A 60948-nucleotide genomic window follows, 5' to 3' on the forward strand; every position below is an offset into this window, starting at 1 on the left:
AAATCTTGGTCATAATATTATTTTTTTTGTAAGCAAAGTTTGATGTTTGGTCACGAGGGTTCAAAATATAGGTAACCAGGTCAAATCTTACAAAAACCTCGTAAACACTCCATACGCCAGAGTCTTGGTTCAATAATGATGAAACTTGACCAGGATGTTTGTCTGGACAATATCTAGGTCAAGTTTGACGTTTGGTAATTTGTGGACAAAATCTAGGTCATAGGGTCTTATCTTACAAAACAATTGTAAACACACTAGAGGTCATAGATTTGGTTCAATAATGATGATACTTGACCAGGATGTTTTTCTCGATGATATCTAGGCGAAGATTGACATTGGGTCATGTGGGGGTCAAAATCTTAGTCACGAGAGCCCAATCTTACAAACACTTTGTAAACACTCAAGTACCCATGATGTTTGATTCAATAAGTTTGTTAAAATTTTCAATTTTCTTCAATAAAAACTTGTAATTGGATCGGTTTTCATTCTGTGTTCTTAACGTATCTCCTTTTTGTGATTACATAAGATTCGTATAAACCCTTTCTTGGTGTGCTACGTTTAATAAGTCTGACAAAAGGAAGCATGTACATAGAGACAATACGAGTTTGATGCCTTTCACTTTCTTTTTTCCATCTGTCCATTCGTCTATCAACTATAACTGTCCTTTACGAACTCAGAAGCGTTAGAAGCTTTATTTTTATGTCCCCCAGTCTATACTGGTTGACATATTGTTTTTGTCCTGTCGGTTCGTTTGTTGGTTGGTTTGTTGGTTTGCGTCAAACTTTAACATTGGCCATAACTTTTGCAATATTGAAGATAGCAACTTGATATTTTGCATGCACGTGTATCTCATAGAGCTGAACATTTTGAGTGGTGAAAGGTCATCCTTCAAGGTTAAATTTGTTGGTTGATTTGCGTCAAACTTTAAGATTGGCCATCACTTTTGCAATATTGATTTTTTTGACAAAGATTAAATGAAGCGACTCGTCTCAGGTGAGCGAACTAGGGCCATCTTTGCCCTCTTGTTTACTATAAATAAGTGATCTAAGTGTTGTCAAAAAAATTTGACGAAAATCACAGTCCCAAAGTATTCATATTATAAGCGTGAATGCACCATAAACACTCAATATCAACGAATACTAGTATTACGTAAAATGTTTCGTTAAATGAAGTTAACCCATTAAAATCAGTGTTCATTACAGCAATAGCCAAAATTTCAATGCTAGATGTGGTATGGTATCATAGATTTAACGAGATATAAAATGTTCGTTTTTATTTTGTGTGTGACAATATATTACATGTGAATTTCCCCCGACGATATCCGAACATTTACGAGCAAACGCGAGATTGATTTCTGGCAGCGTGGGAAGCACGACATAGTTCTCATAAAGCCAATCTCGCATGTAAATGTTTATGGGGCTTTATAGACGTGTGATTTAACTATGACTTCAGCTTAAGACCTCACAATTAAAATGAATTCAAATAGTTAGACAATTACTTTTTCACACACTTTCACAGGATTCTTTCAGATTTTCTTGTGCTAACATTTTCAATGAAATAAAAATTGGATCCAGCCGTTATGTTTAGAAAAGGTAAACTATTTGACGGGTAAGCAATATTAATATTTTTAATAGGAAACAAAATCTGTGTTCACCAAGACGTAAAAGTATATTACCAGCAACCAATCTAACAAAATAATACATATTATGTATAGCTAAGAAACAACTACAATGACAAAATTATGTGTTTCAACATACATTTCAAGGAGGATTCGAGAGGCTTTTTAACTAACTAAAAAGTCGACCAAATCTATCAACAGCACTGCACCGTTCTAAAAAGTGCGTATAGCAGACCATTATGTCTTTTAAGATGCATTCAAATCAACACCGCCGCTACTTCTGATTTTTTACAAGAGAAGAATCATATTGGACAATTTAATTTATAGAAACACAAATATTTTTCTTGGCGTTTATTAAAAGAACACCTGTATGTTTAACGCGTACCTTAAAAATATAATTTAAGCAGTTGAAATATAATACTATATTATCCCTCGATGTGCTCCTTATTTTTTTTTTTATTTGTAACAAATAGATTCCTAAATATTGTCATGAGTGTATTCATATCACCCTTGAAATGCGATATTATTATGACAAATCTGTACAGCATGCCGTAAGTTCATGCCTCATAAAACTGCAATAATTAATGTTTTTAATGTGGGATGGTCTGTATCCAACTTTTAAATGGTTTTGAAATAATTTGATATTAAACGCAATTTATTTAGACGACAATGACTTTGTAGCAATTTAGCCTTCGAGAGTGAAACGTTCATGTAGCCGCTTTTCAAAATATGCAAATACCGCAGACAGCTATGCCATTGTTGAAAGATTGCCCCAAGCAAATTTCATTGATCAAATCACCGATTCAAATAGTATTGATCAGTATTTAAATCAACTACTGCAGAGAGTAAATAACGAAGAAAACGACGCCGAGTTTTTCTTTGACTAGACAACTCAAATTCCAATACACTGAAACGCTGTTTAATTTTCTTTTCAATCAAAAATCGTCATTAAACATGAATCTTTCCGTATTCCCATCGGGATAATTTAAAAGTAATAAGCCATAACCACGTATCTATTGTAAACGTATATTGTCATACATGGTTGTGTTTCCTTCTCATCAATACCTGATATTTTTTGGACCATTAACAGTGAAAGTAACCAGCTCTCTTTCGATGAACACGCCTTCGAGATTAAGTAGACTACACCACATATGTCACGAATAGGACAAAAGTCGTCGATGCAGAGACATGAACAAGACTTATTGAAATCAACGCAGTGATCTACTTAACCACATGAAAAACAAATTCTAAACTAGTGTCCCTCTACTTATTATGACACGTCGATTATTCTGCTTATTATACAATAGGGTGCCATGACCATGTCCAACTTCCTGGCAGCCTGATAAGCGCTGTGATTAGTACGTGCGCTTCTCACGTTTACGACCCGATTTCAATCCACGTTCCCGGCAGTGTGGGAGTTTTGTTGTGGGTCACCAAATCGGATAGGGGAGTTTCCTACGGATACTCCGGCTTCTCTGCACTATACAATACCACAACTCGCGAATATCTTTCAATAACAACTATATAGCTGGCAATTACAAATGCAATTCAAAGTTTGTACCGAATTTCAAAAGTCTAGAAAGTTTATATGTTAACAGGGATGGACACATTCCGGGTCCACATATAAAAGAGCACCGGACACATAATTACCTTTTAAACTTATAAATACACACAATGCCAACTTTCTTTGGCATCATCGTTTCTAGCCTTATCGCGCTAATTAGCCGTACATTTGCACGTGCGATCGAGCCATTATCCATCGAAAATCCGAAAATCAACAGATTTGGGGCGATGAGTTGTATAACTATATCCTATAAAATCAATAATTGCATGTGATGCAGATGTGTTCAGACTGTTTTTTTTTAAATATTTAAAGACCGTCCGGCGTTTTCATCATGGTCTCTGTGAACACAACTAATTCAGTAAATCATACTCAGTTACATTCATGTTAGTTTTGTGTGTTGTTCATAAGTACAGGAAGTGCATTTTGACACATGTTTAAGTCAATTTTGAAATAAACTCTGCGCTAATGTTGATGCGAACTACATCAGCATAGGCATCACCATATACGGCATGGATCTAGAAGAAGTGAACACCTTCAAGTACTTCGGAGCAACCCTATCCAATGACGGTACCAGCTACGCTGAGGTCCGAATAAGAATCGCCATGGCAACTGCATCGTTGGCTAGACTGAGCAGATTATTGACAAGTAGCTACATCAGCGTCCCCACCTAGTTCATGCTCTACAAGTTCTTCGTAGTATCCATCCTGTATCCATACTGTACGGCTGCGAGACCTGGACGCTTCACTCGAACACAGAACGCAGGATACAGGCCTATGAACACAAGTGTATCCAAAAACTGCTCCACATCTCCTTCCTGGAGCAGAAAAACAACGTGTACCCCCGGAACATGAAAGCAGCATTTGTTGGCCCACAAGAACCCCTCATAGGAACCGTCAAACGACGAAAGCTGTTCTAATCTGGACACTCACCAGGCGCGACTCACTGTGCAAGACTGTGCTCGGGGGAACCATGTAGAGAGGTCGGAATTCCCACCACCCCCCCCCCCCTCCAACGGCCAGACCTGGCAAGGGAATTATGATGATAATGGTAATGAAAACTCAATCTTACACGTTATTGCATATATGATCATTACCGATAAAGACCGGAAAGACCACTGTTCTTAATTGTCTCTTCAATTCAATTCAATCTAATCTTTTAAACAATTTAGATCGAAAGCGGACACGAGGCTGCATCAAAAATTGGATATGACCCATGGTCGCCTTTAGAAAGGGCGTCCCCGATCTTTCCTAGTGTAGTGAGTACGCGACCCAATAAATGTAAACCTTCGGGGGGAGGGTTGGATATTATTTTGATTAAACAAGAATCGGGTTGTATCGGGAAGCAATTCTCAATTCGAACGTTGACTTTCACGTTGATTGGAAAACAAGTCGAGCCCTATTTCAACGTGTTAAAAAGAGCCCGGAGAAAAACCTTAGAAATGCTCACTAAATTGTTCGTCATTTGAAACCGACGAAGGATAAATTAATTTAAAATCATCAAAAGCAAACCTGTAGTTATGTTCTATTAACCAACTACATTGAGATGGTTGATGATATTAAAGGAGCCTTTACACTGATATTGGGATGTATTTAAGTTTTTCATTAAATGCTTTATATTGATAAATGTATACATTGCATCTAATAAGCTCCAATAAAAAAAAAAATAAAAGAAAGAACAAAAGGAACTTTATCTGGGCTCGAACCACTGACGTGTGGAGTAGAAGTCTATCGCTTAGACCACTCGGTCATTCCTTGGTCATACCATGGGTGATGTATTTTATACTAAGCAATCCTTGTAGTATCACAAAATATAACGACAACAACAGAACTCTCCAAATTTTTCAATCGTTTCGCGTTGAAACGCTTTATAATTGTCAGGTTTTTATATCGTCAAAAGATGCATATAATGGATATTTTAGAGCATGGTAAATGTTCAGTATCGCTGTTTCCTCACAAATATCATATTGTCAATTTACCAAAACGTGAAAAGGCCCCTTTAACATAAGCATACGGTATACGGTTATGCCAATACAGTGTTATCAGAACAGAGCGAGGATCGACAACTAACAATTCTTTAAAATTGCATAAATCACGAAATCTGGATTCCATGCGTGTAACGTTGATCGTAAGTACTTTGAACAAATTACAATTACCCACAATAAAAATGTCTAGCATTTGCGTTGACATTCTTTAAAGAATAAGAAACATTAATCCTTATTATTTGTGACGGAAATTGAAGCGACAACAATAACGTAATTATACCACAATCCCAAGCAAACTTCTGTTGAACAGGAAAAACAAATGCTAAAATAAGACAATATGTTGATACCCTGGTCCAGGACTGATTAAATATGAACCTTTTCTGCATTATATTAAGTAAAAACCATAAATCCACATGTTCACGAGTGACATAAATGTTGTATTACTAATATGTTATCAGCAGAATACAGATTGGGTTTATTGTATTGACAATAAACTACACAATATAAGGTGATTGAGGATACTACTACTACTACTACCACTACTACTACTACTACTTCTACTACTACTACTACTACTACTACTACTACTACTACTACTACTACTACTACTACTACTACTACTACTACTACTACTACTACTACTACTACTACTACTACTACTACTACTACTACTACTACTACTACTACTACTACTACTACTACTACTACTACTACTACTACTACTACTACTACTACTACTACTACTACTACTACTACTACTACTCTTACTACTACTACTACTACTATTACTACTACTACTACTACTACTACTTCTACTACTACTACTACTACTACTACTACTACTACTACTACTACTACTACTACTACTACTACTACTACTACTACTACTTCTACTACTACTGCTGCTGCTGCTGCTACTACTACTATTACTACTACTACAACTACTACTACTACTACTAACAACGATAATATGTTATATTTTAAAACACAATGTTATATAAAGAAACTATAAATTACATCTTTTTACAACCTTATTATAATTATTTAATACACAAACTAAAGTATTTACCGATTATTGGTTCCTCCTTTTTAAACAGGTAACTGAGGTAACTCAGCATTTTTCTGCGAACTCATCTGTAATTCTCGATTATCTTCACGCAAAAATGGGGTCGGAGGATTATAAGATACTGAAACGCAGCAGATCAGCGCATCAGGCACAACTTACGAAAACGTACAGAGAATTCGAATTACAGATGAGTTCGCAGAAAAATGCTGAGTCAGTGACGGCGTTTAATGAAAAACTTAATGGACTTTTCGGGAAATTCCGGGACATGCATGTCGTAGTTCTTAAATGCTGCCAACCTGATGAAAAAGAGTCATACGAAGATAGTTGTGACGCTAGTTTAAAGAATTTTGAGGAGTTCAAGGATAGATATTCGCAATGGAGATCGGCAATACTATCGCTTGAGGATTGTGCCCAAAGTTCGATAGGAGACAGTGTCAAATCAGCGTCAACGACGTCTTCATCATCTATGTCACGGTTAGCGCTGGCCAGACTACGAAAGTTGAAAGCGCAAAGGCAACTGCGCGACATCGATGAACTGTTCTAACTCGAACAAGCCGGGCGCGACATTTTACGGCGAAAACGAATATTTTCCAAAAGGCGGAAATACAAGATGCTGAAGACGAAGAGAAGATGTGGTCAGAAGTATTAGATGACGATGACAGTGGAAAACATCATACAGTTCCTGGTGATGTTATACCACTAGGACACACTGTGGCTTCCGGTCGTACGATAGGAACCAAAGAAATTGAAACGAAAATAACTGAGCAGGTCGTGTCTGTTTCGCGCCAAGGTGCACGCTTTGACAACGTCGAACTTTCTATGCAGACCACCGGAAATTTTCCACGTCATTTGACATATCATGGCGACACATTAACACATTAAACGGTGGGTTCAATTTGCCAAAACCAGAATTGTTCACCTTTAGCGGTTAGGCGACTGATTACTGAAAATTTATCAAGAATTTTGAAACCAATATTGAGACGTTAGTGTCTGACAGTAGTCTGAGACTAAGTTATTTGATGCAGTATTTTTTTGGGAGAGGTTAAGTGTTGCATTGAAGATTGTGTGTTGCTAGCTCCGGATGTAGAATATTAGCGAGCAAGAGAAATTTTGCAGTCGAGGTATGTAAGACCTCATTTGTTAGCCAGGGGATAAATTGACACAATTGTAAATGGACCGATGGTTAAGGCGAACGATATTGATAGTTTGTTAAAATGGCTCTAGAAATGCAAAAATGCGAAATTTCTCTTTCCCAATTTGGTTTCGTGTCTGATGTTGACAATACGGAAAATCTTAAACAGATTGTTAGGAGGCTACCTATGCACATGAGAACAAAGTGGGTTGAAACAGCCCTCATTATTAGTGAGTCCGGTAGAGAGCCTCGCTTTGCTGACTTGTCCAAATGATAGTAGACTTTCTACTGACAAACAGGTCACGAGTACAAACAAAGTCAAGGTCACAAAACTTTCAACAAATAGTAAGTGTGTTAAACAGTATGTTGTAAGAAATTACTGTTGTTGTTGTTCAGGTAAATGCATCGATTTGTTACAATGTAAAAGGTTCGTACAGATGTCCATCAGTGAGCGTAGAACATTTGTAAACATAATGAAACTATGTAACAAATGTTTCAGAGCAAAACACTATGCCAAGAAATAAAGGATTGAAAGTGCATCTACTGTACCTGAATGTAATCAAAAACAACATTGTTTTTGAGCATAATTGGGTTAACAATAGTCAAACGAGCCACACAGCTACAGACACGTCAGTAAACTGTGCTTCTGCAAAAGGGTCTGTTACTAAGAATTGTCTCGGGATAATTCCTGCAGTTTTAAGAGCATCCAGCGGTAACGCTTGTTGGACCTATGCCTTGATTGATGACGGCGCCAACAAGACTCTTTGCGATGAATGGCTGTTACGTCAACTCAACGTGGAGAGCAGGAAGTTAACATTCACCATGTCAACAGCAAGTGCCATGGTCATTCTACAACATGGGCACGAGGTGGATTTAGAGGTAAGTCCGCTCATCGCTGGTTCTCCTGTTGGCTTGAGGAACGTTTGGTCTGTGAAGAATCTGCCCATTTCTACTAGGAAGGCTGCTGACAACGTGGACATCCGACGTTTCCGCTACTTACACGGCATAGATTAAACGCCAGTAAACAACAGTGAAGTACGATTGATGATCGGGACAGACACACCGGACGCCCATATTCCGATCGAAGTTCGCTCCAGTGGCATTGATCAGCCGTATGCCATTCGTTTTCACCTTGGGTAGGCTGAAAGGGGACCAGTGACCAGTGACGCGTCTCCGAGTTCTGTGAATGTCAACTTTCAACAGAGCGACGTAATTCTACAGCAACAACTGGAACGTATGTGGACAACCGACTTAAATGGCAAGTCATGTGAGCACAAAGAAGACATGTCCGTGGAAGATCGCTGTGCCTTGACCATAATGGAGTCGGCAATTACAAAAGAGGACGGACGTTACTAACTGGCTATTCCATGGCGGTCGTATGACACATGTCTCCCGAACAATCTTCCACTGGCGCATGCGCGATTGTCCCAGTTGAAGCGGAAGCTTGCACGTGATGAAAATCTTCAGCGGTCGAAGATTACATAGAGAAAGGGTACTCTGAGGATGCACAGTTGGATACCTCACAGTAGACCAAGATTTGGTATTTACCTCACCACCCTGTAACGAACGTGAACAAGCCTGGCAAGGTGCACACACAGAAGTGGAAATATTGTTAGTAGGCAGCTTCATATCTGCAGCGATGGGTCACAGACATGATACAGTGCGTGCGCATACATACGGTTTACAGACGATGATGGGAATATTTCGTGTTCGTTAGTTGTCCGTTTGTCTAGATTTGCACCCATCAAACAAGTCTCCATACCGAGGTTAGAGTTGTCCGGCGCCGAGGTCGCATGTCGCCTGTACGTTCGTGGGCAATAGGGTTTCCGCCATCCATGACGTCACACAACCAGAACAATGGCGTCACGTGAACACCAAATCTTATCCAGCAGACATAACCTCCAGAGGAATTGATACTAGTGAGAGAGTTAGCATGAACATTTGGTTGAACGGACAAGACTTACTGTCACTTGACCAAGCCTGTGGCCAGAATCGTCCAAAATTTCGCCACTTCCGGAAGACGACTCGGAGATGTCTGGTCACAACTACAATGACTGCAGATTTGCTCCTGTGCCAGTACTCATCCTGGAATAAACTTACCCGCGGTGTAGCATGGCTGTTTAAATTAAAATAATTCTGTGTACGAAAGTACTTAAATAAAATTACCACAATAGACGCCCGGTAACCCACGCAGGAGGATATACATGTACAGAATGCTGAAAAAGTTAATTTTGCAATATGTTCAAAGGATGCATTATAACGAGGATCTAACACAACTGCCTACTTCAAAGCCCGTGAAAAAGGGGAGTAGCATTGTGAGACTTTACCGGTCTACCACAATGGGTTAATCAAGGTCGATGGACGCTTGTGTCAGCCTGCAGAGCAGAAGATGATCATATTACCCAGCCATCATCATGTGACGTCGTTGATAATTCGTCACTACCACGAGACATCGGGTCATATGGGAGCGCAGCAAGTATTATAGTCTACGAGCGAGAAGTATTGGATCATCCACGGACTCAGTACGGTAAAGAAGACAATCGGAAAGTATTTCGTTTGAAGGCGATACAGAGGATAATTGGGCCACCAGAAGATGGTATCACTTCTCAGTTAACAGACACCACCAGATAAGCCCCCGTTTACTAACGTCGGTGAAGACTTTTTTGGTCCACTGAGTGTCAAGGCTGGTCTTTCAGTGCTGAAGAGGTACGGGTGCATATTTACCTGTCTTTCATCAAGAGCCGTACATCTTGAAGTTGAAAATTCGCTTACCACGGACTCCTTCATTTCCGCATTTCAAAGTTTTCATCAGTAGAAGAGGAACACCAGAGAAAGTTTTAATCGATAACGGTACAAATGTAGTCGGTGGTCAACGAGAGCTACAAAAATGCATGAAAGAATGGAACCAGTGGACAATTGAAAGCCATATGCTTCAGCGGGAGATTGAATGGCAATTCAACCCCCCATGCGTGAGCCATATGGTAGGAGCATAGGAACAACTGATACGTTCAACACGTTTCCATCTCAAAGTCATCGCACAAGAACAACTGCTCACGGACGATCAGCAACAAACATTCATGACCGAAGTTGAGAAATAATTTCTCAACGATCGTCCTATCACGCCAGACAGCGATGACCCCCGGGATCCACCGGCGTTAACGCCAAGTATGCTAATTTTGATGAAGACCAACACAAGTATTCCACAGGGTGTGTTCCGCAAACAGGATGTCTACGCACAACGTTTGTGGAAACAGGTGCAGTACTTGGCTAACGTGTTCGGCAAAAGATGGCTACATGAGTACTTGCCTACGTTGCAAGCAAGGCAAAAGTGGCAACGACAGACCGCAACCTTCGATCCGGAGATGTCGTCCTAATCGCTGAAGAAAATGTCCCTATGGGCCAGTAGGCTTTGGGCAGGGTGGTCAGTGTATTAGAGGGTCGGGATGGACTTGTCCGTAGCTGTGTGGTAAACACTCGTACTTCCGAATTACTTAAACCTATTACAAAATTGTGCTTGCTTGAATGTTAAATCTAGATACAGTCAAGTAAGTGATAAACAGTAATTGCTATTTGATTTAATTGACTTGATATTGCCATAGCATTATGTTTATTGCGATGATGTACTTTTGTGGAAATAATATTTTGTACTCTGTTGTATTGAGTCCATCTGCATTATAGTGGTAATAACACTTACTTTGTATATGTTTGCTGTTAATTTAAAGAAATTCTTAGGATTATTGCAATTCAATTGTTTAAATTAGTTGTCGCTGTAATGTTTATATATGAAATATTTATAATTTCATGTTGGGGAGTGTAAAAGACGTCATTTATTTTCTCGCGACCATTTTGGCGCGACGTCATATTAAACTTTTTATTGCGTCTACGTCATATATTTTGTAACATATAAAACAAGAATACAGTTACCTGTTTAAAAACGAGGAACCATTTATCGGTAAATAATTTAGTTTTTGTATTAAATATAATTATAATAAGGTTGTAAAAAGATGCAATGTATAGTTCCTTTATATCACATTGTGTTTTAACATATAACATATTATCGTTAGCCATTTAGATTTATGGATGAATAAATAACGTAACCGATACCGCATACTCGACTTCGTTTTTTGATGTGAAGGACAGGTGCTGTCACAACGGTTTATGGGAAAAGGATATCAGTTTTACTAGACATCAGTTCGGCGCTGGACGTGGAACAGATGGAAATCAAAACTTAATTTATTTCGATATTTTTGTATGAGTTAAGTTTTATCTGTAAATGATTTATTACGAAAACTTTGAACATATATTAGTGCCACATTGTAAACCGTAATAAATGTAGTTTGAGTTTCAAGTTTGATATAGTGTGTATACTAGTAACACACCTGTTATTATTAAACTATGCAAATGGGATATATTAAGAGAACGTGAGTATCATTATTTTTTTTATTATTTGTATTTAAGATTGAGTTGTTCCCAGTAGCTGTCCTGTATCATAATGTTCATGTTTAAACATAAAATATGCTGGCATCTTTTGGGAAATCTGCAATTTCTGTTGACATTAAACTTCTGTTTTACTGATTAAGAACTATAAAATATTTTTAATAATTTATATGGATTATGTTTTTATATGTGTTTTAAGTTGATTATGGAACGCGATTAAATGAACGGTACACTGGCTTTATTCAACATTATACTTATGTATTGCTTTGAATGCTATATAACTTTTACATACAATTAAATATTTCTTAAATTTTCTTAGCAACAAGAGATATAACAGTTACATACATTTATTCATAGATGCAACATGTACCTTGATTGCTCCTGCATAAAGAAACTATCAAAACATAAAACTGCAACTCTTTAACAAAAGGTAACACCCCCACACACAAAATACCGCATCACAAATTCGACCATGCAAAAAACTGTTTTGGTATAGCATTCAATTGTTTATATATTATTTAAAATTCATCAATATATATTTATGCAGTTAAAGGTTTGGTAAAAAACTCAATGAGTTTATTAACAAACTAGGCAAGTCAATCTGAGGGAGACAACTCCAACACAAATTCCGCTTGGTGTTTATTTAAAATAAGGAAATAAGTTCAAGTGTCCAAAATAATTGTAGACTAGCAATTTATAATTGTTAATTAAGAAATGCATAATAAAAAAGGAAAATAACTACTTCAACTAATAACAGTAATTATTAATATGTATTTATTACTATTACACACAATAACAACTATTATGAAATTTTATAACTTCAGAATCACTGAACGGGGATTATGGTTAAATGAAAACTAGCAACCTATGCTTGTATTTTAACTGCGCGTAGTTTGTGTCACAATTTTTATGTGTTTTTTTTATATATTAAAAATGTTTTCCAACATAATCATTTGCCAGTAATAGAATGACATGCGTACTTATTCTTCATAGATAAGATATAATATTGCGTAATGTTTTGCACTCGCCCGGTACATTATAACATATTTTAAATTCGTATTGAAAAGGAGATGTTCAAAGATTGAGGATTTGACAATGCTCCAAACCGTTGTTATCGATTTAAAATTAAAAGAAACCCGATGGGAAAAACTTTTTCCTTTTATTGTGTTCGTAAGATTGTTGACATTTTATTATGCTTAAAGGGATACGTTAAAAAAGTACATTCGAAAAGTGAGACTTTGTGCCAAACGTTAATGTTTTTAAAAAAAACTGTTTCAAAGTCCATTTGAAAATACGTGAACATTGCGGCCAAGACTCCCCTTAAACCGATTATAAAAAATCAACCACAAAAATCTTTGAAAACAAATGCATCGTCGTTTCCAGTTTAGTTTAGTTTAAACCTATTTATTTTAGCTCGATAACATAACAAGCCTAGGGCTTATCTGAAACGCTCTCGAGTCTGTTCCTTGGGCCTAGAACCAGTACTATTAGATCTAAAGAACGCCCCCACAGTGGGGATCGAACAGTGACCTCCCGGTCGCTAGGCGGACACCATATTCTCTACGCCACGGCGATCTTATGTTATAATTTGACTACGTGTACATATGCACAATCTAATGTATGATTGAATACAAAATGAAAATTAGCATTAGTTTGAAGCAAAACATTCTATAAAATTGAATCTTTGAACGAATTTAAGGTGGTTTACATATATTCGCTTAGAACTCGTATTTTTTTTAATATTATTTTTATGCTCGGTGTATATTATATTTGGGAGCTACCTTTATGAGAATAACACGTGTTTTTGCAGCTACATCAACATAACGAAATATAACTTCAACTCAATAAATTTAAACGAAATTGTTTTCGTTTAACAGGATTTATTGAAAGTTAGCATGTGTTTGCATGTATATTCACTTTACTCACAATAACAACATCCAGTATACGTTCACATCGTTTATAAATGAGATGTGTTCTTAAATTTCGTGTAATTTGTAGGTATGATTTATTATTCTAAACATACATACAATCTGTGCAAAGAAGCTATTCATACTACTGCAGTAAAAATTCGTCGTGAAGTAAACTGGTTTTTGTAAACACAAACACGAATACCAAAATCAGTAACCAAATTGAGAAAACTAATTGAAAACAACAACAACAACAACAACAACAACAACACTAATTATCGAGGTATATGGAGGTGACATTAACACAATAAATACTTATACAACAATAAAACTACATTTAACCATTAAAAATAAAATCACTGAAAAGTTTTTTATGTTTTATAACTACACATTTAAAACAAAATTAAATTAATCTAAGTACATGTTTGCAAAAGTGCTGCATATCTTGTCGCAAAACGCATTGTTTTTTATATCTACTGTTCTAAAATTATCATTATCGAAGAAAACAACATGATATAAATTAAAATTATCTATTTATTTTGAAAGTTTTTTTTATATTTTATTTTCAGAACTTGGGCAAAAATCAGCGTGATATTCGACATGCTTATGATAATCGTAATATTAATAACTCTGCCTGCGGCTGGAGAAACAACAACCGCGGCTGCTACAGCAAATGCGGAAGTTACATCAACTTCGGCCGAAACAACAACTTCGGCCGAAACAACAACTTTAGCCGAAACATCAACTTCGGCCGAAACAACAACTGCGGTAGCTACAACAACTGCGGCAATTTGTCCATCCTGGAAATATGGCGTCGGATGCGCAAGTGACTGTGGATGTAGCACAACCAATTCGCTTAGTTGCTCTAACACTAATGGAACATGTACTTGTAAAAATGGATGGGAATGAGACAGCTGCACCACGGACGTCAATGAGTGCGAAGCTAACGAAACCATTTGCGTCGACCCTTTAAAGACTTGCAAGAACAAGCCTGGGTCTCATACATGCGAGTGTCGCGATGGTTATACATTGATAGCCAATGTATGCATAGGTAAGCTATTCACTATTGTCACTATGTTTTCAATATTATTTTAAATACATTATTTATGTTGTTTGTTTTGTAAGATGTTGGTCGTTTGATGTAGGTCGAGTGATTGGTTGGACTTGTACAAACAGTTTTACTCGTGTTAAAACATAATCCAATCAAATATTGCGGCCTGTTACTCACAATGTCAAACCATAGCACGCTGCAGCAACACGCATGGCTCTTTTACATGCCTATTTGAGACAGGTTAAAAATCTTTGAATAATTTTCTTACGGTATTGCTGTTGCAATATTCATATATTTGTAATACATATAAATCTTGTTAATTCCCGCTGTTCCGGCGGACATTGATAACCACTAAGTTCGTGATTGTTTTATGACAACCACCACACAAAGGGTGTGCGAGTTAATCTGTCGATCAATTGGTTCGCAAGTTTTTTGGTTTACAGTGTTTCCGGATAACCACTGAATTAGCTTTACATTTGATTTTAAAGCATGTCATGCATTACATTATTTAGAACAGGTCTCGTTTTGTTATGGACTGTAATGATAAATATTTAAAATTATACATGAAAGAGATATAATATATGACAAATACTAACTATGTGAAAATAAGATATGAAAGCGTGCTTCTTGTTTTATACCAGCTTGCGTGGATGGCAATTGGGGTGTACAGTGTAATAGGAGTTGTGAATGCGTAGCTAACAACACACAAACCCCTTGTGACAAAGTAACCGGTGTTTGCACCTGCAAGACTGGGTGGAAGGGAACCACGTGTGGTGAGGATCGAGATGAATGCACAGAAGGGACCCACAACTGTCGACAAAATTCCACGTGTGCCAATAATAACGGATCATTCACCTGTCCATGCAACATCGGATATACTGATGTAGCCGGTGTATGCACATGTAAGCACGCGTCATACTTATATGCACAGTAACAATTGTGAATGAAGATTAATATCTACATAACTTACATGTATTCAACTGGGTAAGTCAGTGTTTCATTAAACACAGGTTTTAATTGTTAATCAATGCAAGAGTATTTGTTATTTGATTCGTTGAACTTGCATTTGAAAACGACTTAAAATAAATGACAACGAACATATCAAATTGCATCTTTATTAGAAATTATCGGTTATATAATGTCAATACACCGGCGGATATACTTATGGGTGCACATGTAAACACGTGTCATAATGATCTGATATGAATGTTCGGTACTCACAACTGTCAAACCATAGCACGCTGCAGCAACACGCATGGCTCGTTTACATGCCTATTTGAGACAGGTAAACACTTTTGAATAATGATCATAAGGTATTACTGTTGCAATATTCATATATTTGTAATACATATAAATCTTGTGAATTCCTGCTGTTCCGGCGGACATTAATTACCACTAATTCCGTGATTGTTTTATGACAACCACCACACAGAAGGTGTGCGAGTTAGTTTCTCGATCAATTGGTTCAAAGGGTTTTAGGTTTACATTGTTTCCGGATAATCACTGAAAAAGCTTTAAATTTTATTTTTAGGCTTGTCATGCATAACATTATTTAGTACGGGTCGCGTTTTGTTATGGATGCTAGCCAATAAATGGTTTTGTAGTAATTGCTTTGTATCGACCTTAATCCTAAAAAAACCATGATTTCCTTGCATTTTCTATAAGAAAAACATAATGTAGTCTAGTGCTTTTTGTTGCATAAATGCAGCAGAATAAAATTCATATACAATTCTTTTGTGGTGACAAGCTACATGATTATAGGTATATGCGATATATCAACCCAGATTCTCAAAAAAGGTCCTTAAGTAAGAAATCTTCGATGAATTTATGATTATAATGTGTGTAGATACATAGAAAATCCGTCTGCGATGAATTAATGATTATAATTTGTGTAGATATGTGGAAATCAAAGAAATAATTAAAGTACAACTGAACTTATATTGCTTTTTATTCATTACTGTTAATATTTGATGTCATTTTTATTTAATTTGTTTCAGCATGTAGCGACAATAAATATGGGAATGGCTGTAACACGCCGTGTAACTGCAACACCACCAACGCGTTGGTTTCAACGCAGACTTGCAATCATGTGAATGGCACGTGCTTGTGCAATGCCCAATGGGAAGGTGCGACGTGTGAAGCTGATATAGACGAATGCAAGCTGGGTACTCACAATTGTCGACAAAATTCCACGTGTGCCAACAATAACGGATCATTCACCTGTCCATGCAACATCGGATATACTGGTGTTTCCGGTGTATGCGAAAGTAAGCCCGTGTCATACTTATATTATATGCCCAATAACAATTGTAAATGAAGATTAACATATACATAACATACATTCATACAACTGGGTAATTCAGTGTTTTATTAAACACCGTTTTTCATTGTTTCTATGTGCAAGAGTATTTGTATTTGATCCGTTTAACTTGCATTTGAAAGAGGGTTCAAATAAATAACAACGTACAAATGACGTTGCATGCTTTTAAAAAGTTACCGGTTATATAATGTCGATGCACCAGCGAATATACTAATGTATGCACATGTGAACCCGTTGCATAATTATCTGATATGAATGATCGGTACTCCCAACCACAACTGTCAAACCATTGCACACTGCAGCAACACGCATAGCTCCTTTACCATCTTATATGAGCCGCGCGATAAACTTTTAACAATGTTCATAAGGTAATACTGTTGCAATATTTATATATTTGTAATACATATAAATCTTGTGAATTCCTGCTGTTTTGGCGGACATTAATAACCACTAATTCCGTGATTGTTTTATGACAACCACCACACAAAGGGTGTGCGAGTTAGTCTGTCGATCAATTGGTTCGCAAGTTTTTAGGTTTACAGTGTTTCCGGATAACCACTGAATTAGCTTTACATTTGATTTTAAAGCTTGTCATGCATACCATTATTTAGTACAGGTCTCGTTTTGTTATGCACTGTAATGATAAATATTTAAAATTATACATGAAAGAGATATAATAAATGACAAATACTAACTATGTGAAAATAAGATATGAAAGCGTGCTTCTTGTTTTATACCAGCTTGCGTGGATGGCAATTGGGGTGTACAGTGTAATAGGAGTTGTGAATGCGTAGCTAACAACACACAAACCCCCTGTGACAAAGTAACCGGTGTTTGCACCTGCAAGACTGGGTGGAAGGGAACCACGTGTGGTGAGGATCGAGATGAATGCACAGAAGGGACCCACTACTGTCGACAAAATTCCACGTGTGCCAATAATAACGGATCATTCACCTGTCCATGCAACATCGGATATACTGATGTAGCCGGTGTATGCACAGGTAAGCACGCGTCATACTTATATGCACAGTAACAATTGTGAATGAAGATTAATATCTACATAACATACATGTATTGAACTGGGTAAGTCAGTGTTTCATTAAACACAGGTTTTAATTGTTAATAAATGCAAGAGTTTTGTTATTTGATTCGTTGAACTTGCATTTGAAACAGACTTAAAATAAATGACAACGAACATATCAAGTTGCATCTTTATTAGAAATTATCGGTTATATAATGTCAAAGCACCGGCGGATATACTTATGGGTGCACATGTAAACACGTGTCATAATGATCTGATATGAATGTTCGGTACTCACAACTGTCAAACCATAGCACGCTGCAGCAACACGCATGGCTCGTTTACATGCCTATTTGAGACAGGTAAAACACTTTTGAATAATGATCATAAGGTATTACTGTTGCAATATTCATATATTTGTAATACATATAAATCTTGTGAATTCCTGCTGTTCCGGCGGACATTTATTACCACTAATTCCGTGATTGTTTTATGACAACCACCACACAGAAGGTGTACGAGTGAGTTCCTCGATCAATTGGTTCGCAGGGTTTTAGGTTTACATTGTTTCCGGATAATCACTGAAAAAGCTTTAAATTTTATTTTTAAGCTTGTCATGCATAACATTATTTAGTACGGGTCGCGTTTTGTTATGGATGCTAGCCAATCAATGGTTTTGTAGTAATTGCTTTGTATCGACCTTAATCCTAAAAACCATGATTTCCTTGCATTTTCTATAAGAAAAACATAACGTAGTCTAGTGCTTTTTGTTGACTAGATGCAGCAGAATAAAATGCATATACAATTCTTTTGTTGTGACAAGCTACATGATTATAGGTTTATGCGATATATCAACCCAGTTTCTCAAAAAAGGTCCTTAAGTAAGAAATCTTCGATGAATTCATGATTATAATGTGTGTAGATACATAGAAAATCCGTCTGCGATGAATTAATGATTATAATTTGTGTAGATATGTGGAAATCAAAGAAATAATTAAAGTACAACTGAACTTATATTGCTTTTTATTCATTACTGTTAATATTTGATGTCATTTTTATTTAATTTGTTTCAGCATGTAGCGACAATAAATATGGGAATGGCTGTAACACGCCGTGTAACTGCAACACCACCAACGCGTTGGTTTCAACGCAGACTTGCAATCATGTGAATGGCACGTGCTTGTGCAATGCCCAATGGGAAGGTGCGACGTGTGAAGCTGATATAGACGAATGCAAGCTGGGTACTCACAATTGTCGACAAAATTCCACGTGTGCCAACAATAACGGATCATTCACCTGTCCATGCAACATCGGATATACTGGTGTTTCCGGTGTATGCGAAGGTAAGCCCGTGTCATACTTATATTATATGCCCAATAACAATTGTAAATGAAGATTAACATATACATAACATACATTCATACAACTAGGTAATTCAGTGTTTTATTAAACACCGTTTTTCATTGTTTCTTTGTGCAAGAGTATTTGTATTTGATCCGTTTAATTTGCATTTGAAAGAGGGTTCAAATAAATAACAACGGACAAATGACGTTGCATGCTTTTTAGAAGTTACCGGTTATATAATGTCGATGCACCAGCGAATATACTAATGTATGCACATGTGAACCCGTTGCATAATTATCTGATATGAATGATCGGTACTCACAACCACAACTGTGAAACCATTGCACACTGCAGCAACACGCATAGCTCCTTTACCATCTTATATGAGCGGCGCGAAAAACTTTTAACAATGTTCATAAGGTAATACTGTTGCAATATTTATATATTTGTAATACATATAAATCTTGAGAATTCCTGTTATTCTGGCAGACATTGATAACCACTTATTCCGTGATTTTTTTATGACAACCACCACACAAAGGGTGTGCGAGTTAGTCTGTCAATTAATTGGTTCGCAAGTTTTAGGTTTACATTGTTTCCGGATAACCACTGAATTAGCTTTACATTTGATTTTAAAGCTTGTCATGCATACCATTATTTAGTACAGGTCTCGTTTTGTTATGCACTGCAATGATAAATATTTAAATTATACATGAAAGAGATATAATAAATGACAAATACTAACTATGTGAAAATAAGATATGAAAGCGTGCTTCTTGTTTTATACCAGCTTGCGTGGATGGCAATTGGGGTGTACAGTGTAATAGGAGTTGTGAATGCGTAGCTAACAACACACAAACCACCTGTGACAAAGTAACCGGTGTTTGCACCTGCAAGACTGGGTGGAAGGGAACCACGTGTGGTGAGAATCGAGATGAATGCACAGAGGGGACCCACAACTGTCGACAAAATTCCACGTGTGCCAATAATAACGGATCATTCACCTGTCCATGCAACATCGGATATACTGATGTAGCCGGTGTATGCACAGGTAAGCACGCGTCATACTTATATGCACAGTAACAATTGTGAATGAAGATTAATATCTACATAACATACATGTATTCAACTGGGTAAGTCAGTGTTTCATTAAACACAGGCTTTAATTGTTAATAAATGCAAGAGTTTTTGTTATTTGATTCGTTGAACTTGCATTTGAAAACGACTTAAAATAAATGACAACGAACATATCAAGTTGCATCTTTATTAGAAATTATCGGTTATATAATGTCAATACACCGGCGGATATAATTATGGGTGCACATGTAAACACGTGTCATAATGATCTGATATGAATGTTCGGTACTCACAACTGTCAAACCATAGCACGCTGCAGCAACACGCATCGCTCGTTTACATGCCTATTTGAGACAGGTAAACACTTTTGAATAATGATCATAAGGTATTACTGTTGCAATATTCATATATTTGTAATACATATAAATCTTGTGAATTCCTGCTGTTCCGGCGGACATTTATTACCACTAATTCCGTGATTGTTTTATGACAACCACCACACAGAAGGTGTACGAGTGAGTTCCTCGATCAATTGGTTCGCAGGGTTTTAGGTTTACATTGTTTCCGGATAATCACTGAAAAAGCTTTAAATTTTATTTTTAGGCTTGTCATGCATAACATTATTTAGTACGGGTCGCGTTTTGTTATGGATGCTAGCCAATAAATGGTTTTGTAGTAATTGCTTTGTATCGACCTTAATCCTAAAAACCATGATTTCCTTGCATTTTCTATAAGAAAAACATAACGTAGTCTAGTGCTTTTTGTTGCATAGATGCAGCAGAATAAAATGCATATACAATTCTTTTGTTGTTATAAGCTACATGTTTATAGGTATATGCGATATATCAACCCAGATTCTCAAAAAAGGTCCTTAAGTAAGAAATCTTCGACGAATTCATGATTATAATGTGTGTAGATACATAGAAAATCCGTCTGCGATGAATTAATGATTATAATTTGTGTAGATATGTGGAAATCAAAGAAATAATTCAAGTACAACTGAACTTATATTGCTTTTTATTCATTACTGTAAATATTTGATGTCATTTTTATTTAATTTGTTTCAGCATGTAGCGACAATAAATATGGGAATGGCTGTAACACGCCGTGTAACTGCAACACCACCAACGCGTTGATTTCAACGCAGACTTGCAATCATGTGAATGGCACGTGCTTGTGCAATGCCCAATGGGAAGGTGCGACGTGTGAAGCCGATATAGACGAATGCAAGCTGGGTACTCACAATTGTCGACAAAATTCCACGTGTGCCAACAATAACGGATCATTCACCTGTCCATGCAACATCGGATATACTGGTGTTTCCGGTGTATGCGAAGGTAAGCCCGTGTCATACTTATATTATATTGCCCAATAACAATTGTAAATGAAGATTAACATATACATAACATACATTCATACAACTGGGTAATTCAGTGTTTTATTAAACACCGTTTTTCATTGTTTCTATGTGCAAGAGTATTTGTATTTGATCCGTTTAACTTGCATTTTAAAGAGGGTTCAAATAAATAACAACGGACAAATGACGTTGCATGCTTTTTGAAGTTACCGGTTATATAATGTTGATACACCAGCGAATATACTAATGTATGCACATGTAAACACGTTGCATAATTAGCTGATATGAATGATCGGTACTCACAACCACAACTGTCAAACCATTGCACACTGCAGCAACACGCATAGCTCCTTTACCATCTTATATGAGCCGCGCGATAACTTTTAACAATGTTCATAAGGTAATACTGTTGCAATATTTATATATTTGTAATACATATAAATATTGTGAATTCCTACTGTTCTGGCGGACATTGATAACCACTAATTCCGTGATTTTTTTATGACAACCACCACACAAAGGGTGTGCGAGTTAGTCTGTCGATCAATTGGTTCGCAAGTTTTTAGGTTTACATTGTTTCCGGATAACCACTGAATTAGCTTTACATTTGATTTTAAAGCTTGTCATGCATACCATTATTTAGTACAGGTCTCGTTTTGTTATGCACTGTAATGATAAATATTTAAAATTATACATGAAAGAGATATAATAAATGACAAATACTAACTATGTGAAAATAAGATATGAAAGCGTGCTTCTTGTTTTATACCAGCTTGCGTGGATGGCAATTGGGGTGTACAGTGCAATAGGAGTTGTGAATGCGTAGCTAACAACACACAAACCCCCTGTGACAAAGTAACCGGTGTTTGCACCTGCAAGACTGGGTGGAAGGGAACCACGTGTGGTGAGGATCGAGATGAATGCACAGAAGGGGACCCACAACTGTCGACAAAATTCCACGTGTGCCAATAATAACGGATCATTCACCTGTCCATGCAACATCGGATATACTGATGTAGCCGGTGTATGCACAGGTAAGCACGCGTCATACTTATATGCACAGTAACAATTGTGAATGAAGATTAATATCTACATAACATACATGTATTCAACTGGGTAAGTCAGTGTTTCATTAAAAACAGGTTTTAGTTGTTAATAAATGCAAGAGTTTTTGTTATTTGATTCGTTGAACTTGCATTTGAAACAGACTTAAAATAAATGACAACGAACATATCAAGTTGCATCTTTATTAGAAATTATCGGTTATATAATGTCAATGCACCGGCGGATATACTTATGGGTGCACATGTAAACACGTGTCATAATGATCTGATATGAATGTTCGGTACTCACAACTGTCAAACCATAGCACGCTGCAGCAACACGCATGGCTCGTTTACATGCCTATTTGAGACAGGTAAAACACTTTTGAATAATGATCATAAGGTATTACTGTTGCAATATTCATATATTTGTAATACATATAAATCTTGTGAATTCCTGCTGCTTCCGGCGGACATTATTACCACTAATTCCGTGATTGTTTTATGACAACCACCACACAGAAGGTGTACGAGTGAGTTCCTCGATCAATTGGTTCGCAGGGTTTTAGGTTCACATTGTTTCCGGATAATCACTGAAAAAGCTTTAAATTTTATTTTTAAGGCTTGTCGTGCATAACATTATTTAGTACGGGTCGCGTTTTGTTATGGATGCTAGCTAATCAATGGTTTTGTAGTAATTGCTTTGTATCGACCTTAATCCTAAAAACCATGATTGCCTTGCATTTTCTATAAGAAAAACATAACGTAGTCTAGTGCTTTTTGTTGCATAGATGCAGCAGAATAAAATGCATATACAATTCTTTTGTTATGTGACAAGCTACATGATTATAGGTTTATGCGATATATCAACCCAGATTCTCAAAAAAGGTCCTTAAGTAAGAAATCTTCGATGAATTCATGATTATAATGTGTGTAGATACATAGAAAATCCGTCTGCGATGAATTAATGATATAATTTGTGTAGATATGTGGAAATCAAAGAAATAATTCAAGTACAACTGAACTTATATTGCTTTTTATTCATTACTGTTAATATTTGATGTCATTTTTATTTAATTTGTTTCAGCATGTAGCGACAATAAATATGGGAATGGCTGTAACACGCCGTGTAACTGCAACACCACCAACGCGTTGGTTTCAACGCAGACTTGCAATCATGTGAATGGCACGTGCTTGTGCAATGCCCAATGGGAAGGTGCGACGTGTGAAGCCGATATAGACGAATGCAAGCTGGGTACTCACAATTGTCGACAAAATTCCACGTGTGCCAACAATAACGGATCATTCACCTGTCCATGCAACATCGGATATACTGGTGTTTCCGGTGTATGCGAAGGTAAGCCCGTGTCATACTTATATTATATGCCCAATAACAATTGTAAATGAAGATTAACATATACATAACATACATTCATACAACTGGGTAATTCAGTGTTTTATTAAACACCGTTTTTCATTGTTTCTTTGTGCAAGAGTATTGTATTTGATCCGTTTAACTTGCATTTGAAAGAGGGTTCAAATAAATAACAACGGACAAATGACGTTGCATGCTTTTTAGAAGTTACCGGTTATATAATGTCGATGCACCAGCGAATATACTAATGTATGCACATGTAAACACGTTGCATAATTATCTGATATGAATGATCGGTACTCACAACCACAACTGTCAAACCATTGCACTACTGCAGCAACACGCATAGCTCCTTACCATCTTATATGAGCCGGCGCGAAAAAACTTTAACAATGTTCATAAGGTAATACTGTTGCAATATTTATATATTTGTAATACATATAAATCTTGTGAATTCCTGCTTATTCTGGCAGGACATTGATAACCACTTATTCCGTGATTGTTTTATGACAACCACCACACAAAGGGTGTGCGAGTTAGTCTGTCAATTAATTGGTTCGCAAGGTTTTAGGTTTACATTGTTTCCGGATAACCACTGAATTAGCTTTACATTTGATTTTAAAGCTTGTCATGCATACCATTATTTAGTACAGGTCTCGTTTTGTTATGCACTGTAATGATAAATATTTAAATTATACATGAAAGAGATATAATAAATGACAAATACTAACTATGTGAAAATAAGATATGAAAGCGTGCTTCTTGTTTTATACCAGCTTGCGTGGATGGCAATTGGGGTGTACAGTGTAATAGGAGTTGTGAATGCGTAGCTAACAACACACAAACCCCCTGTGACAAAGTAACCGGTGTTTGCACCTGCAAGACTGGGTGGAAGGGAACCACGTGTGGTGAGGATCGAGATGAATGCACAGAAGGGACCCACAACTGTCGACAAAATTCCACGTGTGCCAATAATAACGGATCATTCACCTGTCCATGCAACATCGGATATACTGATGTAGCCGGTGTATGCACAGGTAAGCACGCGTCATACTTATATGCACAGTAACAATTGTGAATGAAGATTAATATCTACATAACATACATGTATTCAACTGGGTAAGTCAGTGTTTCATTAAAAACAGGTTTTAATTGTTAATAAATGCAAGAGTATTTGTTATTTGATTCGTTGAACTTGCATTTGAAACAGACTTAAAATAAATGACAACGAACATATCAAGTTGCATCTTTATTAGAAATTATCGGTTATATAATGTCAATGCACCGGCGGATATACTTATGGGTGCACATGTAAACACGTGTCATAATGATCTGATATGAATGTTCGGTACTCACAACTGTCAAACCATAGCACGCTGCAGCAACACGCATGGCTCGTTTACATGCCTATTTGAGACAGGTAAAACACTTTTGAATAATGATCATAAGGTATTACTGTTGCAATATTCATATATTTGTAATACATATAAATCTTGTGAATTCCTGCTGTTCCGGCGGACATTTATTACCACTAATTCCGTGATTGTTTTATGACAACCACCACACAGAAGGTGTACGAGTTAGTCTCTCGATCAATTGGTTCGCAGGGTTTTAGGTTTACATTGTTTCCGGATAATCACTGAAAAAGCTTTAAATTTTATTTTTAGGCTTGTCATGCATAACATTATTTAGTACGGGTCGCGTTTTGTTATGGATGCTAGCCAATTAATGGTTTTGTAGTAATTGCTTTGTATCGACCTTAATCCTAAAAACCATGATTTCCTTGCATTTTCTATAAGAAAAACATAACGTAGTCTAGTGCTTTTTGTTGCATAGATGCAGCAGAATAAAATGCATATACAATTCTTTTGTATGTGACAAGCTACATGATTATAGGTATATGCGATATATCAACCCAGATTCTCAAAAAAGGTCCTTAAGTAAGAAATCTTCGATGAATTCATGATTATAATGTGTGTAGATACATAGAAAATCCGTCTGCGATGAATTAATGATTATAATTTGTGTAGATATGTGGAAATCAAAGAAATAATTCAAGTACAACTGAACTTATATTGCTTTTTATTCATTACTGTTAATATTTGATGTCATTTTTATTTAATTTGTTTCAGCATGTAGCGACAATAAATATGGGAATGGCTGTAACACGCCGTGTAACTGCAACACCACCAACGCGTTGGTTTCAACGCAGACTTGCAATCATGTTAATGGCACGTGCTTGTGCAATGCCCAATGGGAAGGTGCGACGTGTGAAGCCGATATAGACGAATGCAAGCTGGGTACTCACAATTGTCGACAAAATTCCACGTGTGCCAACAATAACGGATCATTCACCTGTCCATGCAACATCGGATATACTGGTGTTTCGGTGTATGCGAAGGTAAGCCCGTGTCATACTTATATTATATGCCCAATACCAATTGTAAATGAAGATTAACATATACATAACATACATTCATACAACTGGGTAATTCAGTGTTTTATTAAACACCGTTTTTCATTGTTTCTATGTGCAAGAGTATATTGTATTTGATCCGTTTAACTTGCATTTGAAAGAGGGGTTCAAATAAATAACAACGGACAAATAACGTTGCATGCTTTTTAGAAGTTACCGGTTATATAATGTCGATGCACCAGCGAATATACTAATGTATGCACATGTAAACACGTTGCATAATTATCTGATATGAATGATCGGTACTCACAACCACAACTGTTCAAACCATTGCACTACTGCAGCAACACGCATAGCTCCTTTAACGATCTTATATGAGCCGCGCGAAAACTTTTTTAACAATGTTCATAAGGTAATACTGTTGCAATATTTATATATTTGTATACATATAAATCTTGTGAATTCCTGCTGTTCTGGCGGACATTGATAACCACTAATTCCGTGATTGTTTTATGACAACCACCACACAGAAGGGTGTGCGAGTGAGTCTGTCTCGATCAATTGGTTCGCAAGGTTTTAGGTTTACATTGTTTCCGGATAACCACTGAATTAGCTTTACATTTGATTTTAAAGCTTGTCATGCATACCATTATTTAGTACAGGTCTCGTTTTGTTATGCACTGTAATGATAAATATTTAAAATTATACATGAAAGAGATATAATAAATGACAAATACTAACTATGTGAAAATAAGATATGAATGCGTGCTTCTTGTTTTATACCTAGCTTGCGTGGATGGCAATTGGGGTGTACAGTGTAATAGGAGTTGTGAATGCGTAGCTAACAACACACACACCCCCTGTGACAAAGTAACCGGTGTTTGCACCTGCAAGACTGGGTGGAAGGGAACCACGTGTGGTGAGGATCGAGATGAATGCACAGAAGGGACCCACAACTGTCGACAAAATTCCACGTGTGCCAATAATAACGGATCATTCACCTGTCCATGCAACATCGGATATACTGATGTAGCCGGTGTATGCACAGGTAAGCACGCGTCATACTTATATGCACAGTAACAATTGTGAATGAAGATTAATATCTACATAACATACATGTATTCAACTGGGTAAGTCAGTGTTTCATTAAACACAGGTTTTAATTGTTAATAAATGCAAGAGTTTTTGTTATTTGATTCGTTGAACTTGCATTTGAAACAGACTTAAAATAAATGACAACGAACATATCAAGTTGCATCTTTATTAGAAATTATCGGTTATATAATGTCAATGCACCGGCGGATATACTTATGGGTGCACATGTAAACACGTGTCATAATGATCTGATATGAATGTTCGGTACTCACAACTGTCAAACCATAGCACACTGCAGCAACACGCATCGCTCGTTTACATGCCTATTTGTGACAGGTAAAACACTTTTGAATAATGATCATAAGGTATTACTGTTGCAATATTCATATATTTGTAATACATATAAATCTCGTGAATTCCTGCTGTTCCGGCGGACATTTATTACCAAATTCCGTGATTGTTTTATGACAACCACCACACAGAAGGTGTACGAGTTAGTCTCTCGATCAATTGGTTCGCAGGGTTTTAGGTTTACATTGTTCCCGGATAATCACTGAAAAAGCTTTAAATTTTATTTTTAGGCTTGTCATGCATACCATTATTTAGTACGGGTCGCGTTTTGTTATGGATGCTAGCCAATAAATGGTTTTGTAGTAATTGCTTTGTATAGACCTTAATCCTAAAAACCATGATTTCCTTGCATTTTCTATAAGAAAAACATAACGTAGTCTAGTGCTTTTTGTTGCATAGATGCAGCAGAATAAAATTCATATACAATTCTTTTGTGGTGACAAGCTACATGATTATAGGTATATGCGATATATCAACCCAGATTCTCAAAAAAGGTCCTTAAGTAAGAAATCTTCGATGAATTCATGATTATAATGTGTGTAGATACATAGAAAATCCGTCTGCGATGAATTAATGATTATAATTTGTGTAGATATGTGGAAATCAAAGAAATAATTCAAGTACAACTGAACTTATATTGCTTTTTATTCATTACTGTTGATATTTGATGTCATTTTTATTTAATTTGTTTCAGCATGTAGCGACAATAAATATGGGAATGGCTGTAACACGCCGTGTAACTGCAACACCACCAACGCGTTGGTTTCAACGCAGACTTGCAATCATGTGAATGGCACGTGCTTGTGCAATGCCCAATGGGAAGGTGCGACGTGTGAAGCCGATATAGACGAATGCAAGCTGGGTACTCACAATTGTCGACAAAATTCCACGTGTGCCAACAATAACGGATCATTCACCTGTCCATGCAACATCGGATATACTGGTGTTATCGGTGTATGCGAAGGTAAGCCCGTGTCATACTTATATTATATGCCCAATAACAATTGTAAATGAAGATTAACATATACATAACATACATTCATACAACTGGGTAATTCAGTGTTTATTAAACACCGTTTTTCATTGTTTCTATGTGCAAGAGTATTTGTATTTGATCCGTTTAACTTGCATTTGAAAGAGGGTCCAAATAAATAACAACGGACAAATGACGTTGCATGCTTTTTAGAAGTTACCGGTTATATAATGTCGATGCACCAGCGAATATACTAATGTATGCACATGTAAACACGTTGCATATTATCTGATATGAATGATCGGTACTCACAACCACAACTGTCAAACCATTGCACACTGCAGCAACACGCATAGCTCCTTTACCATCTTATATGAGCCGCGCGAAAAACTTTTAACAATGTTCATAAGGTAATACTGTTGCAATATTTATATATTTGTAATACATTTAAATCTTGTGAATTCCTGCTGTTCTGGCGGACATTGATACCACTAATTCCGTGATTGTTTTATGACAACCACCACACAAAGGGTGTGCGAGTTAGTCTGTCGATCAATTGGTTCGCAAGTTTTAAGTTTACATTGTTTCCGGATAACCACTGAATTAGCTTTACATTTGATTTTAAAGCTTGTCATGCATACCATTATTTAGTACAGGTCTCGTTTTGTTATGCACTGTAATGATAAATATTTAAAATTATACATGAAAGAGATATAATAAATGACAAATACTAACTATGTGAAAATAAGATATGAAAGCGTGCTTCTTGTTTTATACCAGCTTGCGTGGATGGCAATTGGGGTGTACAGTGTGATAGGAGTTGTGAATGCGTAGCTTACAACACACAAACCCCCTGTGACAAAGTAACCGGTGTTTGCACCTGCAAGACTGGGTGGAAGGGAACCACGTGTGGTGAGGATCGAGATGAATGCACAGAAGGGACCCACAACTGTCGACAAAATTCCACGTGTGCCAATAATAACGGATCATTCACCTGTCCATGCAACATCGGATATACTGATGTAGCCGGTGTATGCACATGTAAGCACGCGTCATACTTATATGCACAGTAACAATTGTGAATGAAGATTAATATCTACATAACATACATGTATTCAACTGGGTAAGTCAGTGTTTCATTAAAAAACAGATTTTAATTGTTAATAAGTGCAAGAGTATTTGTTATTTGATTCGTTGAACCTGCATTTGAAACAGACTTAAAATAAATGACAACGAACATATCAAGTTGCATCTTTATTAGAAATTATCGGTTATATAATGTCAATGCACCGGCGGATATACTTATGGGTGCACATGTTAACACGTGTCATAATGATCTGATATGAATGTTCGGTACTCACAACTGTCAAACCATAGCACACTGCAGCAACACGCATGGCTCGTTTACATGCCTATTTGAGACAGGTAAAACACTTTTGAATAATGATCATAAGGTATTACTGTTGCAATATTCATATATTTGTAATACATATAAATCTTGTGAATTCCTGCTGTTCCGGCGGACATTTATTACTACTAATTCCGTGATTGTTTTATGACAACCACCACACAGAAGGTGTACGAGTTAGTCTCTCGATCAATTGGTTCGCAGGGTTTTAGGTTTACATTGTTTCCGGATAATCACTGAAAAAGCTTTAAATTTTATTTTTAGGCTTGTCATGCATAACATTATTTAGTACGGGTCGCGTTTTGTTATGGATGCTAGCCAATCAATGGTTTTGTAGTAATTGCTTTGTATCGACCTTAATCCTAAAAACCATGATTTCCTTGCATTTTCTATAAGAAAAACATAACGTAGTCTAGTGCTTTTTGTTGCATAGATGCAGCAGAATAAAATGCATATACAATTCTTTTGTTGTGACAAGCTACATGATTATAGGTTTATGCGATATATCAACCCAGATTCTCAAAAAATGTCCTTAAGTAAGAAATCTTCGATGAATTCATGATTATAATGTGTGTAGATACATAGAAAATCCGTCTGCGATGAATTAATGATTATAATTTGTGTAGATATGTGGAAATCAAAGAAATAATTCAAGTACAACTGAACTTATATTGCTTTTTATTCATTACTGTTAATATTTGATGTCATTTTTATTTAATTTGTTTCAGCATGTAGCGACAATAAATATGGGAATGGCTGTAACACGCCGTGTAACTGCAACACCACCAACGCGTTGGTTTCAACGCAGACTTGCAATCATGTGAATGGCACGTGCTTGTGCAATGCCCAATGGGAAGGTGCGACGTGTGAAGCCGATATAGACGAATGCAAGCTGGGTACTCACAATTGTCGACAAAATTCCACGTGTGCCAACAATAACGGATCATTCACCTGTCCATGCAACATCGGATATACTGATGTTTCCGGTGTATGCGAAGGTAAGCCCGTGTCATACTTATATTATATGCCCAATAACAATTGTAAATGAAGATTAACATATACATAACATACATTCATACATCTGGGTAATTCAGTGTTTTATTAAACACCGTTTTTCATTGTTTCTATGTGCAAGAGTATTTGTATTTGATCCGTTTAACTTGCATTTGAAAGAGGGTTCAAATAAATAACAACGGACAAATGACGTTGCATGCTTTTTAGAAGTTACCGGTTATATAATGTCGATGCACCAGCGAATATACTAATGTATGCACATGTAAACACGTTGCATAATTATCTGATATGAATGATCGGTACTCACAACCACAACTGTCAAACCATTGCACACTGCAGCAACACGCATAGCTCCTTTACCATCTTATATGAGCCGCGCGAAAAACTTTTAACAATGTTCATAAGGTAATACTGTTGCAATATTTATATATTTGTAATACATATAAATCTTGTGAATTCCTGCTGTTCTGGCGGACATTGATAACCACTAATTCCGTGATTGTTTTATGACAACCACCACACAAAGGGTGTGCGAGTTAGTCTGTCGATCAATTGGTTCGCAAGTTTTTAGGTTTACATTGTTTCCGGATAACCACTGAATTAGCTTTACATTTGATTTTAAAGCTTGTCATGCATACCATTATTTAGTACAGGTCTCGTTTTGTTATGCACTGTAATGATAAATATTTAAAATTATACATGAAAGAGATATAATAAATGACAAATACTAACTATGTGAAAATAAGATATGAAAGCGTGCTTCTTGTTTTATACCAGCTTGCGTGGATGGCAATTGGGGTGTACAGTGTAATAGGAGTTGTGAATGCGTAGCTAACAACACACAAACCCCCTGTGACAAAGTAACCGGTGTTTGCACCTGCAAGACTGGGTGGAAGGGAACCACGTGTGGTGAGGATCGAGATGAATGCACAGAAGGGAACCACAACTGTCGACAAAATTCCACGTGTGCCAATAATAACGGATCATTCACCTGTCCATGCAACATCGGATATACTGATGTAGCCGGTGTATGCACAGGTAAGCACGCGTCATACTTATATGCACAGTAACAATTGTGAATGAAGATTAATATCTACATAACATACATGTATTCAACTGGGTAAGTCAGTGTTTCATTAAAAACAGGTTTTAATTGTTAATAAATGCAAGAGTATTTGTTATTTGATTCGTTGAACTTGCATTTTGAAACTGACTTAAAATAAATGACAACGAACATATCAAGTTGCATCTTTATTAGAAATTATCGGTTATATAATGTCAATGCACCGGCGGATATACTTATGGGTGCACATGTAAACACGTGTCATAATGATCTGATATGAATGTTCGGTACTCACAACTGTCAAACCAAAGCACACTGCAGCAACACGCATGGCTCGTTTACATGCCTATTTGAAACAGGTAAAACACTTTTGAATAATGATCATAAGGTATTACTGTTGCAATATTCATATATTTGTAATACATATAAATCTTGTGAATTCCTGCTGTTCCGGCGGACATTTATTACCACTAATTCCGTGATTGTTTTATGACAACCACCACACAGAAGGTGTACGAGTGAGTTCCTCGATCAATTGGTTCGCAGGGTTTTAGGTTTACATTGTGTCCGGATAATCACTGAAAAAGCTTTAAATTTTATTTTTAGGCTTGTCATGCATAACATTATTTAGTACGGGTCGCGTTTTGTTATGGATGCTAGCCAATAAATGGTTTTGTAGTAATTGCTTTGTATCGACCTTAATCCTAAACACCATGATTTCCTTGCATTTTCTATAAGAAAAACATAACGTAGTCTAGTGCTTTTTGTTGCATTGATGCAGCAGAATAAAATGCATATACAATTCTTTTGTTGTGATAAGCTACATAATTATAGGTATATGCGATATATCAACCCAGATTCTCAAAAAAGGTCCTTAAGTAAGAAAACTTCGATGAATTCATGATTATAATGTGTGTAGATACATAGAAAATCCGTCTGCGATGAATTAATGATTATAATTTGTGTAGATATGTGGAAATCAAAGAAATAATTAAAGTACAACTGAACTTATATTGCTTTTTCATTCATAACTGTTAATATTTGATGTCATTTTTATTTAATTTGTTTCAGCATGTAGCGACAATAAATATGGGAATGGCTGTAACACGCCGTGTAACTGCAACACCACCAACGCGTTGGTTTCAACGCAGACTTGCAATCATGTGAATGGCACGTGCTTGTGCAATGTCCAATGGGAAGGTGCGACGTGTGAAGCCGATATAGACGAATGCAAGCTGGGTACTCACAATTGTCGACAAAATTCCACGTGTGCCAACAATAACGGATCATTCACCTGTCCATGCAACATCGGATATACTGGTGTTTCCGGTGTATGCGAAGGTAAGCCCGTGTCATAATTATATTATATGCCCAATAACAATTGTAAATGAAGATTAACATATACATAACATACATTCATACAACTGGGTAATTCAGTGTTTTATTAAACACCGTTTTTCATTGTTTCTATGTGCAAGAGTATTTGTATTTGATCCGTTTACCTAGCATTTGAATGAGGGTTCAAATAAATAACAACGGACAAATGACGTTGCATGCTTTTTAGAAGTTACCGGTTATATAATGTCGATGCACCAGCGAATATACTAATGTATGCACATGTAACCACGTTGCATAATTATCTGATATGAATTATCGGTACTCACAACCACAACTGTCAAACCATTGCACACTGCAGCAACACGCATAGCTCCTTTACCATCTTATATGAGCCGCGCGAAAAACTTTTAACAATGTTCATAAGGTAATACTGTTGCAATATTCATATATTTGTAATACATATAAATCTTGTGAATTCCTACTGTTCCTGCGGACATTGATAACCACTAATTCCGTGATTGTTTAATGACAACCACCACACAAAAGGTGTGCGAGTTAGTTTGTCGATCAATTGATTCGCAGGTTTTTAGGTTTACATTGTTCCGGATAACCACTGAACTAGCTTTACCTTTGATTGTTAGGCTTGTCATGCATAACATTATTTAGAACAGGTCGCGTTTTGTTATGGACTCAAGCCAATAAATGGTGTTGTAGTAATTGCATTGTATCGACCTAAATCCTAAAAAACATGTTTTCCTAGCATTTTCTAAAAAACATAACGCAGTCTAGTTTTGTTTTGTTACATAGATGAAGCAATATAAAATGTATATACATTTCTTTTGTTGTTACAACTACATAACTATAGGTATATGAGATATATCTACCCAGATTCTCATTAAAAATTCTTAACGTAAGAAATCTTCGATGCATTCATGATAATAATTGTGTAGATACATAGAAAATCAGTCTGCGATTAATTCGTGATATAATTGGTGTAGATACGTAGAAATAAAAGAACATAATTCAAGTACAATTGCCCTGTTATTGCATTTTTTTTCTCGTAAATATATGGTGTCAATATTTGATTTAATTTGTTTCAGCATGTAGCAACAATACATATGGGACTGGCTGTATCACGCCGTGTAACTGCAAAACCACCAACGCGTTGGTTTCAACGCAGACATGCAATCATGTGAATGGCACGTGCTTGTGCAATGCCCAATGGGAAGGTGCGACGTGTGAAGCTGATATAGACGAATGCAAGCTGGGTACTCACAATTGTCGACAAAATTCCACGTGTGCCAATAATAACGGATCATTCACCTGTCCATGCAACATCGGATATACTGATGTTTCCGGTGTATGCACAGGTAAGCAAGCGTCATACTTATAATATATGCTCAATAACAATTGCAAATGAAGATGAACATCTACATAACATTCATTCATTAAACCGGGTAATTCAGTGTTTTATTAAACACCGTTTTTCATCGTTAATAAGTGCAAGAGTATTGTGTTACTTGATTAGTTGAACTTGCATTTGAAAGATATTTATAATTAATGACAACGGACAAATGACGCTGAATGCTTATTAGAAGATACCGGTTATATAATGTCAATGCACCAGCGTTTATACTAATGTATTTGCTTGTTCACACTTGTCATAATTATCTGATGAGAAAGTTCGGTACTCACAACTGTCAAACCAAAACACACTGCAGCAACACTCATGGCTCGTTTACCCCTGCCTTTATGAGGCAGGCTAAACACTATTAACAATGTTCATAAGGTAATACTGTTGCAATATTCATATATCTGTAATACATATAAATCTTTTAAATTCCTGCTGTTCCGGCGAACATTGATAACCACTAATTCCGTGATTGTTTAATGACAACCACCAAACAAAAGGTGTACGAGTTAGTCTGTCGATCAATTTGTCAGCAGGTTTTTAGGTTTACATTGTTTCCGGAAAACAACTGAATTAGCTTTACCTTTGAGTTTTAGGCTTGTCATGCATACCATTATTTAGAACAGGTCGAGTTTTGCTATGGACTCAAGCCAATAAATCGTGTTGTAGTAATTGAATTCGATCGACCTAAATCCTAAACACCATGTTTTCCTAGCATTTTCTAAAGAAAAACATAACGTTGTCTAGTTTTGTTTTGTTACATAGATGCAGCATAATAAAATGCATATACATTTCTTTTGTTGTTATATGCGATATATCTACCCACATTCTCATAACAAAATTGTTAACGTAAGAAATCTTCAATGCATTCATGATTATAATTTGTGTAAATACACAGAATATCAGTCTGCGATAAATTCATGATTATAATTGGTGTAGATACGTAGAAATAAAAGAAAATAATTCAAGTACGATTGCACTGTTATTGCATTTTATTTTTTATTGTAAATATATGGTGTTAATATTTAATTTTGTTTGTTTCAGCATGTAGCGTCAATACATATGGGAATGGCTGTAACACGCCGTGTAACTGCAACACCACCAACGCGTTGGTTTCAACGCAGACTTGCAATCACGTGAATGGCACGTGCTTGTGCAATGCCCAATGGGAAGGTGCGACGTGTGAAGCTGATGTAGACGAATGCAAGCTGGGTACTCACAAGTGTCGACAAAATTCCACGTGTGACAATAATAACGGATCATTCACCTGTCCATGCATTATCGGATATACTGATGTTTCCGGTGTATGCACAGGTAATCAAGCTTCATACTTATAGTATATGCTCAATAACAATTGCAAATGAAGATGAACATCTACATAACATTCATTCATTAAACCGGGTAATTCAGTGTTTTATTAAACGCTGTTCTTCATCGTTCATAAGTGCAAGAGCATTTTATTCCTTGATTCGTTGAACTTGCATTTGGAAGATAGTTGTAATAAATGACAACGGAGAAATGACGCTGAATGCTTATTAGAAGATACCGGTTATATGATGCCAATTCACCAGCGTATATACTAATGTATTTGCATGTAAACACGTGTAATAATTATCTGATGAGAAAGTTCGGTAGTCACAAATGTTAAACCATTGCACACTGCAGTAACACACATGACTCGTTTACCTGCCTTTATGAGGCAGGCGAAACACTATTAACAATGTTCATAAGGTAATACTGTTGCAATATTAATATATTTGTAATACATATAAATCTTGTGAATTCCTGCTGTTCCTGTGGACATTGATAACCACTTATTCCGTGATTGTTTTATGACAACCACCACACAAAGGTGTGCGCGTTAGTCTGTCGATCAATTGGTTCGCAGGTTTTTAGATTTTCATTGTTTCCGGATAACCACTGAATTAGCTTTACCTTTGATTTTTAGGCTTGTCATGCATAACATTATTTAGAACAGGTCGCGTTTTGTTATGGACTCAAGCCAATAAATGGTGTTGTAGTAATTGCATTTGATCGACCTAAGTCCTACACAAAATGTTGTCCTGGCATTTTGTAAGGAAAAACATAACGTAGACTTATGTTGTTTTGTTACATATATGCATCATAATAGAATGCATATACATTTCTTTTGTTGTTACAAACTACATAATTAAATGTAAATGAGATATATCTGCTCAGATTCTCATAAAAAACTTCTTAACGTAAGAAATATTCGATGCATTCATGATGATAATGTGTGTAGACGCATAAAAAATCAGTCAGCGATGAATTCATGATTATAATTGGTGTAGATACGTAGAAATAAAATAAAATAATTCAATAACACTTGTACGGTTATTGCATTTTATTTTTAATTGTAAATATATGGTGTCAATATTCAATTTAATTTGTTTCAGCATGTAGCAACAATACATATGGGAATGGCTGTAACACGCCGTGTAACTGCAACACCACCAACGCGTTGGTTTCAACGCAGACTTGCAATCATGTGAATGGCACGTGCTTGTGCAATGTCCAATGGGAAGGTGCGACGTGTGAAGCCGATATAGACGAATGCAAGCTGGGTACTCACAATTGTCGACAAAATTCCACGTGTGCCAACAATAACGGATCATTCACCTGTCCATGCAACATCGGATATACTGGTGTTTCCGGTGTATGCGAAGGTAAGCCCGTGTCATACTTATATTATATATCCAATAACAATTGTAAATGAAGATTAACATATACATAACATTCATTCATTAAACCGTGTAATTCAGTGTTTTATTAAACGCCGTTTTTTCATCGCTAATACGTTCAAGAGTATTTTGTTACTTGATTCGTTGAACTTGCATTTGAAATATTTTTATTAGAATAAATGACAACGGACAAATGACGCTGAATGCTTATTAGCAGTTACCGATTATATAATGTCAATGTACCAGCGTATATACTAATGTATTTGCATGTAAACACGTGTCATAATTATCTGATGAGAAAGTTCGGTACTTACAACTGTCAAACCAAAACACACTGCAGCAACACATATGGCTCGTTTACCTGCCTTAATGTGTCAGGCGAAATAGTATTAACAATGTTCATAAGGTAATAATGTTGCAATATTCATATATTTGTAATACATATAAATCTTGTGAATTCCTGCTGTTCCGGCGGACATTGATAACAACTAATTCCGTGATTGTTTAATGACAACCTCCACACAAAAGGTGTGCGAGTTAGTCTGTCGATCAATTGGTTCGCAGGGTTTTAGGTTTACATTGTTTCCGGATAACGTCTGAATTAGCTTTAACTTTGATTTTAGGCTTGTCATGCATAACATTATTTAGAACAGGTCGCGTTCCGTTATGGACTCAAGCCAATAAATGGTGTTGTAGTAATTGTATTTGATCGACCTAAATCCTAAAAACATGTTTTCCTAGCATTTTCTAAAATAACACAACGTAGTCTAGTTTTGTTTTGTTACATAGATGCAGAATAATAAAATGCATATACATTTCTTTTGTTGTTACAAACTACATAATTATAGGTTTATAAGATATATCTACCCAGATTCTCAGAAAAAATTCTTAACGCAAGAAATCTTCGATGCATTCATGATTATAATTTGTGTAGATACATAGAAAATCAGTCTGCGATGAATTCATGATTATTATTGGTGTAAATACGTAGAAATATAAGAAAATAATTCAAGTACAATTGCACTGTTATTGCATTTTATTTATTATTGTAAATATATAGGTGTCAATCATTTAATTTAATTTGTTTCAGCATGTAGCAACAATACATATGGGAATGGTTGTAACACGCCGTGTAACTGCAACACCACCAACGCGTTGGTTTTAACGCAGACTTGCAATCACGTGAAAGGCACGTGCTTGTGCAAAGACCAATGGAAAGGATCGACGTGTGACACCGATGTAGACGAATGCCAGCTCGGAACTCACACGTGTAGCGCAAACCTCAACAAGTTCTGTCACAACACAAACGGAGGGTTTGAATGCTCGTGTCTGATAGGATTCAATGAAAGAAACGGATCATGCGTTCAGAACGGTAAGAACATTTCAAATCTTAAACTTTCTTTTTTCTATTTTCTTTGTTGATAGATGCATGAGCATGTGTTAGTTGATTCGTTGAACTTTCATTTGAAAAAGATTTAAAATAAATGACAACGGACAAATGATGTTACATGCTTATTTGAAGCTACCGATTATATAATGTCAATGCACAAGCGAATATACTGATTTATGCGCATGTAAACTTCGGCAGAAACAACAAGTCCGGCATCAACAACATCTCAGGCTTCTACTACAACTGCGGCTCCTAATACAACGCTGGCATCTGCCTCGACACAGGCACCTTTTACTTCCCCCTCAACACAGTCTTCTACTTCCACACAGACACCTACAACATCTCTGGCATCTTCTTCAACACAGTCTCCTACTACAACTCAGCCGTCTACTACAACACAGACACCTACTACAACTGCAGCTCCCGAGATTCCATCACGTGGTATGTACTATTATGTTTTAATTTCACTTATTGTTTATTTATTTATGGTATTTTACAATACGTACTATATCATGTTTTTATATTTATCGTGTTTCTCAATGATCACATTGTATGCCAATTTGTCTCCTCAATTAAAATTGGTGTGATGTTTGCCTTTTATTAAGGCTTCTTCTTGGAGTATGGCACAACAGCCGGGGACCAGGCCTCCCCCGCCTCTGACGACACGTGTACAGTGCTCATCAATCTTGGCTACCGTGTACCATTCCGCGGTACGGGGTACAGAAAAATATACGTAAGTGTCTCTCTGTTGTTCAGCTACACCATTACCTTTCATATGTTGATTCTAATGGCAATATTAAAAGACTAGGAATCACTCCGCCGGCAGTCGTACCAAAATTATGCGTTTGAATGAAGTTGTTTTTTACGAATATGTAGCAAACTATGGTTTGTTAATTAATGAATAGACAAAACAGTGCTAGAGAATTGATATATTTTTTATTTATATGGGTGCTGTAAGTTTGAATTATGCCACATTTTCTGAACAGTCTCGAGCTTGCCTCTTATTGCATGACTTGTTTACAAAACAAGAGATTCTACAGTTTGTTTAAAAAGTTCCACAAAACAACCCTCGTTAAAATTTACCAAGTCAAACAATGTGTGCGTTTTTATATTGTCGTCATGATGAGTTAAATTTACACAAAATCACATTTTAGATGACTGCTCAATTGAAATGAAAACGTTTCATACGAATATATACAATGCGATTTAAAATTAAAACTTTTAAAAAAATTATTGAAAGATTTAAATCAATACATTCCATCCGTTGTAGGTTTGCCCGAACGGCCTTATTTGCTTCAAGCAGCCATTTTCGGGCTATTTCCCACCACGCAATAGTCGAGGTTACAGCACTGACTTCAAGGGGGCCGTTTGCATCGCGCCTTATTTTGCAAATCTATTGGTGAAACGCGATGAGTTGTTTTACCATTCGTACGACTTTGCAACAGTTAGCAACGCTAATGTGAGTGCTAATGTGAAGGGCTTCGTTAAGGCAAGCTATGGCGAGGCAAACTTCGAGCCCATCTATGTGCTGAAAGCCACGTGGAATGCGGCAACACGAGTTGGAGGAAATGATGTGAGTGGAGTCTGAAGTTCATTTTGTACTTTCCATTTAAAAGCCAATTAACACTCAAAATAAACGAATATTTCGTAAAATATTTCGAAAAATAAAGTTAACACATACAAAATCAGTGTTCATTTTAGCGATAGCCAAAATTTGAAGGTCAGATGTGGTCTGGCAACACAGATTTAACGAGATACAAAATGCGCGTTTTTATTTTTTTGTATGACAAAATATTCCATGTGAATTTCCCGCGACGATAACCGAACATTTACGAGATAACGCGAGATTTGCTTCGGACAGCTCTTTAGCACTACGTCGTGCTTTCAACGCTACCCGAAGCCAATCTCGCGTTTGCTAGTAAATTTTCAGATATCGTCGCGGGAAATTCACATGGAATATATTGTGACACAAAAAAACGCGCATTTTTGATCTCGTTACATCGATGTTACAATACCACATCTAGCGTTGAAATTTTGGCTATAACTATAATGATTTTTTAGGTGTTTAATTTTATTTTCCGAAATATTTTAAAAAATATTCGAAACTTATGGCTATTGCTATAAGGAACACTAATTTAATAATGGTAAACTTTATTTTACGAAACAGTTAACGAACTATTTGTTGATGTTTAGTATTTATGTGGCTTTAAGTAGTCTATTCTTGAATATTAAAAAACTATTTTCAAGACAAACACATGGACACACCGAAATGCATCTTTAAAAAAATCAAACACACATAAACAGACTTCAAAGAAGATACAATATGAACAGTAATACAATTTTTTCATAAAACATAAGGATGTTGCTCATACGTTGCGGCCATCATCGCTCATAATTATATTATCGTGTGTTTTTTGTATTTTAATGTTTCAGAACGTTACGTTCCAAGTCGTATTTACAACCAACGGGACTAATTCGTACTCGTTCAGCTCGTACCCTAATGGCAGAATGTTTGATACGTTTGGCTCACCATTTATTGGTTACATCGCTAATGGTGACTACGAGGGCCTTGACAACACAGCCGACGGCAGCTATTTACGTCGAGCTGATCAAAATCTAAAATTTAATAGTATGTCACCAAGCTTTATACATATACATTTATTAAATAATCTTCATTCGTAAAATACTATTATTTGGTTTTATGATTCGCAATTGTAGATGAAGATCATGAAGATTGTGATGGCTATGACGATGCATAGACGAGTGTAATGATAATGTTGATGGTGATGATGATGATAACAAATCGATAACCATGATAATGCTAATGATAATACATCCTATGCATTCGCGTATTCAGAAATATATGGAATTGTTATATATTTCAGAACAATACAAAGGTGCCGTCAGTTTTGATTACACAATTAAGACGAATATTGAAGATAACGATGAACTAGCGTGCAAAGTCTGGAACAAGAAAGAGAAATCCAAGGCACACCTGTATGCGAAAATTGCATTGGGAATGCCTGTTTGTCCTTGCTTTTTTGATTGGTTGCTATGGGACCGGAGCTTCAGTTTGTGGAACTACACTTCGCACTCGACTAAGGTCATCCACGTTCCTATGGAACCTACACGTCGTTCATGGCCATCTGGAAAGGTACTTATTATGTTCTACAGAACATGCTGTTCATACTTTTATATTGCCCTGAGTTAAATTATTTTATTTTGAAATGTATTAAACCAATCAAAGAGAGAGGCTTTTTGAGATAAGTAAACAAATAACTTGACAATCGCTAACAATTCATTCAAAATTGCAGTTTATCACACTAAATGCGTGTTGTTTCTGTTCGAACGTAAATGCTATTGAATAAGGGATAATGTGTTGACCAGTAGGACATGATACAGAATAAACTACGCCAGTCTGATTCCCGCTTTTTGTTAACAAGATGAGCTGCATATTATTGACTACATGTGACTGGGTGGAGTTAAGCTCATTCTTGCCATATGTAAGACATTAAAAAATGCGTAAGAAGAAGCGCATGTCGAAATTTATTATTGTTGTTTGATATTTGGTAAAAATGTTTAATAATTTCCAGTGTGGATGTCTTTTTGTTGTTTGGATCAATGTTTCCAGTTCAAGTTTAAGTATTTGAATATAGGTCTCACTTGATCCCATACGAATATTTGATTGTATCATTTGTTTCCAAATTTTTAGATTGTACTCAAATATTTTGGTAGAATGTTTAGTTTAAACATATGTATTTTAGCTCGATTGCATCGAAAGCCGTAGGCTTATTGAAACACTCTTGAGTCCATTCGTATAACACTTATGTTGATTGAATCTATATATTACATCAAAACATTTTCTGAATATAAAACATGCCCTCAACACTGGCTTCAAGCTGTCTGGATTTTAGTCACATTATTATCATTTAAATTTGCCTTAATTCATTTCAGTCATGTGCCTATGATGTCTTCTCATATTCTTTCATCGGATTTGGGCAAGAAGCCGGAACCTTTGCTTCTGTCAATCAGTTGATCGATCCCCGCAGCCATCGGTTGGAGGACCTGCACTACAGGGATGTGTGTTGTGAGAGGACAGACCTCTGTGACCTGTACTGGGAAGTCAGGCCTCTTGTTTCGCAATGTTATTCGTTGTTCCCGTTCTCGCTGCGAGGTAGGTGCTCATGGAATCGGATTATGAAATTCATTTGCATTGTGATATTAGAAAACCGCGTAAGGCGTTATGAATATTAAGGTTTTAAATCAGTAATGATTTTCCTGTTATGTCGCCTTCTTTCGTACATTTCCGTCAAACCCAACGGTCTCCGATTATATGCGTATAGCTACGATAATTTGATCTAAATCATTTTTTAAATCATGTGACTTAGTTGTGTAGAGATAAAGCATACGCGTTTACATCGAGTGATGCCGGGTTTGATCCGTGTGTCAGGAGAACATTTGTAAAGAACGCTGTGTTTAGCAAATATGAGTATTTTAGACAATTCAAAATACTTTAAAAATAGTCATAAATTGAATAAATGTCAATAAAAAATAATAAGTTTGTCCATGTTTTACCAAAGTCAAAATCTTCCCTGTTTTAACGTATTTTATACATAGAGCAATTTATTATTGATATGTACAATGTAAAGGAATTGCTATATCCTGATAACGATGCATACACCCTTGTCCACAAATGATAAGTTGGACATGGTGCTTTTGAAAGTGAAGCTGGTACTTGAAATTTGTTTGGTAAATCTAAACTACTTTTCTTTTTTTTTCGTTGATTCATCATAATTTCTAACCTAGAAGTTGTATTTTCTGTGTTACGTTTATTTTTCAATTATTTAAAAAGGGACTTTTCAAAATTGTCCGTTTTACTTATTTTCTAAGAGGAGATAACAAGACACGTGTGCTTATTTTTTCTTAATTTAACTTGGGACACCTCATTTAGTTTCATAACCGCATATATAAAAATCATGTATATATAAATGTCTCACCTCCTACAAAAATGACCTAATCCGATTGGCTTAAAGCGGCCATGTGCCCATGGAGTATTTTCCATACACCCCGAGTAATTTCCATACTACCCGAGTAATCGAGTAGTCGGTTGAGATATAATCGTTACACCGTTAGTAACTGAAGGTGTATGGGATAATAATCATATACACCGTCAGTAATTTAATACCATACTCGAGCTTCGCTCCGTCAGTTACTAACGGTGTGACTAATAATGCCAAATTAGTATTGATTAAAAATATTGAAGTTCATAAGAATGGCAATTGTTATTAATTTGAAAAGATGAAAAAAACTGAAAAAAAATGTTTAAGGGTTGGCAAAAGTTTGTTTACTTTGGTTTTGGATGCAGAAATCCACTTGCAATTGGAAAAATGCGAATAAATAACAGAACAGCAAAATGTTGTGTAGCATTTCTAAAACCATAACTTTTGCCATTGCTAGTGAACCGTTTATTTAGAAAATTATTTTAATGGGACGCGACATTGTATGTATGTGATTTCAACCGAGCATTTTGGTCATATAAAATATATTACTAATTTCCATACCTGTAAAATAAACCTGGTTGCTTATTTATACTGTTTCGGCGACAAACAATCCTGTTAAGTGCACAGCAAAATTATGTTATAGTAAATGGGTAACATTACTACGTCTTCATGTGTGAACACTTCGTAATGAACGTGTGTTCTTAAATATAAATCAATGCTTTTATTCTAAAACACCGTAACCTTTTTTGCGATTTTAAGCCCGAGGAGTCGGTGATCCTCACTTCAACACGTTAGATGGCGCAAACTTCACCTTCAACGGCCATGGCGAATACGTGATGCTGAAAGTAAGTGAACAAGATGTAGCCCTCCAAATCCAGTGCCGAACACAGAGAGCGAAAAAAGCAACTGGGGATCTCTCCGACGCTACCGTGTTCTCCGGCTTTGCTATACAAGGCGATGGTGTCTGGATGCAAGTGGAGCTGAACGAGGCAGGGAACATGACACAGCTTTTCGTGGGCACGAATAAAACCTCGTGGGCCGACTACACGAATGACTACTACAACCCTGAAACTATGGTCATCAAATCGGTCACTGGACTGACCGTATCAAGGAACATGTCTGAGAAAACGATTTCGGCTTTCTTCAGTGATTCAGGCTCGTGGTTATTTTTATCAACTTGTTTGTGTCCATTTTAATATCTAAAAAATTTAAAAAAGAAAAAGGAACTCATGCACACTCATATAGAACACATACGTGTATGCTTAAATACGCAAACATGTGGATATATTCATTTAGTAAATTAAGTAATATTGTCCGAATAAACACTAGTTGTTTAAAAAATATAAGGATCCGTGTGATAGTTCTCTTGCCAAGAAACAAACCAATTAAATAGCAAGGATGATATACATGTACTTGAAGCCAATGCATGTAAATTTATCGCTGTCGGTTTAGAAAAAATATATCTGAGTTCTAATACGAAAGTACTTCATATTTTTCCATTCACTATGACTGGTAGTAGTATTCTCTAACTGACTTAACAAACACAATACCGATAAATTAGAAATAAAAATGCATTGTTTTATTATTCTTCAACTGCTTGGAATTCTTTAACTTTCTTATAAATGATTTATTTTCACTACACGGTGTATGACAAAATAGGAATTTAAACATGTGTGTATTAATTGTGTTTTTATTGTAGGTGTAACATTCAATGTCACAGAAGGAAACGGGCTTCTTCAGATGGCGATCGCGATGCCAAACACTTTGAAAAACAAGAAGACCGTTGGGTTGCTGGGCAACTACAATGACAATGATAAAGATGACTTCATACCACGTGGTACCAACACTTCCCTGTCTAGTCCTTCTGAAAGACAAGTTTTTGAGAACTTCGGCAGTACATGTAAACGCCTTTAATGTATATTATGAAGACCATACTCTTTAGAACGATACACTTAACCATTTAAAAAAAAACATGAGTTGTCTGACATCTTGTTCTGCATAAAACTGAATAATAAGTATGGCACATAGTTAATGTCGTAAAATGGGTATTATACAATTTTCCTTCACTCATTTTTGCTAAATTTCAACTTAAATTGATGCTATTTAAACTAATACTTTGTTATACTAAATCATGCAATATTTAAGCAATTATTCAATTGCAGGGATGACTAACGCCAGCGAGTCAATTTTCAAGTATGGAGACGGCTTCACCCACGCAAATTTCATACAAACGAACTTTACTCCGAAATTCCTGGAGGAAGCCAACGCTACATTACGAGCGGAAGCAGATAAGAAGTGTAGTGGTAACCTTCAGTGTGTGTTTGATTTTGTCTTCACCGGGAATGAGCAACTCGCAAAGGAGACCGGAAGTACTGAAGAAAAGGCGGTACGAACAAATGAGGCAGCAAGTAAGTACTATTTTCGAATGAAAATATTGTTTGGTAATATTTATACTTATATATCACTTAACGTTATATTAAAATCACAATAAAGCTACAATTAAATATCATTCCGATTTCTATATTTCTAATATATTGTGCAATCAGTCATGCAATACCGGCAGGAACATACTTCATCTTAATACGTAATATTGTGTTTCCGTTCATTGTTTGTTGATAATATTTTACTTTGCACAAAAATCGCCAAAATGGTATGTTAACGTTGATCATTCGTACAATTCAACCATACTTGATAGATGTTATGTTCTATTTATAACTGTCAATTGCAAAATAAAAATGTATATTTTAATCATTACAGGCAATCGAATCCCGAATATAACTATGGTGGCAGGAGCACAGGTGGTGGGCAACAAGAACATTTGGACACTTAACGTCAACGAATCAAGATCAATCACAGTCAAAGGAGAAGACGATGGAAGCATATTAAATTACTTAGTGCTCGGCAACTCCGGTGCTACGCTTGGCATGGAACAAGCGGACAAGTCTATGAACGTCACGTTAAAATTGACAGACACTAGTCCGAAGGATTTGAGGTTAGAGTAAAGTACAGTAAATAATGATAGCGATTGACTGGTTCGATGCAATTGGAAAACATAAAATTGTGTCGTTCATTTGATTAGTTCTATGAGAACATCATCTTTGCTTTGTAATTTGTAATTATTTAGTTTTGTCGTAATGTATATTACCTTAGGTATGTGAGAGGTCAATTAGTGGTATACATTTAGGGCACGATGTTTTGAATGATGTTCAGATATTGCTTATGTGAAGATTCTAAGGCTTGGTTGGACGCAATAGGTGTTAAAAATAAGTGTGTAGTTATACAGTTCGGTAAATTTCAAATAAATAATTGATAAGCTGGTATCATTGTTATGTTTTGTACGCCAATTCGTTTTCTTTGTTGATTGTAGTGTCACTGTCACTGACAGCAAGAATGTGAGCGCTCCCATTCTGGACATCGTCCTCGTGGTGTGTTCTCTGTGTAGCAGTCACGGCACGTGCAACACGAGCGTGTTGAGAGAAGCCCATGGCAATCCTAACTACAAATTAGCAACATGCCAATGCGAGCCGTACTGGACAGGTCAGAGGTCATTTACCTAAATTTTCAGATCGATACAACTAGTTAATATTTGATGGTTTAAATGGCATTATTCAACATTTCTATGTATGTTTTGTAGGCGATGATTGCCAATTAGATTTTGACGCATGCGCAGAAAATCCGTGTTCAGTCGGACGCAACTGCACGGACACAAACGCGGACGCACACAAAGCAAATCCATCATTACCGATCTACACCTGCACTCCATGCCCAGCGGGATTTGAAGACAACAATTCTAAGTGCGAGGGTACGTCTTTAACGATATCATTATTGTTCGTAGCAAATTCATTATATATCTCTACTCAAACTTGGTTATTTCTAAATATTTATTTAGCCAATACACAGTAGTAATTTAATGCTTTAAGAGTATAGTGATAATATTACAAATACATAGCGATGTCAGCTAGCAGCAAAGACGGATATCTATATTACATTGTAGATATCGACGAATGTAAGAGACTTCCTTGTGGTCTTAATTCTAATTGTGTCAACACTGAAGGGAGTTCCATGTGTGTTTGCACTTCTGGATACCGTTTGTCTACAAACAATAAAACCGTATGTTACGGTAAGTTCAACTTAATATTAATTTTAAAAACATTAAAATTAAAGTAGGTAAGTGATCACGATCATGTTAACAACTAATATTGGATTGTTTCATTCAAAATGAATGTGTAATTTGTTTAATACTTTCAAGCCAAGGTTTTCAATATCCTATTTGCTGCTAAATAGATCTATGGTTATTTTTAGAGTGGCAGTTTGTTTTTCATGTAAAGCTTTTGATATGTTTATATTTAAGAGCCCAGTTGTACACTTTTCCGTTTGCTGCCTAGTGATCAAAATATCTACCCATATGAACATTCCATTGAATTAATTATTTACTGAATACTTAAAATATAACTCCTATACCACTGAACATATAAAAATAAGAGATCATTAATAACAATGATTTTTTTCTTGCTTTACGAATGCATGTTCCGTCCTTCCGCTTTGTACACCTGTTAAATATTCCTAATTTTATCAATAAGCAAGTTCCAGTGTCAAGTAAATGTGCAAAACTTTAATTTTCTGCTTATCCTTCATTTTAAAATTCAACATATATTATATTACAATTAAATAAAAAAAGCCATCCCTCTGAATATCATAGATATCAACGAGTGTGAAGAGTCAACTAGCGGCTGTGACCAAGTCTGCAACAACACCCAGGGCAACTCCACATGCTCCTGCTTTCCCGGCTACACCTACAATTCATCCTCAAACCAATGCATGCAAGGTATGTCATGTAAACTACTGACAATTCACTGATTCAGAACCCACAATGTGTTTATAAATATATTAAACAAATGAAATTCGGAAACATTTTAAAATTACTATTGTCTTCACAATACACGACAATACATAGGACTCAACATTGAACATGAAATAATCATTGAAACTATGGCTAATCCTCTGGGTACTTTTTTAACTTATATATTGAATTTGAAAAGTTTTTTTATTTGCATGCATATTTTACCAAGCACAGAAGCAATTATAATATTGTTTCATCATTTATTAAGTAAACACATATGCATTTATTTTGTACACACAATTCATCCTCTTTTATAAGCGACATTCAGTGAGGCGATTGAACATTCAGTATCTCATGCGCTAACGTTCAAAAGCAAAATAACTGTTATTGTTTTAGATACGCCACCGCCAAACAGCGTTTGCATAGGCCAATGTAACGGTACAGACGGATGTTTTGTGGATAACAGCTTACCCAAATGTTTCTGTAAAGCTGGATACCAGCTGAACGTTAACAACACGGGTTGCGAAGGTAGGAATGAGGTGATAATAATGATTCATAACGCGCTAAGGATTCTTATCACGTGGTTCACAGACAGGTTGCAGTTTATCTCACGGTTACAAATACCAATCAATAATCTACTGTTATAGACAGGCAATGCAATTTGATTTCACGTTCAGCCTGCCATTCACAAAAGATCTTGGTGTCCCTTTATTAAGCCTTAGAATGTATATATGTGGATCTAAGCTGTTACAATGACATCATTTAAAGTAAAAAAGGGAATACCTGAAAGGGCTCTTTTGTTTAATTACAGATATCAATGAGTGCAATACAACTAAACCATGTTCGCAACAATGCAACAACACTGTTGGAAGTTACCTGTGCAGTTGTTACGATGGATACGAAATTAATAGCGACCAAATCACTTGCGAAGGTAGATGAAGTAAACCTAGAAGACAAGTCCTTGTTAATGTTTCTATATTTAAATTTATTAAAAAAAAATAATCAAACTGCTCATCTATGATTGATAGAACCCTTACTGTTTTGTTATATATGAACGTAATAATAAATGTATACTTTTTTATGTCCACCAGTATATATTGGGGGACATATTGTTTTTGCTCTGTCTGTTGGTTGGTTGGTTTGTGTGTTTCTTTGCGCCAACTTTAACATTTGCCATACCTTTTACAATATTGACCATAGCAACTTCATATTTGGCATGCATGTGTATCTCATGGATCTGTACATCTTGAGTGTTGACATGTCAAGGTCAAGGTCATCCTTCAAGGTCACACAGGTCAAATATATGGTTCACAATCGCTCATTTAATGTACACTTTTGCAATATTGAACATACCAACTTTATATTTAGCATGAATGTGTATCTCATGGATCTGCACATTTTGAGTGGTGACATGTCAAGGTCAAAGTCATCCTTCAAGGTCACACAGGTCAAATATATAAATCAAAATCGCTCATTTAATGTACACTTTTGCATTATTGAACAAACCAACTTTATATTTGGCATGCATGATTATCTCATTGATCTACATAGTTTGAGTGGTGACATGTCAAAGTCAAGGTCATTCTTCAAGGTCACACAGGCCATATTTTGCAATATTGAAAATACCAACTTTATATTTGGCTTGCATGTGTATCTCATGGAGCTTCCAACCTTACATTTGGCATGCATGTGTATCTAATGCATCTTCACAATTTGAGTGGTGAAAGGTCAAGGTCATCTTTCAACGTCAAAGGTCAAAAACATGGGTCAACATCTCCAATATTGCAGATAGCAACTTCCAATATTGACCATAGCAACTTCATATTTGGCATGCATGTGTATCTCATGGATCTGCACATTTTAAGGGGTGACATGTCAAGGTCAAGGTCATCCTTCAAGGTCACACAGGTCAAATATATGGGTCATAATCGCTCATTTAATGTACACTTTTGCAATATTGAACATACCAACTTTATATTTGGCATGCATGTGTATCTCATGGATCTCCAGATTTTGAGTGGTGACATGTCAAGGTCAATGTCATCCTTCAATGTCACACAGGTCAAATATATGGGTCAAAATCTAACTTTTGCAATATTTACCATATCAACTTCATATTTGGCATGCATGTATATCTCATAGATCTGAACATTTTGAGTGGTGACATGTCAAGGTCAAGGTCATACTTCAGAGTCACACAGGTCAATATATGGTTCACAATCGCTCATTAATGTACACTTTGCACGCTATTGAACATACCCAACTTTATATTTAGCATGAATGTGTATCTCATGGATCTGCACATTTTGAGTGGTGAATGTCAATGTCAAAGTCATCCTTCAAGGTCACACAGGTCAAATATATAATCAAATCGCTCCATTTAATGTACACTTTTGCATTATTAAACAAACCAACTTTATATTTGGCATGCATGATTATCTCATTGATCTACATAGTTTGAGTGGTGACATGTCAAAGTCAAGGTCATCCTTCAAGGTCACACAGGCCATATTTTGCAATATTGAAAATACCAACTTTATATTTGGCTTGCATGTGTATCTCATGGAGCTTCCAACCTTACATTTGGCATGCATGTGTATCTCATGCACCTTCACATTTTGAGTGGTGAAAGGTCAAGGTCAGTATAATACAGTCAATGACATTCCCAATGCCAGTAATCATAAGTAAGCCAGGATACCTACTGGTGGGCATAGTGTTTTACAAACACATCTTGTTCAATTATCAATGGTGCTAGCATATAAAAAAGTCATGTTGTATTTTATCTTTTATCTTTTGCATCAAAGAAGAATGAGAATATTATGCATATTCGTTCATTTTACAATTCGGAAACTTAATTAGATAATGAAGAGTATTGTTTTGTTTGTTCTTATGTTATTGATTTCCAATTACATGCGCTATTCACATAATCAATTATTGTTTTGTCAATATTTATCAGTACTAAAATGCAGTTCAATACTTAAATAAATGAACTATTATGCAGTTTGCCAATACCCCAAATACGGAGCTCAGTGCTCCAGAACGTGTCAGTGCGGGGCTGGTTCCGATCGCTGCGATCCTGTACGCGGATGCGTCTGTAAGGCTGGCTGGACGGGAACCGACTGTGACACCGACATAAACGAGTGCGAAACACCAAATAAATGCAATGACGCCAACAAAGTGTGCTCGAACACAATTGGTTCATTTTCGTGCAATTGTCGAGCGGGATTTAATGATAACAAAGGCACATGTGTTGGTGAGTTGCTTCTAAGTTCATAACTCAAACTGTCAATAATCGATTGATTGTTGGTCGTTAAAAAATATCAGTTGATTTATGCTTATGAAATATGGAAATAACAAGCGTAACTAAATATGTTTCACATTAACCTTTTTAACAAATAAGTCTACGCCTTATTGACTTATTCATTTGTAAATTGTCTAAAGTATTTCCAATCGCGACATAGTTCGCTGATGTAAGATTGCATATCTTTACATATCATCGGTTATTGGAGAATTATTGAACTTTTGCAGACTGTATGTTATGGGTATCATTCTCACACTAGTCAATAATCCTTTAAATAAAATTGTATTGCTCATAGAATCATTAGTAATGAGCTGGAGATAACCGCCATTGAAATCATCTTTTAGACATCGACGAATGTCAGAGGCCAGATCTGAACACGTGTAGTCAGGAGTGTACCAACACGACCGGTGGATTCACCTGCTCCTGTCGGGAAGGATACATAGTTAACCAGGACGACACGACAAAGTGCATAGGTAACATATATAGATCAGAACAAATAAAAACACAGATCTATTACTTAGTACAATATGTATCCTATTTAATAAGAACTGAAACGACTTGATTTACAGATATTTCAACACGTCTACGTTTATAACAAAAGAACATGTTCCAACTTAATAACTCTAACATTGTTTGATTAAGTATGCAAAATCGAATATGGAAAACAATACAGTGACATACTCTTAAAACAATGCTCTCGTTTCGGATCAGAAATACCCATGAATAACGAAGAAAATCGTTAATCATTATTACCTTTTATTCAAATTTTGAGGCATGTTGTGTACAGCGCTTCACTTGTTCATGATCTTTTATAATAGCAATACGAGATGAAACTATATTTTTCCAAACAGTTGCCTCCCTTAGTTCTGTAAGAGTAATTTAGTGGATATATTGGATATGGATAGGGGCCTTGCTCGGTGAAAAGCAGGTTTAATGCATGTGCGTTAAGTGCCGTCCCACATTAGCCTGTGTAGTCCGCACAGGCTAATCATGGAAGATACTTTCCGCATACACTAGATTTTTGCTAGGAAGAGACTTTCTTGAAACGATCATTACAGTGGAAAGTGCCGTCCCTGATTAGCCTGCGCGACTGCACAGGATCATCTGGGACGACACTTTACGCACATGCATTAAAATTCTTTTCACAGAACACGGCCCATATATTTGATATGGATATGGATTAAACGTGCATTTTCAGATTTCGACGAGTGCCAAGCCGGGGTGTCAGGTTGTCAACATATGTGCTCGAACAGTGTCGGACGCTTCAGCTGTGAATGTTACTTTGGTTTTGAACTACAGGCAGACCGCAAGAAATGCGTTTTAGGTACAATTGGTTACACAAAATGACAATAAATTACATTCTTTTGTATCTGTTTAGAGAGCTTCATATTTTGCAAATGCATTCCGTGACTCATACATATAAAGGGAAGTATTCAAAACAAACCGTAACCACATTCCACATTGTTGGAAACAAATCGATGCAAGATACCGCAGTGGGCAAAACGTAAAGCAAGAGTTACATGATTGAATTATTTGTCAACATCAAGCTATGACCAGTAACACACATTCGTCCGTAAATATGTTTTATTTGGGACTTATGCGTAGTTGTTGAACAAAGTAAAATATAAGAAGTGTTTTCTATTACAACGATTAATTATATTTTGTAGCGAATGACGTGTGCAAGAAAGAGTTCCCAGACAACGGCTGCTCGGACATTTGTAGAGCGGACTTGCAAAACAAGACCTACAAGTGCCTATGTAACACCGGTTACAAGCTTGGTGCCAACAACAAAACATGCATAGGTACGGAATGGGACTATTTTGGTTATACTAATATGTCATAAAATACCCCTAATCTTTAAAGTTATGCATGAGGATCCAAAAGATTTTTGAACTATACATTTGTCTTTTTAACAAAACTTTTAGCCATTTTCATACAATGTACTATTGTAAACATTATATAAACAAACAAAAGCAATATAAACAACAATCGTTACATAATCAACACATTTTCACCTCGATGCACTTATGAATATTACAAATAGTAAGCTATAAGAATGAAAAACCTCTAGAAACAGACATAAGGTGGCAAACAGACTATTTTTCTATTTACATGTTGTTGTATGTATTGTACTGGTTCGTACTGTTTTGGCATTGGTCACTTGCCTTAAACAAAGGACCAACTAATTGTAACTAATGAGAATGCAATACTGCTCCAGCAGCTGGAGTTTCACTTCTTTATGTAACATTGACTTCAACGATGGGACCATGTTCACAAATATTACAGATCTAAACGAGTGTGAAGATAAAATGTTGAATGCATGCAATCAAACCTGTACTAATACACTTGGTGATTACACTTGCGCGTGCAATACGGGCTTTAAACTGGCAAACGACCGTCGCTCTTGTGAAGGTATGCATAAATATAAAAACTTCTTTCTGCGTTAACACTATGTTTCAATCGGTATTGTTTAAGACTTCAACTTAAGACATTAACAATTATATATTATTATATGTTTTATTATAATGTTATGAATATTTTAATTTTTGTAATTTTCATTTTCACAACAATCTAGCATGATAAATTTTACTCTGAAGCTAATGTTAACAAATTATCGTTTCAATGTGTGTAATAAATAACAAATGGAAACGGTTAAATGTCAAATTCAATCCTAAATTGTTTAGTATTTACATGTTCTATTTAAAAACTTAACAGGAATTCAAATACAAGTTGTAAAGATAGAAAATCTTCATTTCAGGATGTGATCCTTTTCACTATGGTGTCAACTGCTCTACCGCGTGTAACTGCGGTGTGGGAGCCGAGAGGTGTGACAGCGTGACAGGATGCGTATGCAAGCAGGGCTGGAGCGGCGCTCAGTGCAACATCGATCAAGATGAGTGCGCGGATCTAAACAGATGTCCGGGAAGTGACACGATGTGCACCAACACACCCGGCTCGTACCTGTGTAGCTGCAAGACTGGGTTTAAAGAAGTGAATGCAGCCTGCGTTGGTATGTCGTTGTTGCTCAAAGCTTTGAAAATTAATTAGATATATATTAACACATTTCTCTTTCTACATATACTGTATTTATCAATAAACCACTTTGTTTAAAATCCTATGTTGCTGATGTTGCTGATCAGTAACAGTGTTATTTTTGTCGCTTCAGATATAAACGAATGTGTGGAGTCTAATGATTGTAGGCAGATTTGCACGAACACACAGGGCATTTACGAGTGCAGTTGTAATCCAGGTTACGTGCAAAATGGCAAAGAGTGCACAGGTAGACATTCTTGTAAAAATATATTTTATAATGATATTTATATGCTTTTACCATATTATTAACTAATGCGTGTTACCACTTGTGGTATTGTTATTCATGGATATCCTTTTTTAATGTTTCAAACAGTTATAAAACTAATTACAATATACACTTTGGCCTTTTCGAGATAGTTATATCGGCTTAACAAGTATTTAAACATTTTATTGCCCAAACATACATTAAGAAAACCTATGAATTCCCCAGCAATGCAATAACTTTTACAGACATTGATGAGTGCACAAACGGTCAGGCTAAATGTGCTCAGATATGCACAAACACTGATGGCGGCTTCCGTTGCTCGTGCAACGAATTTTACAGGCTTGGCGACGACAAAAGGACTTGCTTACGTGAGTATCAAAAATGGGTTCACTAACTGCGTTTCAATTTAACTGCCTCAATATTCAATTGTTTTCTTTATGATTTATGATATGATTCCATGATGTATCTAACTACGGAAATTGAAACAAGTGATATATGAAATATTATTTGATTTATTAACTGTGTTGATTATCTAAATTTGGTTTTGACAATAGGTAGTGCAATAATTGGATGTGTTGCTGTACAAAATGAATTATTTACTCGAATTTTTTTTTTTAATACAAACACGGTACGTACGAAAGATAAATGTAAAACGGTTACATGTAGAATAAATCTGAGGCATACGCAATTTTGCTGGCTCATGTTATGATTAAAATGTTAAGTGCTGTAGCAATGATATTTTTTTGTATGTAAAAGTGTATCATGTGCATGTTTTTTTTCCAGCGCAGCAAAATTGTTCCACATCAAACTATTGTGCAAATGGTGTTTGCGCCTTGATAAATGCCAGCCAAACATGTACATGCAATGCAGGCTTTAAGTTCAAGACAGGGAGCGTAACTGAATGCGAAGGTAATCATTTTCACATAATAAAACGTTTTAATTGATCATCGTTAAACTTGCTATAATCAATAACGCCCACAGATTCGTACATTTATAATAAAGGAGAACGTACACTTATTGTTGGTGTTTCCTTTTTTGCAGCTACAAAACATTTATCTTTCTGTAACGACATAAGAACTTTCAGTTTGTTTAACTAATTACTCATAATGTTTATGAGATATGGCTTTTAAAAACAACTGTTCAAAAATGTATGTACATGAAATAAAAAAGTTTTTGCTAAACGTTTCGTTTTGTTAGTTAATTATGTTATGATAATTCTCATTATATATGTTGGGGAGGAACACAACAGTGTCGACAATTTCATCAAATGTTCCTTGTTATTATTCCATGAAGGAATAATTATTTGTTTTTCTGCAGATATTAAAGAATGTTTCACAAATCCCTGCTCGCAATCGTGCTTGGAGACAGGAGGCAGCTATGAATGCGCCTGTAACCTGACGGGTTACACGTTGGACAAAGACCAGAAGACTTGTATACGTAAGCAAGTCAATATGCGTTCATGATTATTTTCATATTATATATCAAAATTTTAATAACAGAGATTATACCAAACATTTATGTTAAACACCAAAAAAACTGAATTTAAAATTAAGTGTCTATTCATAATAATCGATTTACATTTTTCAATCGATGACTAAAAAATTCCATACACTTTGTAAGAGTTAAAAAATATCAATTGCGTGTATAGCTGTATATCATAATTATCATAACCGTGCAATTTATACGTTGTTCTTGCATCAAAATATGTGAACCTTCTGCCTTTCAGAATGTCCCGCTCAAAACTACGGTGCAAACTGTACTTCTGTATGTTCATGCAATAAAACAAACACGTTGTCATGTGCATTTGACACTGGCAACTGTTCCTGTAAGCCAGGTTGGAATGGCACCAACTGCGATCTAGACAATAACGAGTGTGACTCAAACCCATGTACTGCAAATTCAGCATGCACAAACACGGCAGGGTCGTATGTTTGTAACTGCAATGATGGCTATATTAAATCTGTAGATGGGACATGTCAAGGTATATTGAGATTAGTTTAATATAGTAAATGAACATATTTGTGTTTATGTTTCTTAATGCTCGATGGAGTGTGACTGGTAATCAATTGCCTTCAATGCCGGTTGCTGATCGACGTTAACTCTCGGATGAACAGAGTTATCAAATTTAATAAAGTACGTCATTGTGCAGTTTGTATTACGTATACGACTTTGAGTATAGAAATTCTTTACTCTGCCAATAGACTCAGTCGCACAGAATAAGTAAACAAAACGAGAACTGACTTACATAGGTTAACCAAAAATAAGGTAAGTCAACATATTTTTACAACGTTTATAATTTTACTTTTGAATCGCAGTTTGTCCATCCTGGAAATATGGCGTCGGATGCGCAAGAGACTGTGGGTGTAACACAACCAATTCGCTTAGTTGCTCTAACACTAATGGAACATGTACTTGCAAAAATGGATGGGAAAAAGACAGCTGCACCACGGACGTCAATGAATGCGAAGCTAACAAAACCATTTGCGGCGACTCTTTGAAGACTTGCAAGAACGAGCTTGGGTCCCATACATGCGATTGTCGCGATGGTAATACATTGATAGCCAATGAATGCATAGGTACGCTATTCACTATTGTCACTATGTTTTCAATATTATTTTAAATACATAATTCATGTTGTTTGTTTTGTTAGATGTTGGTCGTTTGAGGTAGGTTGGGTAATATGTTAGCTTTGTAAAAACAGTTTTGCTCGTGTTAAAACATAAACCAATCAAATATTACGGCCTGTTAATTAAATTATGCAATTTATAAACTAAGTCAATTCATTAATTCTAACGATTTTATCATTCGGAAAAAAGATGTGCTGACAATCAGCTTCGTATTTTCTCGAAACAATTAGTACCGACCGATGGTCAATTAAAAATGAAAGCAATCTAATTCCGCAAATGATCGTTATATGGTCTCCGCATATACAGCTGCCGGAAGGCATGCAACTATCGGTATGTTCGTTCATTCGTTCATTCGTTCGTTCTTCCGTCCTCACAAGGATGACCCAAATCAACTGATCGCAGTGTGCGTTAAGATTGTCATACCTTTACACTAAACATTGATTAACTCAAAAGGACACGTTTCGTCAAACATCAATTCCACTTGCTTCAAATTTGTTATACTTTAACGGACGACAAGGCTTCAACCGGGGTCATATTCAACGCAGCATCGTTTTTAACATACGATTTAAGACCTCGTTGAATGGGCGATGAATACATAGCAAAAACGCCCTAAAATATATACTGTGCGCCATAATTTACGTTGAATGTTTATAACAATATGAATATCCTGATTTGAATATAAAAAGCACATTTTGAAATGCCCATATAAGCGTTGTTTATCGGTTAAAATTTACAGATAAAGACGAGTGTTTGGAAGATACTCATAATTGCACTCAGAAGTGTACAAATAATCCTGGGGGATTTGAATGTGGATGCAACCCTGGCTACAGTGGTACAGGAAACACTTGCAGTGGTATGTGTTGTTATGTTATACCATTAGAACATAGATTTTGATAAACATGTTGAATCTTGAAATTGTGTGTTGCATACTCCAGCCTTTGTTTATATTAAAATTCAACAATATTGAATGATAAATACTTTGAAATTATCCATGGGGGTGATATAAAAATAATGACATATATTTTCTATTTGATAATAAGTTATGAAATCATGCCTCTTGTTTTAAACCAGCTTGCGTGGATGGCAATTGGGGCGTACAGTGTAACAGGAGTTGTGAATGCGTAGAGACCAACACACAAACCCCATGTGACAAAGTCACCGCTAGTTGCAACTGCAAGACTGGGTGGCATGGAACCACGTGTGGTGAAGATCGAGATGAATGCAAAGATGGGACCCACATGTGTGGACAATATGCCACGTGTGTCAATAATAACGGATCATTTACCTGTCCGTGCAACATGGGATATACTCATGTTTCCAACGTTTGCACAGGTAAGCAGGCGTCAAACTTATATGGTCACGCATCAACATTTTAAAAAAGCTCCGCTTCCGCATTGATCGAAGATCTCTTGAAATATGTTACTTTACGTTTATTCGACCAATTCTTGAATATGCCGATGTTGTATGGGATAATTGTACGATGTATGAAAAAAATGAGTTAGACCTAATTCAAACTGAAGCTGCCCGCATTGTTTCCGGCTGTACCAAACTTGTTTCTTCAAGGTTACTTTTTAACGAAGTTTGTTGGGAAACTCTCGGCACAAGAAGGTTAAAACATAAACTCATTCTTTCCTTCAAAATGGTCAAAGGTCTTAGTCCAGAATATTTGTCCTCACTGACCCCACAATCAGTTGGTGAGCGATCTACAAGATCGTTACGTAATTCATCCCACTTAGATGGTGTTCGGTCTAGGACTTCTTTGTACCAAAATCCTTCTTGCCCTCAACAATTTCTGCTTGGAATTTACTTCGAGACGAAGCAAAGCTTTTTGATAACATATCTGATTTTAAAATGGCACTTGATATTATTAAACCTCGTAGTAATCCATTGGTTTATTATGGTAAGCGAAGGCAACAAGTGTTGCACACACGTCTAAGAACTAACTGAAGTTCTCTTAACAAACATTTATATGATAGAAATCTAGTTCCATCGCCGCTTTGTCAATGCGGAAAAATAGAAGACACTACTCACTTTTTTTCTGATCTGTCCTTTACATGCAAATTTAAGATTAACTTTAGTGAGAACTATAGAACAATACACGGATATATCATTGCGCACATTATTGTATGGCGATGATAATCTTTCCTTTATAAATAATTTAGCTGTGTTTGATGCAGTCCATAGTTTCATCGAAGGCTCGGGAAGGTTCGGGATAATATAACTATCGGTTCTCTATTTTTTTTACATTTTCTTTTCTTAACAAATATTTCTTTGATTCTACTTTGTTTTCTTAAATACACTGTTTCAATATTTAAAAAAAAAATTTTGATTCCAATGATACTCACATACTTGTTTAACCTCGAATCATTATTCATTGTTTTGTGTTTAAAATGCAAATTACCGTCACTATGTATGTAAATATATTACT

General features: G+C 36.1%; 1 protein-coding gene across 1 annotated transcript; it reads left to right on the top strand.

Annotated features, from left to right (window-relative positions):
- The first annotated feature begins 22791 nt into the window (after nucleotides 1-22791).
- LOC127857318 (uncharacterized) lies at nucleotides 22792-60736 on the top strand. Its single transcript, XM_052393724.1, has 32 exons — nucleotides 22792-22909; nucleotides 24006-24275; nucleotides 25070-25330; nucleotides 28850-29119; nucleotides 31265-31534; nucleotides 32412-32588; nucleotides 39739-39895; nucleotides 40790-41027; nucleotides 41888-42083; nucleotides 42340-42479; nucleotides 43409-43628; nucleotides 45214-45609; nucleotides 46154-46291; nucleotides 46617-46862; nucleotides 47212-47446; nucleotides 47822-47991; nucleotides 49154-49279; nucleotides 49691-49822; nucleotides 52940-53068; nucleotides 53794-53919; nucleotides 54263-54397; nucleotides 54882-55007; nucleotides 55354-55605; nucleotides 55762-55875; nucleotides 56139-56261; nucleotides 56677-56802; nucleotides 57211-57330; nucleotides 57620-57874; nucleotides 58209-58469; nucleotides 59257-59373; nucleotides 59592-59852; nucleotides 60705-60736. The coding sequence occupies exons 1-32, from the start codon at nucleotides 22792-22794 to the stop codon at nucleotides 60734-60736; spliced, it is 5937 nt and encodes a 1978-aa protein (XP_052249684.1).
- Nucleotides 60737-60948: the final 212 nt, after the last annotated feature.

Source organism: Dreissena polymorpha, chromosome 14 (genome assembly GCF_020536995.1).
Source record: "Dreissena polymorpha isolate Duluth1 chromosome 14, UMN_Dpol_1.0, whole genome shotgun sequence".
Lineage (NCBI taxonomy): Eukaryota > Metazoa > Mollusca > Bivalvia > Myida > Dreissenidae > Dreissena > Dreissena polymorpha.

What these genes read in the sequence shown, in the direction of transcription:
- LOC127857318 (XM_052393724.1), top strand. Translation starts at nt 22,792, where the DNA reads ATGAATGCACAGAAGGGGACCCACAACTGTCGACAAAATTCCACGTGT. An exon ending in TGTTATCGGTGTATGCGAAG is followed by an intron (nt 29,120 to 31,264) that starts GTAAGCCCGTGT and finishes AATTTGTTTCAG; the next exon opens with CATGTAGCGACAATAAATAT. An exon ending in CAACAACAAAACATGCATAG is followed by an intron (nt 54,398 to 54,881) that starts GTACGGAATGGG and finishes CAAATATTACAG; the next exon opens with ATCTAAACGAGTGTGAAGAT.